Source organism: Phyllopteryx taeniolatus, chromosome 17, assembly GCF_024500385.1.
Source record: "Phyllopteryx taeniolatus isolate TA_2022b chromosome 17, UOR_Ptae_1.2, whole genome shotgun sequence".
Taxonomy (NCBI): Eukaryota; Metazoa; Chordata; class Actinopteri; order Syngnathiformes; family Syngnathidae; genus Phyllopteryx; species Phyllopteryx taeniolatus.
Genome location: NC_084518.1, coordinates 10085934 through 10156754, shown reverse-complemented (window position 1 = coordinate 10156754; position 70821 = coordinate 10085934). Strand labels below are relative to the sequence as shown.

The 70821-nt window shown below is 42.8% G+C and overlaps 3 protein-coding genes across 9 annotated transcripts in view; 1 reads left to right on the top strand and 2 right to left on the bottom strand.

The window, feature by feature from the left end:
* The first annotated feature begins 10623 nt into the window (after positions 1-10623).
* On the top strand, positions 10624-42788 carry LOC133466921 (serine/threonine-protein kinase PAK 3). Of its 5 annotated transcripts, XM_061751112.1 has the most exons (17): positions 21548-21999; positions 22115-22211; positions 23788-23981; positions 24097-24197; positions 26129-26282; positions 26407-26444; positions 28138-28200; positions 29649-29810; positions 29914-30088; positions 30866-30929; positions 31564-31612; positions 32030-32142; positions 32563-32680; positions 35267-35366; positions 35457-35653; positions 35744-35881; positions 39055-42788. In XM_061751112.1, the coding sequence occupies exons 3-17, from the start codon at positions 23810-23812 to the stop codon at positions 39142-39144; spliced, it is 1734 nt and encodes a 577-aa protein (XP_061607096.1). In that variant the 5' UTR covers positions 21548-21999; positions 22115-22211; positions 23788-23809; the 3' UTR covers positions 39145-42788. The 5 variants fall into 5 exon arrangements, with proteins under 5 accessions (XP_061607097.1, XP_061607094.1, XP_061607099.1 ...); XM_061751113.1 differs by lacking the exons at positions 21548-21999; positions 22115-22211 and adding an exon at positions 10624-10839 and having other exon boundaries at positions 29652-29810; XM_061751110.1 differs by lacking the exons at positions 21548-21999; positions 22115-22211 and adding an exon at positions 10624-10839.
* On the bottom strand, positions 42637-60505 carry LOC133466920 (calpain-5-like). Of its 2 annotated transcripts, none has more exons than XM_061751109.1 (13): positions 60327-60505; positions 58136-58324; positions 56230-56361; positions 55784-55992; positions 55371-55563; positions 55099-55289; positions 53942-54019; positions 53663-53858; positions 53431-53553; positions 50674-50876; positions 50390-50511; positions 50149-50285; positions 42637-45026 (listed from the first exon to the last, which is right to left on the bottom strand). In XM_061751109.1, the coding sequence occupies exons 2-13, from the start codon at positions 58298-58300 to the stop codon at positions 44844-44846; spliced, it is 1932 nt and encodes a 643-aa protein (XP_061607093.1). In that variant the 5' UTR covers positions 58301-58324; positions 60327-60505; the 3' UTR covers positions 42637-44843. The 2 variants fall into 2 exon arrangements, with proteins under 2 accessions (XP_061607093.1, XP_061607092.1); XM_061751108.1 differs by lacking the exon at positions 60327-60505 and adding an exon at positions 59108-59397.
* A 6412-nt stretch (positions 60506-66917) lies between these two features.
* LOC133467473 (neuronal migration protein doublecortin-like) overlaps positions 66918-70821 on the bottom strand; it is a 36101-nt gene continuing 32197 nt past the window's right edge. For both annotated transcript variants that reach the window (XM_061752378.1, XM_061752379.1), the window contains 2 exons: positions 69225-69319; positions 66918-69140 (listed from right to left, as the gene is read on the bottom strand). In XM_061752378.1, the coding sequence (XP_061608362.1) occupies positions 69084-69140; positions 69225-69319 (152 nt within the window). In that variant the 3' untranslated portion in view covers positions 66918-69083. The remainder of the gene's footprint in view (positions 69141-69224; positions 69320-70821) is intronic.

Genomic DNA, 70821 nt, shown 5'->3' with positions numbered 1-70821 from the left:
AAATGCAGCCCTATGGGGGCACAAGCCAGTGCAAACTGTAGGCCGGTCCCAAGCCCGGATAAATGCAGAGGGTTGCGTCAGGAAGGGCATCCGGCTTAAAACTTTGCCAAACAAATATGAGCATTCATCCAAAGAATTACATACCAGATTGGTCGTGGCCCAGGTTAACAACGTCCGCTACCGGCGCCGTCAACCTGCAGGGCGCCGTTGGAAATTCAGCTACTGTGGGTCGAAGTCGAAGAAGAAGAGGTGGAAAGCGGGTTCTTTAGCAGGAAGAGAAGAGCAAAGCACAGAGCCAAGAACTGAATGTGGGGACTTTTAATGTTGGGACTATGACAGGAAAATCTCGGGAGTTGGTTGACATGATGTTTAGGAGAAAGGTTGATATATTGTGTGTCCAGGAGACCAGGTGGAAAGGCAGTAAGGCTAGAAGTTTAGGGGCAGGGTTTAAATTATTTTAGCATGGTGTAGATGGGAAGAGAAATGGAGTCGGGGTTATTTTAAAAGAAGAGTTGGCTCAGAATGTCTTGGAGGTGAAAAGAGTATCAGATCGAGTGATGAGGCTGAAACTTGAAATTGAGGGTGTTATGTATAATTTGATTAATGGCTATGCCCCACAGGTAGGATGTGACCCAGAGGTGAAAGATACATTCTGGAAGGAGCTAGACGAAAGAGTTCTGAGCATCCCAGACAAAGAGAGAGTCGTGATTGGTGCAGATTGTAACTGACATGTTGGTGAAGGAAATATGGGTGATGATGAAGTGATGGGTAAGGACGGCATCCAGGAAAGGAACTTTGAGGGACAGATAGTGGTAGACTTTGCAAAAAGGATGCAAATGGCTGTAGTGAACACTTTTTTCCAGAAGGCAGGAACATAGGGTGACCTCCAAGAGCGGAGGTAGAAGCACGCAGGTGGATTACATCTTCTGCAGACGATTTAATCTGAAGGAGGTTACCGACTGTAAGGTAGTGGTAGGGGAAAGTGTGGCTAGACAGCATAGGATGGTGGTGTGTAAGATGACTCTGGTGGTGGGGAGGAAGATTAGGAAGACAAAGGCAGAGCAGAGAACCATGTGGTGGAAGCTGAGACAGGACGAGTGTTGTGCAGCTTTTCAGGAAGAGGTGAGACAGGCTCTCGGTGGACAGGAGGAGCTTGCAGAAGACTGGACCACTGCAGCCAAGGTGATCAGATAGGCAGGCAGGAGAGTACTTGGTGTATCTTCTGGCAGGAAAGGAGAGAAGGAGACTTGGTGGTGGAACCTCACAGTACAGGAAATCATACAAGGAAAAAGGTTTGCTAAGAAGAAGTGGGACACTGAGAGGACCGAGGAGAGGCGAAAGGAATACATTGAGATGCGACACAGGGCAAGGTAGAAGTGGCAAAGGCCAAACAAGAGGCATATGATGACATGTATGGCAGGTTGGACACTAAAGAAGGAAAAAAGGGTCTATACAGGTTGGCTAGACAGAGGGATAGAGATGGGAAGGATGTGCAGCAGGTTATGGTGATTAAGGCTAGAGATGGAAATATGTTGACTGGTGCCAGTAGTGTGCTAGCTAGATGGAAAGAATACGTCAAGGAGTTGATGAATGAGGAAAGTGAGAAGGGAGAGTAGAAGAGGCAAGTGTGGTGGACCAGGAAGTGGCAATGATTAGTAAGGGGGAAGTTAGAAAGGCATTAAAGAGGATGAAAAATGGAAAGGCAGTTGGTCCTGATGACATTCCTGTGGAGGTATGGAAGCATCTAGGAGAGGTGGTTGTGGAGTTTTTGACCAGCTTGTTCAATAGAATTCTAGCGCGTGAGAAGATGCCTGAGGAATGGAGGAAAAGTGTGCTGATGCCCATTTTTAAGAACAAGGGTGATGTGCAGAGCTGTAGTACTATAGAGGAATAAAGTTGATGAGCCACACAATGAAGTTATGGGAAAGAGTCGTGGAGGCTAGACTCAGGACAGAAGTGAGTATTTGCAAGCAACAGTATGGTTGCATGCCTAGAAAGAGTACCACAGATGCATTATTTGCCTTGAGGATGTTGATGGAAAAGTGCAGAGAAGGTCAGAAGGAGCTACATTGTGTCTTTGTAGATCGAGAGAAAGCCTATGACAGATTACCCAGAGAGGAACTGTGTGGTATTGCATGTGGAAGTCTGGAGTGGCAGAGAAGTATGTTACAATAATACAGGACATGTACGAGGGCAGCAGAACAGCGGTGAGGTGTACTGTAGGTGTGACAGACAAATTTAAGGTGGAGGTGGGACTGCATCAGGGATCAGCCCTGAGCCCCTTCCTGTTTGCAGTGGTGATGGATAGGCTGACAGATGTGGTTAGACTGGAATCCCCATGTACCATGATGTTTGCAGATGACATTGTGGTCTGCAGTGAAAGCAGGGAGCAGGTGGAGGAACAGTTAGAAAGATGCAGGCATACACTGGAAAGCAGAGGAATGAAGATTAGCCGAAGTAAGACAGAATATATGTGCATGAATGAGAGGGGTGTTGGGGGAAGAGTGAGGCTACAGGGAGAAGAGATAGCAAGGGTGGAGGACTTTAAATACTTGGGGTCAACCGTCCAGAGCAATGGTGAGTGTGGTCAGGAAGTGAAGAAACGGGTCCAAGCAGGTTGGAACGGGTGGAGGAAGGTGTCAGGTGTGTTATGTGATCGAAGAGTCTCTGCTAGGATGAAGGGCAAAGTTTATAAAACAGTGGTGAGGCCAGCCATGATGTACGGATTAGAGACAGTGGCACTGAAGAGACAACAGGAAGCAGAGCTGGAGGTGGCGGAAATGAAGATGTTGAAGTTCGCTTGCGTGACCAGGTTGGATAAAATTAGAAATGAGCTCATCAGAGGGACAGCCAAGGTTCGATGTTTTGGAGACAAAGTTAGAGAGAGCAGACTTCGATGGTTTGGACACGTCCAGAGGAGAAATAGTGAGTATATTGGTAGAAGGATGATGAGGATGGAGCTGCCAGGCAAGAGAGCTCGAGGAAGACCAAAGAGAAGGTTGATGGATGTCGTGAGGGAAGACATGAGGGAAGTTGGTGTTCGAGAGGAGAATGCTGGAGATAGGCTTACATGGAAAAGGATGACGCGCTGCGGCGACCCCTAAAGGGACAAGCCGAAAGGAAAAGAAGAAGAATGGCGGCACGGTGGACGACTGGTTAGAGCGTCTTCCTCACAGTTCGGAGGACCGGGGTTCAATCCCCGGCATGTTCTCCCCGTCCCTGCGTGGGTTTTCTCCGGGCACTCCGGTTTCCTTCCACATTCCAAAAACATGCATAGTAGGTTCATTGACAACTCTAAATTGCCCGTAGGTGTGAATGTGAGTGCGAATGGTTGTTTGTTTGTATGTGCCCTGCGATTGGCTGACAACCAGTTCAGGGTGTACCCCGCCTCCTGCCCGATGATAGCTGGGATAGGCTCCAGCACGCCCGTGACCCTTGTGAGGAGAAGCGGCTCAGAAAATGGATGGATGGATGGATTCATAACATTGGTATATAATTTTTTTTTGTGCACAAAATGAACAACGCATAGGTTGCATACAAAATTCATCCATTCATATTACCGCTTATCCTGTTCAGGGTCATGAAGACTATCCCAGCTGTCTTCGCGCAAAAGGCAGACTGCACCCTCAAATGGTTGCCAGTCAGTCACAGAGCACATATGGACACAGACAACAATTCGCACACACACACACACACACACGCACGCACACACACACGCAGCGTCACTGAGTGGGAACTGAACCCACGCTGCCTGCACCAAAGTCAGGCGAATGGATCACTGTACCATTAGTGACTGCACAGAAGCTCACTGTCTTCAAAGAATAGAAACAGCAAAACATGAATTTCACGCCTTTTGCTGTTGCCTGACAGAGACAAGTCTGCAGCCAATGATGGTCAAGCGGACCGTGACAACACGAATCATATGAGTGGGGTGAACAGAACAAACACACACGCACACAGTGGGTACTGTATGTGTACCTCCACTGAACCCCTGAGACTGGCTCCAAGAACCCCTGGGATTCGAGCAAACCCCAGGTTAAGAACCATTGGATTAGACTAAGAATTTTTGAACCCAGGAAGCTGGTGTCATTCAACATCAAACAATTCTCTTGAGGCCATGGATGGAGAATATTTTGCCTCTCCAAATATGTTGCATCATCATCATTCATGGTCCCAGGTTCACGTTCCTCCATGTCACTGCTGTCCCTGTTTTTTTCTGTATTATAAGTCACCAAGAACTCATTCAGTCTATGAAGATCTCAACCACGGTTGACTTTACCTCTTTCTATTTGTCTTTTTTTTAGCATCGTCATCATCGGTGGTTGAAATAAGTAATCAGCCCATTTTGGCAAAGTAAAAGAGTTGAAAGTACAGATATCTGTTTGAAATGTACAGGGTACATTTAAGTATTGATACTGCTGGAGAGCCGTTCGCATCAGTGGTTATCCGGCATAATTGCGATGTGCAGTTAGCCAGCTAGCATTGCCGAAACTCCAAAAATGCATCTTCCCTTCAGATAGTTGTTATGGCAAAATGACAAAATACAGTCTATATACTCTTTTATTGCATTATCCAATGATTTATTTACTGCAATAGTCCTTTGTTCTTGTGTGGCCTTTCCAAATGTACTTAATAGCTTAATTGTTTAATGTAACATGGTAACTAGGACAGCATGTGACAGCAATGCAATGACGTAAATAACCTGAGTTGTGTGAGAAAACTATTTTTAATTTTCACTGATGAGTGCACTTCCCTTCTCTCATCCTGTCTTCAACCTCCCTTTTCTCTCAAGGACAAGATAATATAATTGTGTGAATAGGTCTTTTTTCTTTCCTCATCTCCTTCCCATTTTTTTCTTTGGTTTAATAAGGCATTTTTTTCCCATACGTGTCTCAGAGACTGGCAGAGACACGAAGCAACTTGTAATCTCTCTTGACTGTCTCTCTTTTTGCAAATATATTATTAAAACTACAAAAGACAAGATTGTTTCCTGATTTAATTTCCAAAACGTAGTCCACTGGCGTGGTCACTTTAGAGCGCATCGTTGTCAACTGTGACTGCGTGCATGCCACGCAAAGACAGAAGAGCAGACAGGGACGATTAGTTTTTGTAAAGTCTGCCTTGACAGCCAGCATATGGATAGTGGTGTTTGCGCTGGCATGGCTCAATTACAGTGCTTCATTGTCGCAGCGTGGGATATAGTCCAGCCACCAGAGGCTTTAGGCAGATTTTTTTTTTATCATTCAATTTCGGCAGAGTTGGTATCAGCACTTTCCTCTTTGTTGTGTCAAAATGGACGAATGGCTTGATTTCCGCTTTACAGGGACTTTAAAGTGCTTTTAAGGCTTGTACTGTAACGCATATAGGACTTCAATACATGGAGACTGCTGTTCTGCAATAAGCCATCAGAGGGAGACACTATAACAGTTAAACCGTTTAAGGCCACCTGCCGGTCCACACTCATGCAATCTCTTCCTTATTGTAGTTATTTCTTTTACATTAGTTTGTCCAATTATTAGATTTTATATTTGATTTAAAGAAAGATGATTTGAAATGCAGAGAAGCTGTAGATACAAAGAAAATACATCCATCCATCCATCCATTTTCTGAGCCGCTTCTCCTCACTAGGGTCGCGGGCGTGGTGGAGCCTATCCCAGCTGTCATCGGGCAGGAGGCGGGATACACCCAGAACTGGTTGCCAGCCAATCGCAGGGCACATAGAAGCAAACAACCATTCGCACTCACAGTCATGCCTACGGGCAATTTAGAGTCTCCAATTAATGCATGTTTTTGGGATGTGGGAGGAAACCGGAGTGCCCGGAGAAAACCCACGCAGGCACGGGGAGAACATGCAAACTCCACACAGGCGGGGCCGGGGATTGAACCTGGGTCCTCAGAACTGTGAGGCTGACGCTCTAACCACAGGCGGGGCCGGGGATTGAACCCGGATCCTCAGAACTGTGAGGCTGACGCTCTAACCAGTCGTCACAATGCCGCCCAAAGAAAATACAGCAGTTGATATTCTCTGCCCTTGATCTGACAGCTTGTTTTTAATTGGGTTCCAAATCAGTGCTGCTGTTGGGTAAATGCGCCCCCTCTCTCATTTCCAAAGAGGAGGGGAAATAGGAGAGAGGGTACCTGTTCCCCCACTTGTGTCAGTCTCTTTTCTCATGGAAATAGGGGTGCGGCCCTTGATTCTGGGCACCATCTGCCCTTCCTCAGGGTTTGGGCCCCAAGCACTCCAGACATTCTCTATTGTTTGTGTGTGTCCAAGCAGAAAGTGGTGAGTACACACGACCCTTGTGGCCCAAAAAAAACACTTTGCATCAAGAGCACGGGCCTGCTGTTCATTAGCCTACATGTGACAGAAGAGGGGTGGGAGGCTTCAAGCGTGGCCTGTGTGCCATAACATCAGGGAGTGTGTTTGTCTTTGAGGCCTGTTCAGGCTTTATTTGTGATGTCATTCAAAGTAACCATTGATTTAACAGGACAAATGGCCTTTTGTGATCATGCGTGATGCTCAGAGCATTTTGATTTCCAGCTAACATGAACATACAAAGATGCATTTATTTCAGGTGAGCTTTTCCAAAGTTGGATGTCCAAGATGTCACACACAAAAGAGGTAGACCGATTCTTAGTTACCCTTTGCAGCATCATTGTTGTGGGGGACAGTGGTATGACAGATCAAATGCCAACCGCAATCTTGGGGAGAGAAACTGCACACCACAGAGATAACCTTTTAACATAATCATTTGATTTGATTTCAAAATTAATTGGCTGAAAAACAAAAAAGAGAAGGCCCTGATTTTTATCTAAGTGCATAACTGGCTGTTGGACTGGAGCATTGTGTAATTTGGATAGATAACACAAAAACATGTTTACCATATATCCTCAAAGAGTGGCATCCACTGTAGTTTACACCGTACCTCGGGTTAGTCGCTGAGTCTGTCATCCACTGAAGCATATTAACAAATAAGTACAGCATTGAAAAATAAACCAACATATATACAAAATGTATATCAGCAGGGTCTTACAGTCAAGCAGCAAGTGCCATTGTGATGAGACTGAGTAGTACAGCTCACATCTCAATCATAATGAACATAATGGAACCCTTATAGAAGTATCTCAAACTTTTTAGAGTTAATCTTACATTTCAGAATCAGAATCATCTTTATTTGCCAAGTATGTCCAAAAAACACAAGGAATTTGTCTCCGGTAGTTGGAGCCGCTCTAGTACGACAACAGACAGAGAACACTTTTGAGACATAAAGACATTGACAAAAAACAGTCACTGAGCAATAAAGGGTTCATAGTTATCTGGTAATGGCGGTACATTTTTTTATTTTTTTTTGACAATTGTGCAAAAGATGCAGAGTCCTCTAGCCCTTAGAGCAGTTTGAATGACTAATATTGCAATAGTCCGGTGCAATGACCATTGTGCAAAGGACGCCGAGATTTCAAGGAGTGTATGCAGTTTAAAGTGACGAGTAGCGCGATAATCTTCTCATTTCATGTTGTAACTTTGCCAAAGCACCTTTTTCACCTGAATTATGTAGTTATGGTGTGTCTATCATAGAAGTGACATTGAGGAAATAAGTGGGAACAGTTTGTTTTTCCTCTAAACGCACTGCATTATAGGAAGCAAGAATAACAGAACATGTGAAGGTAGTTACATGTTCGGTTCCCGCTGTTAGGGAAAAGTAACTATTCTCCACCAACCAACCAATGGCAAATACCCTTACACAAATTGACCAAAAAAAGGCCTCCTCCCAACTAGACACATCCTTTAAATAAATGACTGGGAATCTCTGCACTTGAATAAATAATTGGTCCAAGTCACCATTTGAGAAAGAAGATTAGGTTTTCTTATTTTGTTGTTGTTGAAAATGTGTTGTGAGGAAACAAGCTCTCAAGAGAAAACTTGCACATCAAAACTTTGCATTTAGTTACTGAAGCAAAGTTGCACACACATTTTTGGAGTGGTCAATGAATCATAATGTGACCTTAGTATACTGGATCCGCCTGCCCTCCTCATTTTCCAAGCTCCACACTGCCGGCTGCATTGAGATTAGTTATTGAACGGGTCAAGCAAAGGGAAACAAGGCCGCTTCAGAGACACAGTGCACAATAAGCCAGCTGTAAGAGGGAGGGGCTTGCCCAGACCGCGGTTGTCATGGTTAGGGTGTTGGGTCGCCTCCACAGAGATGATAGGTGATTAATATTGACACAAGGCTTGATTGGGGACGAGGCAAGTGGCCAGCTATATTTTTAAATATTGAGATTTCAGCAACACAGTTGTGGCTAATCCAAACGTAAATGTCTATCTTTTGCATTAAGGATGACCATTTGTGGCCAATGAGCTCATCTATCCTTTTGCTGATGCTTACAACTGCATAATAATGACCCAAGTGTGTATATGTATTCATGAACATTGAACGCTTCTTCCTAATATAAAGGTGCCATGTTTGCCTCTGTTATAATCTTTTCTATTCAAAAGGTCATCCCAGCGTCATCTGACTCTGAGTTAATGTCCTTTTAAAGTACAAAAGAGAAAATAATTCATAATATTCTGATCTTTGTATACATTCTGGGATTTTTATTATGATAGACAAATGCCATTCATTCAGCCATTTTGATTTTTACATGCATCAGGTATCTCCGTGTTAGCTCCCACTGAGCCTTATTATCCTCTTTGATGAATCTGGTTGAAACGTGCCATAAAACCTAAATTTAAAAACTTGGCACAGCTTTCCAAAGTATTAAGTGCATTTAAAATCAAGCTGTAATCTGTCCTTACTGTGCTCAGCTATCCACAAGTAATTTACTGCACAATCATTCCAATCAGAAAAAAAAAAATCTATATTTACCCGTGATCAACTGGAAAGAGGCCCACTAACCTCAATTAAATTCCTTTTTCAGGGGGTGCTTGGTGGTAATCTCTGTTGCGCCAACACACACACGCACGCACACACACAAAAACACACACACACACAAACACACACACACACACACAAACACTAAAAGTAGTGGTTGTGTTTGTGGATGCAGCTGTAGCATGCATGAGCGTGACCTATTATGTTCTGCATGCCAAGTTTGCCAGTGAAAGGCTTAAAGAGGTTAATCTGATGTAGTAAAATGAAGTGCATTTAATAGACTGTCCACAGCAGACATCAGTGTAGTTCCATTCCACTAATACTTTACATTGCTCTAGATACTTCTTGTTAGGATACTTATGCAATATAGTTGTCGTTTTAGTCAATAATATTTGCTTTAGAGTTAAACATGCTTGATCTTGTGTAGTGTGGTGGAACAGTATTGACGATATCCATATCAGTGTATGAGTGTTTGAATGGCATATATCATTTATAATAATGTGTTATGTTATACAGTGCATATTAACCCTGCTGCTGTCCCAGATTTGGAAACGTTTCATTATGATTTAGTATCTTGTGTCCTACTCTCGTGTCTACTTTACAATGTTGGATTTGTGTTGCCAAACTAAAATTGGATTTGTCTGTATTGTCAATGTCACGGGCGGCACGGTGGAGACTGGTTAGAGCGTCAGCCTCACAGTTCTGAGGACCCGGGTTCAATCCCCAGCCCCGCCTGTGTGAGTTTGCATGTTCTCCCCGTGCCTTCATGGGTTTTCTCCGGGCACTCTGGTTTCCTCCCACATCCCAAAAACATGCATTAATTGGAGACTCTAAATTGCCCGTAGGTGTGACTGTGAGTGCGAATGGTTGTTTGTTTGTTTGTGCCCTGCGATTGGCTGGCAACCAGTTCAGGGTGTACTCCGCCTCCTGCCCGATGACAGCTGGGATAGGCTCCAGCACGCCCGCGACCCTAGTGAGGAGAAGCGGCTCAGAAAATGGATGGATGTCAATGTCACGGCTTAGGTTTAGCATTCTAGAGAGTTCAAGAAAAAGTAGATAGAAGAAAGATGCTTGCCAGATTATACTTCTTCCTTCATATATTTAAGACTTCTTAAGACAAAATGCACAAACCTTGGCTGAGTTTTTCATGATGAATAAAATAACCGTGAAATATTTGCAGTGATAATTAGGAAATGTGTGGTATATTTTTCATTGTGTTGTTTTTCAAATCATATCAGGTTCTCCATTTGAATCATCACTGTCAACTGAACAGCCATGTTGCTCTCCAACAAGGAGTGTCGACAATACAGGCGTTGTCAGGACAACCAGCCAGGCTCCACAGGGCCTTGGTGAGGCTTCCTCCTTGAGCTCGATGCTAGCCGTAAGACTGAGCAGATGCTCTGCTCTTCAGCCAATCACAGGTGAGGTAGACCAAAAGGATGACATCATAGGCAAATTTAGGCAAATATAGGCAGGTTTTTGGTTGTCATGTCTGCCTGCCTCTGAATCCTTAACTGCCTTTCCATGTTGAATGTATAACTTTCTGGTCTTGATTTGCCATTTTGTACAAATCAAAAAAATATAAAGTAAATCATAAATTAACTAAATCATCATGTGCAACTATGTCCAAACAGAGAGAATGTGTGTCTGTCAAACAGAAAACCAATAGTGTCTTATCTCTGCTGGCTCCTCCTCCGGACCTGCTGCTCTCATTAATATTCATCCACTCGACCAATCGGCGAAGCAGGGCGGATGACGTCACGAGCTAGGGAACAGTGAGCAGCCAGTGAAGCATCCAGCCAGCCTTCCGAACAAGCCTGCTTTTAGGGTCAGGAACTGGTCTGACAAGAGAATGGAAATCCTGCCGTAAACTGTCACTGGGACCAGGACAGAAGACGATGATTCCACCACAGGTGATGGCTCATGGGCGAAACACGGACCGAGAGAATGTGAAGACATAGTTCAGGTAATTCCTCCCCTGTGTTTGCAATATGGTGATGTAAAGAGAGGGGGAAGCAGAGGAGGCAGGAGAGGCGAGGAGGAGGACGGGAGGGGGAGACTGTGGTTGTGTATGTCGGGGTGCTTTGTAGCTCATTTTACCCGTCTTCCACTGTGCAATGGGCCCTGCTAAGGAAGCAGCTGTTTGAGCTGCAGTCTGTTCGAGTGAGACTTTGTGACTGCATTCATTAAAATGGGCTTTACGTGTTCTTTCTTTTTATCCCATCCTATATTTGCGACCCCACCTCCACTCCCCTGCATCTCATCAACACTGTATGGAGTGCATGCACCCCCTCGCAAATTAGTGATAGGGAGGTGTTTCTAATCAATAGTGGCGTTTGTGTAGGCCTTCAGCAGCTGCAGTTGCAACACCAGAACCCCAAAATATAAAGAAGCCTTGCTATTTAGGGTTTAGTCCTGAATTGGATGGATGGATGGATGGATGGGAGCTATATGTGCGGATGCTTCGTATCCTTACGGATCTTCTTTTGTTACCTCTGCGGTGTGTTCCTTGAGGCCTCACTACAAAGGATGATGTAGGAGGAAAACTGTCTTTTTTGGGGTCAATAACCATATATACAACGCTTGGACGTGCCTCCGTCTCCTGGCGTTGACATGTACGTGTGCAGCAGTTTCATGGCGGCTCCACTGACAAGCAGATATACAACATCTGGTCACCTGACTTCTTTGGGGATGGGAGCGGGGGCGGGGGCCGTTCCTGCGAGAGCCAAGCCGCTACTCCTCGGATTCATCCACAGCCCATCGCTGGACAGATGAATGTGCTTCTCCACCGTCACCTCCACTCATTTTAGTCACGGCGTGCAAGTGATCAAATGTGAGAGATCCATGTCTGCGGGCATCCATCCCTGAGATTTGTGAGGTGCAAGGCCTGATGGGAAACCTGTTGTCTGGCTGTCATGCGAATGGGAGATTTTAGGGAGTCAACTCAGTGATGGAGGGGAGGGTGTGATGATAGCAAGGGGAATGGGGGGATGGGTTGAAGGTGTTACTCCCTGCGAACACTGGCCTGCTATACACTGATATTCAGTAGATGCCTCTATTTCCACAGCTAACAACATAACTATATGCACACATTATTTCATTGCCCTCATATTTATTAACAAACCCTAATTCCAATGAAGTTGGGACATAGTGTTAAACTTAAATAAAAACAGAATACAATGATTTCCAAATTATTTTCGGTCAACAATATATTAAATTAATTACATTACAAAGCAAGACAAGATATTTAATATTCAAACTGATGAACGTTATTGTATCCATCCATCCATCCATTTTCTGAGCCACTTCTCCTCACAAGGGTCGCGGGCGCGCTGGAGCCTATCCCAGCTATCATCGGGCAGGAGGCGGGGTACACCCTAAACTGGTTGCCAGCCAATTGCAGGGCACATACAAACAAACAACCATTCGCACTCACAGTCACACCTACGGGCAATTTAGAGTTTCCAATTCATGCATGTTTTTGGGATGTGGGAGGAAACCGGAGTGCCCGGAGAAAACCCACGCAGGCACGGGGAGAACATGCAAACTCCACACAGGCGGGCCGGGGATTGAACCCCGGTCCTCAGAACTGTGAGTCTGAAGCTCTAACCAGTCGTCCACCGTGCCGCCCGTTATTGTATTATTTTGCAAATATTCTCTCATTTTGAATTTGATGTCTGCAACACATTCCAAAAAAGATGGGACAGGGGCAACAAAAAAGTGGGAAATTTGAGGAATGCTCCAAAAACACCTGTTTGAAACATTCCACAGGTAAACATATTAATTGGAAACAGTTGAGTGCCATGAGTGGGTGCAAAGGACCATCCCCAAAAGGCTCAATTGTTCAAAAAAAAGGATGGGGCGAGGTTCACCACTTTGTGAACAACTGCATGAGCAAATAGTCCACCAGTTTAAAAAAAAACTTCTCAACATACAATTGCAAGGAATTTAGGGATGTCATAATCTACGGTCCATAATATCATCAAAAGATTCAGGGAATCTGGATAAATCTCTGCACATAAGCGACCAGGCCGAAAAACCAAGATTGAATGCCCGTAACCTTCAATCCCTCTGGCGGCACTGCATTAAAAGCCAGAATCATTGTGTAAAGGATATTGCTGCATGGGCTCAGGACCACTTCAGAAAATCATTGCCAGTTAACAGACTTCGTCGCTACATTTACAAATGCACATTAAAACTCTACCATGCAAAGCGAAAGCCATATATCAACAACACCCAGAAACCCTGCTGGCTTCTCTCAGTCCAAGCTCATCTGAGATGGACGGACACAAAGTGGAAAAGTGTGCTGTGGTTTGATGACTCCACATTTCAAAAATTGTTTTTGGAAATCATGGACCAAAGAGGAAAAGGACCATCCAAATTGTTATCAGTGCAAAGTTCAAGAGCCAGCATCTGTGATGGTATGTGGATGTGTTAATGCCCATGGCATGGGTAACATGCACATCTGTGAAGTCACCATTAATGTTGAAAGGTACAAGTTTTGGAGCAATATATGCTGCCATCCAAGCTATCAAGTCTTTTTCAGGAACATCCCTGCTTATTTCAGCAAGATAATGCCAAACCACATTCTGCACACGTTACAACAGCGTTGCTTCGTGGTAAAAGAGTGCAAGTACTACACTACCATGACAGCTGTCCAGACCTGTCTCCCATTGAAAATGTATGGCACATTATGAAGCGCAAAATATGACAAGAGAGAGCCCGGATGGTTGAGCAACTGAAGTTGTACATCAAGCAAGAATGGGAAAGAATTCCTCCTCCAAAGCCTCAACAGTTAGTGTCCTCAGTTCTCACAAGTTTATTAAGTGTTGTTAAAAGGAAAAGTGACGTAACCGAGTGGTAAACATGCCCCTGTCCCAGCTTTTAAGGAATGTGTTGCAGGCATCAAATTCAAAATGAGTGATATTTGCAAAAAAATAAAAAATAAAATAATTTATCAGTTTGAACATTCAATATCTTTTCTTTGTAGTGTGTTCATTTGAATATAGGTTAAAAAGGATTTGCAAATCATTGTGTTGTGTTTTTATTTATGTTTTACACAACGTCCTAAGTTTATTGGAATTGGGGTTTGTAAAAAGGAAATATTTAGTTGCCATACCACATTGTCCCAATCTAAAGTGAGGCCTAGAGAGCCATTGCATTAATGGGCACAGTTGTAATCTCCACTATATTCTTTACTGTTGAATCCTCTTCCCTCTTCGTTGTGCTCCTCAACCCTCATAAACTCCTCACACCTTCTCCTTCAAGCAGCACAGAAGCATCTTTCTGAGATCTGTCTGCCCATCACCCAGAATTTACTGTGGTTCGGTCTGTCTTTGTGGTCTCTGAATGTTACATGCAACTCATGAAAATTTCATAGCTGAAAACAAGTAGGCAAAAGGTAACATGGCCGATTCCTACAACGCTCATGCTCACGCTATTCAGCATTACTGGAAAGATCTGTAAAACTGCACCGTCCACTGTACTGTTTGTATAGTAAACAAATGTAAACACACGGGCGAGCGGGAACAAACCCAAGTTGTGACGCTTGTCTGTCATTTTAATCATTATCTTCGCGATGCTAAACAATTCACGAAACTTGCAGATTAGGATAAATGTGTGGATTCGTTTACACTTTTGGTTCCATTCCAAATTTTCCTTCTTAATGATTCGTACAAGATGAAGCTTTATGAAAAAATGCAGGAAGTGGGTATCCAAGAAGGTTAACAATTTGGTGGTGATCCAAATTAGGATTGTTTAACCTTGGCAGATGTTTGCTGTCCACTGAGTGCTGCCATTAAACAACATATAATAAAATACTGGATGATTTTACGCTGGCCTATTTTTCCTCACGTTTGCAGTTCTTGGGCCTCCTTATGTTTTCCATTATGGCAAATGTAACCCAACACACACAGCCTCTCTTACCTCGCCTCGACTAACAAAAGCAGCAGAACATCGTCTTGGCCTGCAGCCCACTTAAAGTGGACTCTCTGAAATATGATACACGTACAAGGAGGCCTCCATCTGTTGGAGTCGGGGTGAAAGTTGCTGCTGGATAGCGTGCTGTTCAGTAAAGTCACCGTTAAGGTCTCCCGTGTCTTCTAATAATGCAGAAGTTATGTGCCGTGTGTGTTTGTTTTAGGGTCTAACTGACTCCAGTAGTGTATTGTTGTAGGTGTGCCAGGGCTGCAGTGTGTGTATGTCATGGATTAGCATGTAGGATTGGAAGCCATCTGGCCATTTTGTTCACGTTGGGGAGGGGGAGTAAGTGCGAGAGATGCATGGAGGGAGACACTCACACACTGACACATTGACACAACTTCAGTTGTAATCTCCCTACTTGATGTCTGTTGCTTCTTACAATGCAGTTGCTTGTCTGTGTGCATTAATGTGTTAGTTTGTTTGTCTGAGCGTCCGCGATAGTCCCTTCTTCGTTCCGATGCATCAACCTCCAGCTGTAAATTTGACTTTAAGGGCAGTTCAGAGGGTTTTCGTCATAGGGTTCAATATTCTAGAAAGTCAGAGACGCTAGTACGCTACACCCTTTACTGTAAGATGACTCAGAGGATGAAGATGGACGGCGACTTGCTGAATATAAGGATGAAATGTTGCAGAGTAGGAAGAGGTTTAAGAGATTAGCAAGTTTCACTGGGTCAGGCATTTGTGGAGGGGTTGGCTGAACTTGAATATCTCACGTTAAAGATGCCAGAGAATCTAAGATGTTAAGGGAATTCAGAGGAAGACTGCAAACGCCCTCACATGGATTTACATTTGGGTTTCCTCAATGTTGTAAACTCTCATTTTGGCTCTCTTTTGACAGCACTGGATTTCATTTACAGTGGTTGAGAGCTGCACACGCTGCATCTCCAGCTGCAGTATTTAACTGCTCTTATTTTACAAAAAGCTGTTTCAGCGAGCGCATATTTCAAGCTCTGCGAATGCAGGTGAAAGGGAAGATTGCACACTGTTGCTTTGCCTCCAAAGAGGTCTGTTTATTTTCTCAGCTGTAAGGAGGTGCAACTATTGTGTACGGTTTCTGGTAATGTACTTGCTCAAAAGCGAATATGACGCTCATATTCAAACTGTTTTATATGCAGTATAGTTGGAGAATGTGAACTTGAGAGTAGTAGAAAAATAGATTCAGCAAAAATGTTTAATTTGATTCAATTTAGTAATCATTGTACACACACCAGCTACATTTGGTGCAGTTGCAAAATTTACTGGAATTCAATGCAAGAGTTTTGTAAGAAAGACTGCCTTTTACAAAGACAATGTACGATTCATTTACAAAGTAACAAATTATTAAATTCTGGTTGGTGTAGTACTGCACTACTCATATTGCGATGTCTTTCCACTATAGTATTTTGCCCCTTTATAGAAGAATAAAGTAACTTAAATATTATAATAAATTGAATTTTGTAAAGACACTTCTTGTATTTATTGTCATTTATTTTAGGAAGTGTCCACTGAGTGTAGATACTTTTCAATTATCTATTCATTGAATGTGACTGGAAACCCACAAATAAACCCAAAACACAGCATTAGGGCTATTACTAACACGAGGCAAATTTAGATTACAAATATATTTCCTATTCCAAACTGTAAGATCGGTAGAATAAATTTGTTACATTTATGCTCCTGGCGTTTCTGCACGCACACACGGCCACAAGCAATTATATTTGTCAGCAATTCATGTTGTCGTTTTTATTGCTGCACTCCTTCTGTTTTTGTGTCACATGCCAATGACACGGTGGCCGACTGGTTAGAGCGTCAGCCTCACAGTTCTGAGGACCCGGGTTCAATCCCCGGCCCCGCCTGTGTGGAGTTTGCATGTTCTCCCCGTGCCTGCGTGGGTTTTCTCCGGGCACTCCGGTTTCCTCCCACATCCCAAAAACATGCATTAATTGGAGACTCTAAATTGCCCGTAGGCATGACTGTGAGTGCGAATGGGTCTTTTGTTTCTATGTGCCCTGCGATTGGCTGGCAACCAGTTCAGGGTGTACCCCGCCTCCTGCCCGATGACAGCTGGGATTGGCTCTAGCACGCCCGCGACCCGAGTGAGAAGAAGTGGCTCAGAAAATGGATGGATGGATGGATGGATGCCAATGATGCAAGCAACAACACACCTTGACTGAACATGATTGTCTGACAGTAACAGTGTGTCATTTGATGCAAGGCCATTAGGAGATATGATTGGCTGTTAATATGGCATCCTTGTGCAAGCAAAAGTGTGTATTTGTTGTGTGACATCATTGCTAGCAATAATGCTAGCTAATTGAAATTGCTACCTGCTGGTATAGAGGGTTAACATTTTGGCAGGTCCAGAACCAGAGCCAGATTAATGTGATCAGTGTCTACCTCAAAACGGACACAACGAATTTACCTTATGCAGAAATGCTAAATATTTTTTATATTCTTAATGATTGTGATATTTTTTTTTAAATAGTCATTTAGCCCAGCAGCATACATGTAGCTCTAGGCATCAGTTCATCCATTTATCTGGCCCAGAATGCAGTTCCTCCTTTAATACATGACAATTCTAAATCAAAATAATTCAATTGAAATAAATAATGTGTATGAAAACTATAACAATAATACAAATACATTACCAAATACATCATATTTGAATTTTAAGTGTGCTTAAAAATAGAAGTAGAACAGCTTCTTCTAAGTTGAGATATATAGTAGGTAGCTCTTTTCAAACTGTAAAACGTCAAAATAAAAGACTAATCATGGAGATATGGTTTCAGTAACCTCTCTCTAAGCAGGAATTGCTTTTTCTTCAAAACAGACAAGTTGCCTTGTAAATGCGCTTAAAATGCTTTCAGGATCCTACAGATGTCCACTTGACAGATAATTTCGGTTTGGGCTATACTAGAGGTTACCTGACAAAGTAGACTTTTTCACATTAATACTTTTATTCCATCGCAATCTCCTCCTCATAATCTATACAGCAAAATTGTCAGCTATGACTATTTGATTTGTTTCACACTTTTAATTTTCTATTTGCGCTGACGACATGCCATCAATGAAAGAGAGAACAGAAAATATAGTTGCTGCACAAACCCATTAAAATGATCTTTTTATTAAAATGTCAGGTTTAACGTGCGCTTTTGGGTGTGAGCTAGCTCCTGCATGTGCGACTACGAAAAAGCGACACACAGCTAAATATTAAATGGCAGACAGTATGGGCTCTCACGCCTCCCCAGCAGGGAGCTTTAGGGAAGGTGAGGGTTTGGTGGTGAATAAATTAGTCTGCAGGGTGGACTAACCAGTTCTCTCAGTTTGTTTAATAAGGGAAATGTTATCCCTCAACCGTTTGAGCCGATCAACTGAATCCTTAAACACTTAGCCTGATCAAATGAGATCTTGAAATCAAACACTTACTAACGCCAATGTTGATCAATATGAATGATAAAATTAATTACATGAAAGATACATTTTAAAACAATGTGCAAGTAAAGTTTTAGCTTGTCAATAAAGTTCTTATTTAATGAAACTAGGTCCAAATAAGTACTGTACGTTTTGACCTAATTTAACTGCAGTAAAGTTGTATTTGAATGCAAATTGAGCAGCCACAACTACAACTAAAAGATAAAAATAAAGGCCACCTGTATGTACTGTGTAAGTAATTATTGGTTTATAAATGATTTTGAGGCGATCTAGGAAAAGGCCACAATTAGGTAAAACAAGATCAGGCAGTGACATCTGGCTCGTGGCTAATAATAGCTCCCTGCTAACTGATTAGAGATGTTTGCACACTGTGCGGCATACAAACGAGCGGCTGGGAGATAAACGTGCTACTTGCTACAGGTTTGTCTTTGCAAAGAAGACTCTCCCTTCAATAAATATGTGAAAAGAGAATTCTTCAAAACTGCAGGTTGTCAGGGGTCAGGCTGAATGGACATTTAAAGTAGAAGATGTGCATGCGGTCTTTGAATCCATTTAGCTTTGCTTTTGATATTGTGTAATCATGCTCCAGTTGGCATATTATGAATGAATATAGGCTTTTTATATGAGCACAATTAAGACGTTAGCTTTCTCCAAGGCGTGGACGACATCGGCTAAAAATAGACATTCAAGGAGAAGTTTAAAATTAAATCAAGAAATTATAATTCTATTGGAATTAAATAATCACCATAATAATGACTAATAGACTTTCATATATTTTATCCTATCCTGAGGTTAATACAATTTCAAAAGTTGAACATAATTCATATTGTTTTGGTCAAATTAAGGTTTGTTCGGATAAAAGAAAACACCAATCCATTCCAAGGTCAAACTGTTGCAATATTAAAAACCTTTATTAACTGTACAGGTAATGTTTAAAAAACATTTTCTAATAACGTTAATTCAATATAGAGGAAAACATCATAACAGAAGGACTTATTTAACATTTGCTTGATCAAATTCTGCAACCAAACGGTAACAAACTGAGTGATCTAAAGCAAAATATACTTTTACTTCAATACGCAAATAAATGTCAAATCTTTAATGAGCGACCGTTTAGTAGTGGCTGCTGCAGTGTTGTTTAAAAGAACATAAGATAATTTATCAGTGACATTGCCACCACTTTTCCATAGGCATCCAAACAGATCTTGCCCTCCTCAGAGAGAAGTGCTTTGTATCTTTGAAGAATTAGAAAAAATGTGTTGGAAGTGGCGGCACGGTGGGCGACTGGTTAGCGCGTCAGCCTCACAGTTCTGAGGATCGGGGTTCAATCCCCGGCCCCGCCTGTGTGGAGCTCGCATGTTCTCTCCGTGCCTGCGTGGGTTTTCTCCGGGCACTCTGGTTTCCTCCCACATCCCAAAAACATGCATGAATTGGAGACTAAATTGCCCGTAGGTGTGAATGCGAGTGTGAATGGTTGTTTGTTTGTATGTGCCCTGGGATTGGCTGGCAACCAGTTCAGGGTGTACCCCGCCTCCTGCCCGATGATAGCTGGGATAGGCTCCCGCGACCCTAGTGAGGAGAAGCGGCTCAGAAATGGATGGATGTGTTGGAAGTAAGCTAAACATTGTTTTTTTATTATGATAGGGAGAGTTTCTTTTGGAATCTTCTTCTGCCCAGCCATATTAGAGAGGTCCGAGTATTGCCTTTTTTTCCATTAGGTAAGTTAAAACAGTGTTGTACAGTTTAATATTGATTATTTTCCATAGTTTTGTAGCAGCTTCATAACAGTAAAGTTTGGTAAAGACAATTAGTTTTTTGTGGAGCTGTTGTCTGTAGTAGGAGGGAAAGAAAAATACAATTTTATGTTGTGAACTTGTTTGTGGCTGTGTTTTCATGTTTTACGTGTCACAAAGGAGGACACGAGGCGTTGTATTTGAGGATGAATTATAGAGTGAGAGTCATATGCATGTCAGCAGGGTTCATTACGTGTTGCTGCTACTATTGATAAATTTTCCCTCTGTAATTTGTGACCAGATAGTGATCCCCCGGCAGCACGGTGGACGACTGGTTAGAACGTCTGCCTCACAGTTCTGAGGACCCGGGTTCAATCACCGGCCCCGCCTGTGTGGAGTTTGCATGTTGCGTGGGTTTTCTCTGGGCACTCCGGTTTCCTCCCACATCCCAAAAACATGCATGGTAGGCTAATTGACAACTCTAAATTGGCTCTATATGTGCATGTGAGTGCGAATGGTTGTTTGTTTGTATGTGCCCTGCGATTGGCTGGCAACCAGTTCAGGGTGTACCCCGCCTCCTGCCCGATTATAGCTGGGATAGGCTCCAGCACGCCCGCGACCCTAGTGAGGAGAAGCGGCTCAGAAAATGGTTGGATGGATGGATAGTGATCCCCCATTGATCGCATCTCAGTTGCAGCTGTCATATTAGGCAAACCACGGTGCATGATCAGTACTCACAATGATAGTCATCAGTCGCTTTAAAGACACTTCAGACCTGCATTGATAGGTGAGTCACATTTAATCGTCTGGTTTTTATCCTCCCGTTGTTGTTAGAGACACCATGCTGCTTTAGACTGTAAACACAGTGTTTGTTAAACACAGACCCAACCAGAAAATGTCTTTCTAAAAATACATTAATGAGCGCAACATTTTATCTATAGTCTGCCCTTCTTGCACTTGCGTGCAACAAAGACAATGTAACGTGAATTCTTAAAGCTCCATTTGTAAAAAATGAATGCAAATTTTTAAAATATGTTTTTGGAATGCGGCACGGTGGCCGACTGGTTAGAGCGTCAGCCTCACAGTTCTGAGGACCCGGGTTCAATCCCCGGCCCCGCCTGTGTGGAGTTTGCATGTTCTCCCCGTGCCTGCGTGGGTTTTCTCCGGGTACTCCGGTTTCCTCCCACATCCCAAAAACATGCATGAATTGGAGACTCTAAATTGCCCGTAGGCATGACTGTGAGTGCGAATGGTTGTTTGTTCCTATGTGCCCTGCGATTGGCTGGCAACCAGTTCAGGGTGTACCCCGCCTCTTGCCCGATGACAGCTGGGATAGGCTCCAGCACGCCCGCGACCCTAGTGAGGAGAAGCGGCTCAGAAAATGGATGGATGGATGGAATGCGGCACGGTGGAGACTGATTAGCACATCTACCTAGCACATCTGCCTCACAGTTCTGAGGACCGGGGTTCAAATCCCGGCTCCGCCTGTGTGGAGTTTGCATGTTCTCCCCGTGCCTGCGTAGGTTTTCTCCGGGTACTCCGGTTTCCTCCCACATCCTAAAAACATGCAGGGTAGGTTAATTGAATACTCTAAATTGCGAATGGTTGGTACCCCGCCTCTCGCCCAAAGTTAGCTGGGATAGGCTCCACCACGCCCGTGACCCTAGTGAGGATAAGTGGAACGGAAGATGACTGAATGAATGAATGTTTTTGTAATAAGCAGCCACATGATAAGAAGAAAGTGTATAATGTTGAAGCTCCTTCTTTGTTGCCCTTTGAAGCTTTTGCTCCAAACTTCCTGACAGACTCTCAATCAATTAATCAATCAGGGGGTTGACTAATCCCCATACTTCCACAGAATCTTAATTCTGCATTTTACCAAGCTATTTAGGGCAATTCTATGCTGTCTGTGCTGTGCCTCATTTCATAAATGTTAGGGTGAGTTTTATGTGGAAGACTTCGGGATGAACCAGAACATGGATTGTATGCTCCACCTTCTCGTAAGTCCTTAAACAACAAAGTGACCTTCAGGGTTTCTTCTTGAAACATGTCTTTGAGGCCTATTTGGTGAGTGAATTTGTCTACATTGGAAACGTTTCTTCTTCTCCCTGGCAGCTCTCGTCAGATCAGTGAGTTCCTCCCCTCCATCATCAGGACTTCTTGCCAGGTCCTATCCCTGCAGTTTTCAGTTAAGATGTGGCACCTTTTGGTGGTGAGAAAAGACTTGGTTTTTTTTCAGCCTCTCCCATCTTGGTGGCAACATCAGAATCCCTTCGTCCTATCCATCATCTCTTTCTCTCGAAGCCATGCATACTCTAAAAGTCCCTTTTCATTGAATGTCTTTCTTTTTCACACTCTGTTGATTTTTTTTTTTTTTTTTTTTTACCACTGAAACTGCAGAACCTCAGTCTGTAAGGACTTTTCTGTCAGGATTTTGGAGATAGGAAAGTTCACCTCATTCCAATAACTAGTGTGTCCATATGTTTTGACTGACCTCTGACCTTTGAACGCCATGCATCTCTTGGCTTGTCTTTTGCTTGCATTTTTGCCTTGAAGTAAATGTACATTTAAGGAGTAAGACTCCAGCATTTTCCCAATACTTTTGTCCTTATGGTGTCCCAATACATTTGTCCAGCATAAACCATATGTGTCCTTTTACTTGTTAACAAATTTGAGTGAGACATTTTTTTACATTATGGTTCATATAGCTTTGTTTTTTTATGACAATTAAGAATGTAAAAAATTTGATGGCTGCACATGAACATTACTCTTTTATCAAGTTTTTTGAAATATGTCAAACGTTAAAAACATCTTTCTTTAGGTCTTTCGAGACAATTTGACACAGATTAGAAAGTATTTTGGTGTTCCACAGTACTGGATAACAAAATATAAATTAAAATTTTCTAAATTAGGACAAGTTCCACTTCTGTGAAAAGTGATATTTTGACATGAATACCAACATTTCTTATCAACCGGAAAGAGAGCACAGAGCCCTTGTCATAGTAATGGAGTTAATAAATATCTGGTTGTATCATTTCTTGTGGGAAGATGAAGAATACGGCCTAACCATCCATTTTGTCCTGTGCCACTTAAAATAGTTTTAGGTCACCATGAAGGCACATGTGTGTGATATACAGGATTCGGAGTGTACGCTGTGTCAGAAAGAGCTCAGGGATGGCTTTTGTTTGTTAATGTAGGTCTCCATGAAGGGGGCAGCCTGGCTGGCCCGCTTTCCTGGGAGAGTCGCGCTGCACATCACATGACGGGCTTGGCCTCAGGGCGAGGCAGTAAAGGAGTCTAACATGCTAGTGGGATGGGCGGGTGGAGGACAAATACGCGAGTGTTGAAAATCTTAATTTAGTACAGGTTGTCAGATGTGAGCTATTTCAATTAACTTTGTGGGTGCATCAAGCCAATGGTGCTTTAACCAGGTTCCTGCTGTTTGAATGAGAAAATAGGTCAAAGCTCAGACCACTTTGCACCATCTGTATGCGGTGTGATCTGTCTGATGTGACAGTCACATTACCCCAATTCTGCTGCCTCAGAAAGCAGCTGACCAGAAAAGGAACTGTGTACATACATCACTACCCTGACTGGACCTTTAGCACCATTTTGTGTGTAATATCACAGGAAACGGGAAGTGCTGGTGGTCAGTTTCCACACTTTCTTTCCCCGACTCAAAATTTTACAGAGTATAATTCTACATGCATACAATGTACACAATGTTTTACTGTATGTTGCTGACTTCATTGTCACACTGCTGAAACCTCACTCTTTCGCTTTTCTAGGACATTGTGAGTGCTATTAAAGATGTCTGATAGTGTCGATATTGAAGAGAAACCACCAGCCCCTCCCTTGAGAATGAACAGTAGTTCCAGAGACTCTTCATCAGTGAATCCCGCCTCTAAACCACTTCCAATGGCTCCTGAAGAGAAAATCAAGAAAGTGCGCCTGCGCTCCATCTTCCCTGGAGGAGATAAGAGTGAGTACCCTTCGCCCCATGTCACCTTCACGGTCAGCCCCGTTTTGATTCACTTCTACTACACATTTACTTTGTGTACCATTCGAAATCAGGTTGTGTTCTTGATTTTGTTTAGCAAACAAGAAGAAGGAGAAGGAGCGTCCCGAGATATCGCTTCCTTCCGACTTTGAACACACCATCCATGTGGGCTTTGATGCAGTAACAGGAGAATTTACAGTGAGTGTCGATTTCACCCAATAGAACAGCAAGAGATCACCCATCTGGCAGCATTCATTATGAAACATCAAGTTTTCATAAGGATGTGACTATAGGTCCACTGATGAAAGATTTCCGTTTCTGGCGGTCTGTTGTGACCCTAATTTGAATATTTTATGTGTCATTGTTTTATTTATTTATTTTTTTACTTTTTTGTATGAAAATTATTTTTTCAACCTGGTATTTATGATGAGTATGTAGGTGATTCCCATCAATGTTTTTGTGTAAATCCACCAATTCCTCATAACTACAAATATTTGTAAAATTGCTTTTATTTTATTCATTGTGTATGTGAGAATGAGAACCATATGATGATGATGATGATGATGATGATGATGATAATAATAATATGTACAAATATTACCTGATTCGAACTACATCAGTGTATAAATACATAAGACAAAATATGTGATTTCAAAACAAGTTTCATCTAGTTGTGGTTCAACATTAGCAGAATTTTAAATTTACTTTGAAAATCCCATTTTACATATTCAGTTGCTCATATTTATTAAACGGGGATAAAGTTTCATCCACATCTTGAATTCCCTCTGGATTTAAGGGAACAAATTGCCAAAACTGGAGTTTATTTTGCAGGTAAGAAATTTTAAAAACCTTGGCATTATTCACTGTCATATTATATTCAATGGACTCAAAGAGCAAAATAATTAACAATAAAGTTTTACAGTTTTTGTCTCGGGAACCAGTTTGTTTGGTAGCATGAATTCCAAAAGCATAATTGTGTATTTTAAAAATAACAAATAAGACCTTGTTTGTTTCACAAGCTGTGACACACTGAGGGCGTCACGGTGACTTTCTGTGGTTGATTTGGACTTTGATGGTAAAAGATTAGGTCCAACTTCAGCAGTTGCTCAAAGGGATCTTGGCTACACTAGAACTGGAAAAATAAAATGGAAAAATTTGATTCGTTAGACTTAAAACGAACCATGTCACATCCTTCAGTTCTATTCACTCATAGGTGAAAAGATTTGAAAGAGGAAATTAGTGATGCTTATGATGAATCATTTCACACTATGTATTTTGTAATATTAGAAAAAGACAATTAGGACAAATTAATACTTCACAGGGGGCACGGTGATGAAGCGGTTACCACGTCCGTCTCACAGTTCTGAGGTTGGGGGTTCGAATCAGGGCGGAGTTCTTTGGCTTCCGTCCGCCAATCCTAGTAAAGATAAGCGGTACAGATAATGGATGGAAATTAATAGTTCTCTAACATTGTCAATCAAAGTGGATCTTTTTTTATGTAGACACTGAATTTTTAATACAGCACTTGGATTTGATCTCAGGTGTGCAGGAATGTATGTACACCATAACATGTTGACAAACTGCCAAGTTAATAGACATCATATTTATTCTTTTTTTTAACCCTTTAGTCCATTGGTCAGCAAGTGCCATCTACAGTTACCATGGTAACATAGCTAACATATAATAATGGAAGCCAATAAATATTTTGGACAAAACTATACAGTGCCATGAAAAAGTATTGGCCCCCTTCTCAAATTCTTATATTTTTGCATAGTTTCCTCACTTTAATGTTTAAGATCATCAAACAAATGTAAATATAATATAATGTAATATAATAATATAGTTTTTTTCCTTAATAAATGAAGTCACCATTTAAAAACAACATTTTGAGGTCACTTGGGTTGTATTTGTCTGATATTTACATTTATTTGATGATCTTAAACATTAAAGTGGGGAAACTATGTAAAAATATAAGAATTTGAGAAGGGGGCCGATGCTTTTTCATGGCACTGTAGGTCAGTCCATTTGTGACTTCTGTTGATGTCCGAGGGTTTTCCTGAAAATGCAATGTTATAATTAGTTTAAAAGTCAAGAGGTTTTGAAGTTTGACCCCCTCTGCGTCTTTGTAGGGCATCCCAGAGCAATGGGCGCGCCTCCTACAGACCTCCAACATCACCAAGCTGGAGCAGAAGAAGAACCCACAGGCTGTGTTGGATGTCCTCAAGTTCTACGACTCCAAAGAGACAGTCAACAACCAGAAGTACATGAGCTTCACCTCAGGAGGTAGGGAGCACCAAAATGCTAATAATAATAATTTTTAAAAAAATATTCGAAAAAATAACTACAGAAAGCTTTTCTTAAAAAAAATATATATTTCTTAACAACATCATATTTTTTTATGTTTCAGACAAGTCAGCCCATGGTTACATAGCAGCAAACACTCTGGTGAGTCATTGTATAATTATGGATTATCATTTTTATTTATTTATTTATTTATTTTTCAGTTTTGCATGCTACTTTTACTTTGGTGGCTCCCTTGCTCTGTTTGTTAGGAATGGTAACATACAGTATAGCCTGACCTTCCCTGGAGATCCGTTTCCTCTCTATGGGAAAAGGACGTTTATTATTGTTTACATTATATGGTAGAATACTTACAATCAAAGTAAATGGAAGGAAGAATATTTTATCTTAATTTCAATAACAGTGTAAAAATCTAACAGGTAAGTTTTAACATTTTTTGCATTCAATTCATCTGAGTATTTATTGGAGTTACTATCAGCGCACATGCTTCCCTTTCATGGGCAAAATGTGCACATTCCACTCATGATACTTTCCCAGTAAATTCCCCGAACTTTGCAGCCATTTCAGTCAGTTTTGAACCCAAAATCCGATCCTGCTATGAGAGCGACTGCTGCTCATAGTTTATTTGTCCGATCTACTTAACTAGGTTTCCAAATACAAACAATAGAGGAGCTTCAGTGGAGGCTCAACTGTATCAAGGAGGACTCCCACTAGGCTGACCTCATTCCTAGCTTTGACCAGAGTAATCTATGCTTTTAAGGCCTTTCTCTGCACACACGCTCAGCCGGGTGAAGAAGTGCAATCCGAGTCTGGCAAGGGGGGTTTCGCGCCCCGGGCCAATCACACTGGTATCATGCAGGGCTGCTGCTTGGATAGTGCCAGCGAAGGGCCAAGCTATGGTGGGAGTAAGCCGAAGAGGTTGCGTGTGAGAGCGTATTTGAGGGCGTCTCAGACTGTTGCCTTGGTTCTATGCCCTGCAGACAGGACTCTGCTTTGAACTTGTGCAATAGATGGATCTCAGTGTATCCATCAGGCAGAACTATCAAAGAGTGGAAGTAAAGCAGATGTTTGTTTTTTGACCTAACTTAAACTTGTCTTTAGTTTTGCACTTGCTGCCATTGCATGTGGTAATCAAAATTCATATTTAGCTTCTTTGCACATCCTTTCAGTTTTCAAATCACATTATAGGTTGAGAAGACATAAGCACCGAGCCTCATCTTGACCTCACCTGTATTGTCTGTGTGACTCCGTTTTAGCATTAGAGACTGTACAGTACCAAAGAAACCATACTGTAACGAAAGTATGAAAGCACTGTTGACTGAAAAATGAAAGAACCTGCAGCTCCTCATAAATGTTTTATTATTCAGAAATTTGGTGACAGGAAACTATCCACAAAATTTGCCATAAACACAACAAATTGGTTTTAGTGTCATCTTTGATATGTTTATTGAGGCTTAGTACACAGAGATTTATCCAATTTGAAAGGACTATTGACTTTTGGAACAATAAATGTGCATTTGAGCTGTGAGGGACATAATGGTGACTGATATCACACCACTATCATTTGTTTTGTAATCCCACATCTGTAAAGTCTACATAAAGAATAGTTTTATAAAATTGCAGCTTTAGGAATTTGGACATTTGTGCACAAAGATGTCTCCATTGCGTTAGCATCCCTACTGTCACGTTGGAGCCCAGATTTATGGACCCAATGTCCATCCCTCAGTACCAACCTCCCCGCCCCCCTGCACTCCCCCTCCCCTGAAGTCCACTCACTCTTCAACACTGTGTGGGTTTGTTTTGAGTAAATCCTCCCATTTTCAACCTTCACATTCAGAACCGACTGCTGTCATCTGGGCCTCCTATCAGCCTTAGAACCTGCAGCGCATTATTTGACAAGGTAACTCCTCCATATTACTATTGCACATCTCTGCATTGGCTTTTAAGGTCTAATAATTTGATCTAAATGATGCCCAGTGGCGAGTACAAAATACTTACCAGATGTTTTCTTTTCAAGGCATCATCACTCTCTGTATTGGCATGGCGCCTATGGTCGACAGTACTATTTAATGATGTCAGGGGGGTATATGATATGAGCAAGGGCACCTCTTGGTGGTGGCGGCAAGGCAGGGCGCATGAACACGGAGGGTTGTGATGACTTTAAAACTGCATGTTCTAGCTCGTGTTCTTTTCCAACTTGATTGAACACTCTCCCTTGTAACTTCATCATCATTGATCAAATACCCGCATGGCTTTAACAAAAAATTAATAAATAAACACATTTTACTACTTACAAACATCCAGACTCTCATTTATGCACTGCACTGTTGACCCAATCCTTATTGGAGCAGGGCAGAGGCCTAGTAGGGTTGAACGAAGGACTGGGTCTTTCGTTCTTGTTTAATCACCAGAACTAAGCTGCACTGCTTCATTTATGCATGACAAGACTGGAAATGGATGTTTCCATTCCATCCATCCATCCATCCATCCATTTTCTGAGCCGCTTCTCCTCACTAGGGTCGCGGGCGTTCTGGAGCCTATCCCAGCCATCATCGGGCAGGAGGCGGGGTACACCCTGAACTGGTTGCCAGCCAATCGCAGGGCACATAGGAACAAACAACCATTCGCACTCACAGTCATGCCTATGGGCAATTTAGAGTCTCCAATTCATGCATGTTTTTGGGATGTGGGAGGAAACCGGAGTGCCCGGAGAAAACCCACGCAGGGACGGGGAGAACATGCAAACTCCACACAGGCGGGGCCGAGGATTGAACCCAGGTCCCCAGAACTGTGAGGCTGACGCTCTAACCAGTCGGCCACCGTGCCGCCTGTTTCCATTCCATAAGAGGAAAATGATCCAAGGCTAACTAACTGACTTTTGGATGTGGGAAACAAATACTCAGGGTTAAGCATAATAAATGTCTGAAGCATAGACTTTGCACTTGGTGAAAGGTTTATCGTGCATATCCAGGACATCCACGCAGGTCATCCACGCATTGCACTTCACTGCAATGTTGCAGCATGTTTGCTCCACTTAGGATAGTCAAATATGTAACAGTGTGTATAGAAAGTGCATTCTCATTCCTGGTTCTTGGCACAGAGAACCTAACCCCTTAACGCTGATAAAAATGCACCTTTTTCCTTTAGCTCTCTCTCAACCTGCTAACATTCCTGCCTGAGTAACACAACTGTGCTGCCATTTTCTTACCACGTTTAATAATATGGTACATCTCTGATTCCCAGGATTTTTTAGGTTTATAAAATCGATTCTAATAAACATCTCCTGGTTTGGGTTCCATTGGCTTGGACCTATTTGTGGTATTATACAGTACATGTTTTTCCATCCAGCAGGGTGCCAAAACATCAACGTCAGAACCCCCGATTGCTCCACCTGTGTCAGAAGAGGAGGATGAGGAAGAAGAGGAGGAGGAAGAGGAGGAAGAGGAGGAAGAGGACGACGACGACGAACTGCCCCCTGTCATAGCGCCTCGTCCCGAGCACACCAAATCTGTGTGTTTGTTTTCTTTTTTTTGTCATTTATTGAATGTGTGTGCAGTCAAAGCATGCTGATTCAAACATTGCCATGACTCCATCCTTTCACATCCTCCCGCAGATCTACACGCGCTCAGTCATGGACCCGCCCAAGCCTCCCACTCCCATTAAAGAGGTTGTGACACCACCTGAGTCACAGGTCCAGCCCGACAACACTTCGAGCACAATGTATCGTCACACTGACCGCCAAAGGAAGAAGTCCAAAATGACGGATGAGGAGATTCTGGAGAGACTCAGTATGTGTCTTTATATGCATCTTTAGAAATTGCTGTCTGTCTACATAACTTGTCCCACACACAGTTATTTTTTATTTATTTATTTATTTTATTTTTTTCAAATGCCCTGCCGTGCATCTCAGTATATTGAAATTCTGCCTTCATGAAGACCACAATGCTCAGTTTCGGTTGACACTGCCAGCGAGGTTTAAGGTTCAAGGTGCAATCATTTCAAATTTGGTATATTTAAAAAAAAAGAATAATTCCTTAGCTAAAGTCACATTAAGCTGCATAAATGTACTGTATCTTCAGGGGCATTTATTTACTCAGCTGCAGAGGGTACCAGACATGCATTTTTGAGAGTAGGCCACTATTTGAGGATATACGGGAATAAGTTACAATTGCCTTCAAATTATTAAAAACAATTTTAAAAAAATAGGTAAGGCATCGCAGTGTTCCATTTTTAAAAATTGTATTCATTAATGGGGTTGTAGGTTGCAGTGGTGTACAAGTGTAGTCCTATGCCATGGCAAACTACAACCACATAATGGTAAAATAAAAATACATTTCTGTGCACCTGGACCTAATGTTGTGACCAGTGAGCGTATGAGTGATCACATTCATTCACTGACGGTGACACTAAAGTTCTACTACGAAAATGGCTTACAGTACTTTCTAAAATTAGACTTGAAGGAAAAGTGTCTCTACCATGCACTTTTTTAAGCATTTATGCACACACACACACAGACACGCACAGGAACACACAATCATTATGCATGTGTTTTGTCTCTGACTCAGGGAGTATCGTGAGTGTGGGGGATCCCAAAAAGAAGTACACACGCTTTGAGAAAATAGGACAAGGGTAAGTGTGTGTGAGTGTAGTAAACTTGGAGCCTTTGTGAGTTAAGGTGAAAGCTCTTATATTACATAATTATTAGAGTGTATGATAGCAGCATACAGTAGTATATATTATATTATGTTTATTATATTATTTATAGCCTCTGTTGACACCCTCCTGAAGTTTACACAAAGATGATAAGAAAATCGAATGGGTTATACTTTTTCTTAAATGTGTTCAAAGAACCACAAATCTGTCTTTCTGCATAGTATCTACTTCCCTGGGCTCATATGTATTATTTCTTTGAATTATTATTATTTTTTTAATTACTCATTTAAGAAGGGGACATATAATCTGCCATTGTTAGCTCACATTGTTCAAGATTGTAAAAATGATATATGTCCTTTGTGTCTCCAGTCTTGATGATTAAGTAGGAAATGTGATGTGGTGGATGTGTTGTGGATTATTGTCATGTGGCACATTCAAATTGAATTTCCCCTCAAGTATAGTCATTCAATTAAATTTAGTTAAACAATTTTTTAAAGTTCCTGTTTGTTTTGTGTTAGCGATATTATAAAACTGTTTTAAAATCATTATAATTAATTTAGCTTTGAAGCTTTAAACGTGCATGTTATTGATATAATTTCTTTCCCTCCAGAGCTTCTGGCACTGTGTATACCGCCATCGACATAGCAACCGGCCAAGAGGTAAGTGAAAATTATGGTTTTAATTATCCATCCATCCATTTTCCGAGCCGCTTCTCCTCACTAGCGTCGCGGGCGTGCTGGACACCCTGAACTGGTTGCCAGCCAATCGCAGGGCACATACAAACAAAGAACCATTCGCACTCACATTCACACCTACGGGCAATTTAGAGTTGTCAATTAACCTACCACGCACGTTTTTGGGATGTGGGAGCAAACCAGAGTGCCTGGAGAAAACACACGCAGGCACGGGGAGAACATACAAACTCCACACAGGTGGGGCCGGGGATTGAACCCCGGTCCTCAGAACTGTGAGGCAGACGCTCTAACCAGTATACCACCGTGCCGCCGGGCCTAATTATTCAAATGGAATTAGTTAATTGTTGTGAACCATAGATTATCTTTTTTCATCCCCCTCAGGTTGCCATCAAGCAGATGAACCTGCAGCAGCAACCCAAGAAGGAGCTGATCATCAATGAGATCTTGGTGATGAGGGAAAACAAAAACTCAAATATAGTGAACTACCTGGACAGGTCAATTACTGAGTTTATAATGCCTCGCACTGATATCCATTTAATTTGATTTAGATTGCATCAGAATGTTTGACTGACTGTATTTTAGTGGGGTAGCAACAATCACTGGATTCTTTCGCTTCTGTTTTTGCTCCTTCATTGTTTATATGCTGGTCAGCATTATTTAAAAGCTACATTACTGTCCCCTGCTGTTGGAGAATGAAGATGACGGACAGGAATAACAAACAATACCTAAATTCTCATTTTCTTTTTCAGTGGATTTGTGTTTTAGTATTGTTTTTTAACATTTGTTATTTCATTTTTAAAATATTTATCATTACAAATTCTGACAGTCCTATCTGACTATACTGTATATCATCAAGCACACAAGACGATTTATTGCTGTTTATAGTCTGCTTACATATTGTATTATTTTTTCAGTTACTTAGTAGGGGATGAGCTCTGGGTAGTTATGGAGTATTTGGCCGGTGGCTCATTGACAGATGTCGTGACTGAGACCTGCATGGACGAGGGCCAGATTGCAGCAGTTTGCAGAGAGGTAAAATACACAGCTGAGGCCTCAGCAGCAACACCCACTCCCAAATGAGCCCCGTTGACAAGACCTTCACTTTGAGATGGGAAAACTGGAAACAGATTTGAAATCAGACATCGCAAATGTTCTTCTGGATGAATAGAGAAAAATTCCCACAGATAGCATTGCATAGTCATCATAGCTGGAAAGAAGATTTATTTTCTGCCATATCGGAATTGGCATCGGCCTCAAAAGAATCTGTGTCAGTCGGGCCTTATACTGTGTATCTAATAACATGACAAAAACATACAACCCCAATTCCAATGATGTTGGGAATTTGTGTTAAACATAAATAAAAACAGAATACAATGATTTGCAAATCATGTTCAACCTATATTAAATTGAATACACTATAAAGACAAGATATTTAATGTTCAAACTGATAAACTTTATTGTTTTTAGCAAATAATCATGAACTTATAATTTTATGGCTGCAACACGTTCCAAAAAAGCTGGGACAGGTGGCAAAAAAGACTGAGAAAGTTGAGGAATGCTCATCAAACACGTGTTTGGAACATCCCACAGGTGAACAGGCTAATTGGGAATAGGTGGGTGCCATGATTGGGTATAAAAGGAGCTTCCCTGAATTGCTCAGTCATTCACAAGCAAATATGGGGCGAGGTTCAACTCTTTGTGAACAAGTGCGAGAGAAAATAGTCTAACAGTTTAAGGACAATGTTCCTCAACGTACAATTGCAAGGAATTTAGGGATTTCATCATCTATAGTCCATAATATCATCAAAAGGTTCAGAGAATCTGAAGAAATCACTGCATGTAAGCGGCAAGACCGAAAACCAACATTGAGTGCCCATGACCTTTGATCCCTCAGACGGCACTGCATTAAAAACCGACATCAATGTGTAAAGGATATCACCACATGGGCTCAGGAACACTTCAGAAAACTAATGTCAGTAAATACAGTTCGGCGCTACATCCGTAAGTGCAACTTGAAACTCTACTATGCAAATCAAAAGCCATTTATAAACAACACCCAGGCACGCCGCCGGCTTCTCTGGGCCCAAATGATGCAAAGTGGAAAAGTGTTCTGTGGTCCGACGAGTCCACAGTTCAAATTGTTTTTGGAAATTGTGGACGTCGTGCCCTCAGGGCCAAAGAGGAAAAGAACCATCCGGACTGTTATGGACGCAAAGTTCAAAAGCCAGCATCTGTGATGGTGTGGGGCTGTGTTAGTGCCAATGGCATGGGTAACTTACACATCTGTGAAGGCACCATTAATGCTGAAAGGTACATACAGGTTTTGGAGAAACGTGCTGCCATCCAAGCTGCCTGCAGTCCAGACCTGTCTCCCATTGAAAATGTGTGGCGCATTATGAAGCGTAAAATACGACAACAGAGACCCCGGACTGTTGAACAGCTGAAGCTGTTCATCAAGCAAGAATGGGAAATAATTCCACCTACAAAGCTTCAACAATTAACGTCCTCAGTTCCCAAACATTTATTGAATGTTGTTAAAAGAAAAGGTGATGTACCACAGTGGTAAACATGACCCTGTCCCACCTTTTTTGTAACGTGTTGCAGCCATAAAATTCGAAGTTGAGATTATTTGCTAAAAATAATAAAGTTTATCAGTTTGAACATTAAATATCTTGTCTTTGTATTGTATTCAATTAAATATAGGTTTAACATGATTTTCAAATCATTGTATTCTGTTTTTATTTATGTTTAACACAATGTCCCAACTTCATTGGAATTGGGGTTGTAAAATACATTATACTCACTGGCATACACAATATTAAGTGTGTTTTGCTAGACAAAGTAGGCTGTAAAATATTTTGCTCTGAACCAACCAATCACAGGATGGAAAAATGCTGACTTCCTTGAAGGGCACCACACTGGCCCTGTGAGGACGAATTTTAAATCTGATTTGTTAAAAAAAAAAAACTGATTTTCTAATATACAGTATCCATCCATCCATCCATTTTCTGAGCCGCTTATCCTCACAAGGGTTGCAGGAGTGCTGGAGCCTATCCCAGCTATCATCGGGCAGGAGGCGGGGTACACCCTGAACTGGTTGCCAGCCAATCGCAGGGCACACATAAACAGACAACCATCCGCACTCACAGTCACACCTACGGGCAATTTAGAGACTTCAATTAACCTACTATGGATGTTTTTGGGATATGGGAGGAAACCGGAGTGCCCGGAAAAAACCCACGCAGGCACGGGAAGAACATGCAAACTCCACACAGGCGGGGTCGGGGATTGAACCCCGCTCCTCAGCACTGTGAGGCCACCGTGCCACCTAATATACAGTAGTTTAAGTTATATAGGCCAACACTACTTATTTTGAAGGCCCCAGGCAGATGAGATTGACATGGCAGCACATACTAGAGGCTCAACTCTGATCCACATGTACTAGCAGTGCAGCCATGAAAGACACTACAAAATGAAGAGAATCAACTGTTGGGATTTGGGAATACATTGATAGAATTTCATGGGACAAATATTACAATTTAGTTTGTCCCGAGTGCTTTTCACTGATCCCATGCAGTTATTGAATGAACATTTAAAATGCCTTTGTATTCTCTTCAGTGTCTTCAAGCGTTGGACTTCCTACACTCCAACCAGGTGATCCACAGAGACATAAAAAGTGATAACATTCTTTTGGGGATGGATGGATCTGTCAAACTCAGTAAGTTATTTATTCAAACCTGCCAATTTGCCAAAGAAAATCAAATAATTTTTTTTCAATGATTGATTTTCCCTTTGCCTCCCACTACAGCCGACTTCGGCTTCTGCGCCCAGATAACTCCAGAGCAGAACAAGCGCAGCACAATGGTGGGAACGCCCTACTGGATGGCACCAGAGGTGGTGACACGTAAGGCCTACGGCCCAAAGGTGGACATCTGGTCTCTGGGAATCATGGCCATTGAAATGGTGGAGGGAGAACCACCATATCTAAATGAGAATCCTCTCAGGGTATGGGACGGAGTGCCTGACGATGGCATTGATAAACCATGCTGGCGTTTTCTTATATGTTTCTCTGCATTCTCTCATCCATCCTTGCAGGCGTTGTACCTGATAGCCACCAATGGGACACCTGAACTCCAGAACCCAGAGAGACTGTCGTCCGTCTTCAGAGACTTTCTCAACCGCTGCCTAGAGATGGATGTAGACCGCAGAGGTTCTGCCAAGGAGCTGCTTCAGGTAATAGCGGGCTGGAATACTAAAGTCCAGTAGATGGGAGGGATGTGGAAACCTTGTTTATTTAGTGCAGTCTTAAAGGCTGATAGCCATGAGAGGGAAAACCGCAAAAGGCATTGGTGGTTTGAAGTGCTTTGCATTAGAAGTTAATCTTTCGCTTGTTAGAAAGAGAAAAAAAACGCATTCATCAATACGGCTGCAGCATTGACTTCATCCACTGTACATTGCGGTAAAAAAAAAATAAAAAATGTGTGCACTGAACACTGGCCACAGTTTTTAGATCCCATTCAAATTTGTTGTCTTTTTAATATTGGAGAGCTCAACATGGGCGAACTCACTTTATCTTTGACCGAGTTATGATATTTCATTCAAAAGACAATTAATTTGAGCTGACCTTACCATATATATTGCAGTACTGTTAGGTAAGGTAATAAAAAAGTTTATAATTGCCTATAAGTCCCACAAGGTGGCAGTAAAGCAGTATTTTAATACTTTGGTTGAATAGGTGAGTTTTTCAGTGAATAACAGCGGATAGGTTCCAAAAAATATATATAGGTGAATTTACGAATCCCCAAGAGGAAAAATGCAGGTTCACTCTAGACGAGAGCCAGGGTACACCCTCAAATTGTCGCCAGCTAATCGCAGGGCACATATAAACAATGTGTAAAAAAAATATATACACTACACGTACACTTCTTGGGGCCCCCTAGTGGCTAAGGGGCCCCAAGCACCCCTTTACCTCTCCCTTATGCCTCTGGTCGCTCTACTTCTCAAAACAAGTTGTCTTGAAATGTAAGTTCATCAAACATAGATTTGATGTTAAAGTGCTTGAGTTGGACTTTGAAAAATGTGCATAGAGCCAAATCTACATTTGGTTCTGTAATGACAGCTTTTTTGGGTTCATGCTTGACACACAATTGTCTGCTCTCCTCTTCATATTACAAATATCTATGAGGGGCCGTTAGGGACATTATTCAGGATTAGCTCTCACCCTTACTATTCAAATGCTTCCACACACACACAAACTACTGAAAGGCTCTCATAAGGACTACTCAAACACTCTCATACGTACGGGTCTTGCTCTCATTAACCCTACTCAAATGCTCTCATTGACTACTCATATGCTCTCATTTACATAACTCAAATGCTCTCATTTACACTAGTCAAATGCTCTCATTTGCACTAGTCAAATGCTCTCATTTACACTACTCAAATGCTCTCATTTACACTAGTCAAATGCTCTCATTTACACTACTCACATGCTCTCATCATAGATAGAAAGATAGAATCTATCTATCTATCTATCTATCTATCTATCTAGCTAGCTAGCTAGCTAGCTAGCTAGCTAGCTAGCTTAAAATAAATCTCCCACAGGTATGTATGCGAGCATTTGAGATGGAAAGGATTTGAGTATATTTTATGAATGGATTTGAGGATGGTATGTGAATAGATCTGACATGTTCATGTGAGTGTGTTTGACGTGTACGTGTGCAAACATTTGAGGCGTGTATGTGAGCGTCTATTTATGAGTTGAAAAGTAAGTGGTTTAAAAAGAAATATGGCATTGACCAACACCCATAAAGTACAAAAGTAAGCCTAACTTAAGCAGTAGCGTTACATAGCATTGTACATATATATTTTTAATGTATATATGTCGTATACTTGTTGATTATTGTGTTACAATAACGCTTTTCCTCATTGATTTAAAATGACTGCTTTTAATGTGTCAGTGCTGTAGGATTTGACGTAATGGTCAGCCAATCAAAAGCCGTGTCGTGTATGACGTAGGGCTAGAGGCTGGCTCGTCTATCAAGAGCGAGACGCCATTATTCGGTCGTTGATACTGAAAAATAAATGTGCCTTTCAGGCTAAAGCGCAGTGGATGTGTGTTTACTCCTGGACTCAAGGGAGAGTTTCAACACCGCTGCGTTACAATCTGAAACGTATACGGTTCGTTGCAGGCAGGATGGCCGGATAGTCGCGTTTAAGTTCCCCTGCGCCGGTGTACCTAATGAGGTGTCCAAAGGGAATGAAGGAATTTAATTGTCGTGAAACTCGTGTCATAGATATGCACTCCAGACTACACACAGTCAGAGTCAAATATTTCATGACTTTTTTAAATATAGGTACCTCTCAATAAATTAGAATATAGTTGAAAAGTTTTTCTTCAGTACTCTGAAATACAAATTGCAGCCTATTTTCTACATTAAAAATTACTATTTCTTGAATTAATTCCCTATTTCATTTGACGTTATATTTTAGTTTCTCAATATGGGGATTTTTTTTTATTTGCCATGTGCTGCAATCATCAAAATAATCCATCCATCCATCCATTTTCTGAGCCGCTTCTCCTCTCTAGGGTCGCGGGCGTGCTGGAGCCAAACCCAGCTGTCATCGGGCAGGAGTCGGGGTACACCCTGAACTGGTTTGCCAGCCAATCGCAGGGCACATAGAAACAAACAACCCTTCGCACTCACAGTCATGCCTACGGGCAATTTAGAGTCTCCAATTAATGCATGTTTTTGGGATGTGGGAGGAAACTGGAGTGCCCGGAGAAAACCCACGCAGGCACGGGGAGAACATGCAAACTCCACAAAGGCGGGGCCGGGGATTGAACCTGGGTCCTCAGAACTGTGAGGCTGACGCTCTAACCAGTCGGACACTGTGCCGCCATCAAAATAATGCATATTTTAAATAAGAAATACTTCTTACTTACTCTGAGTTGTGCAGTTCATCTCTATAATTTCACTTTTTGAAGTGAACTACCTCATAAAAGATTTACACTATTCATGTGTGAGCATGATTGACATGAACTTGTGAATGCCAGTGATATGTGCGAGAATGTGATAGACATGCTCGTGTGAACGCATTTGAGTAGTGTTGATGAGAGCAAGACGCGTGCGTATGAGAGCATTTGAGTAGTGTAAATGAGAGCATTTGAGTAGTGTAAATGAGAGCATTTGACTCGTGTAAATGAGAGCATTTGAGTAGTGTAAATGAGAGCATTTGAGTAGTTAATGAGAGGTGTTAGCGTGTTTGTAGTAGTAGTAAATTCAGTAGTTTGTGTGTGTGAAAGCATTTGAATAGTAAGTGTGAGAGCTAATCCTGAATAATGTCCCTAACGGCCCCTTATAAATATCTCACAAGTACATTTATGTCCTTTTTCCTTTGTACAGCATTCGTTCCTCAAGCTGGCCAAGCCTCTGTCCAGCCTGACGCCTCTGATTGTAGCTGCCAAGGAAGCCATAAAGAACAGCAGTCGCTAGGGGGCGCGCTCTGTCCTGACAGCACAAATTGCGCAGGGGGGCTGTGTGGAGCTCTGTGACTCCTCTTCTCAAACGACTCCACCTCTCCAACAACACCCCCCAGGCCACCCAGAGTACGTCAGACGAACGGTGGCCTTGCAGCCTCTCGGCACCGTGCTGCTAAAAAGACCTTTTTGTTTACGTCTTCAGCACTCTGTACATGTAGAGCAGTCTGTCACTAGTGTGTGTGTGTGTGTGTGCGCGCGCGTGTGCATGCACATCTATCTAGTTTCATGTGGGGGGAACAATTGCTTCCAAACCAAAAATGAGGGGAGAAAAGACCCTCAAACAAGAGCTTTTGGTAGAGTGTACTATTCCTCTGGTGTTATCAGTGTGGAGAACCCATCCATGCCTGCAGTGGCCTCTCAAGAGAGTCACTCTAGGACCCAAACTGTGCTCGTATGGCTGTGGAGAGGCTGATGGTGGCTGTGTGTGCGTGTGTGTTACAAGGGGAAAGCCATGGTTGGCCAAAGTTGGATTTGAGCATTCGTCATTGAGCCTGCTTCATTTTCGCATAGCCTTGCCTTTATTTAATCATAGTCAACTCTTTGCCATTTTCAGTGTAATGTATGTGGCCCAAATCTGACTCAATTTCAAATCAAAAGAGCAAATATTTAATATTGAATACTGCATAAGGATATGGTTAGCCTTGATCCTGTGTGCTTTTAATCTCCTATTAACATTCATATTTAGTTGATATGCATGTGCATTGCCAATTTTATACCTCATTTAATATTTCATTGATTATTTTAAAACGCATGTACAAATGCTCAGTAGCATCTTTTGTTGCAATTTATACACTATAAGTCTTTGCTAATCATCATAGCAGCACCACCACCACTGGGTTTTTATGTGCCTCTGTGGTTTACATGTTTATTATTACTTTCGCAACCTGAAGACAAATTTAAACAGCTGGTTATTACCTTGGTGATCAACACTAAACTCTTATAATGTATATGTCTCCTCTATTGGTTGAGGAATCTCACTCTAAAGGCATTTTACTTTGCGAGTCTATAAAAGATTGAACATGCCTGCATACATTTTACAGTTAACTTTAGCAGTTGTATTCTTCATGTTATTGGCTAACAAAAAAAGGGTCACCCTAAATTAATTATTCTAAATGATCAATTGTGTAATTATAATTGCACCTCACTGTGATCAGTGAAAGACTGAAATGCCACATTTGCTTACATTCAACTCTGCACAAATTCTACACAGTATCCAGACTTGTTTACTCTGGTGTAGCCCCACGCGCTCTTGTCTTCCTATCTTTTGTGTGGCATAATCCTGGGTTTCTCAATTATTGTGTGGTCCACACAAGAAAATATTAGGATGAGCCCCTTTCATCCTATTATATGATGTGTTTATGTACCTATGTACGTGTGCGTGTGAGCAGGTCTCCGAGGGCTACCTCAGTCAGCAAGAGTCCATTCCTCCACCGTGAAATCATGGTGTAGGGGATCACCCAAATTTTTGTACCTCCATTGTACAGCAAAGGTCCACAAGATGGAGTGATGTGACACACGAGTCGTGCATGTAAAACAACCAACTAACTATACACTGTATCTCATCATTCAAATAGGTTAAGATTGTTAAGTTATGTACAGTGACTATCAAACGTCTACACATTGTTAGGTTATGTACAGTGGCTATCAAACGTCTACACACCCCTGTTTCTACACATTGTTAGGTTATGTACAGTGACTATCAAATGTCTACACACCCGTTTCAATGCCGGGTTTTTGTGATATAAGAATGAGAACAAGAAAAATTACAAAACTTCCATTAATGTGACCTATAATTCTTATTTGTTTCCCTCACATTTTTCACACCCAAGTTAACAGATTGGAGTCTGCTACCTGGTGGTGACAGATCTATACTACAACATACAGCTTCTCATTAATATAGATGGCTAGATAGTGTAGAAAGATACTGTATAGTGTAGAAAGATACTGTAGATAGATTTTAGATAGTCTTACCCTCTTTGTATAAGTTATACAATCAATTGACAAAATGTATATATATTTTTTCAAGAGGGGAAAATGGGTGGTTGAACGTGTGAACATCCTCTAATAACTGGGGATGCGACTTTGTTCAGTTAACTAATCACATTCAAACGCATGTTTAATGGGAGACAGACACCTGCCACCATTTAAAGTGCCTCTGATTAACCCCAAATAAAGTTAAGATGTTCTAGTAGGCCTTTCCTGACATTTTTTCTTGCTATCAGTAGCCCAAAGGTTTTGTGCTAACCTGACTGGTATTTGGAAGTGTTCATAATTCCCTCCAAGATTAAGCCCCAAGGTCCGCTGAAGAAGAAAAAAAAATTGGTTTCCAAATTTTGCAAAAACACTTGAAATCTCCCAAATGCATGTGAGAAAATGTGTTATGGTCTGTTTAAACCCTGTTTGAACTTTTTTACCATAATTTCAAAGTGGCACAAACACAACAATGCTCTTCACCAAAAGAACACCATACATACAATGAAGCATGGTGGTGGCGACATCGTGTTTTGGGGCAGGGGGTTCTTTCCCAGTTGGAACTGGGATCTTAGTCAAGGTAGAGGGAATCATAAACGGTTAGAAATACTACTCAGTTGGAATGGGTTAATTTTGAACACATCCCTAGTTGTAAGAGTGTGTGCACCACATTATCTCAGTTGTTTATTTTTACTTCCCGGCTTGTAAATATACTTTTTATAAATTCAGGTGTACTTGTTAAAGGTCACATTAATGGTGGAGAAGGTTTTGAACTGATTTATGTTCTCATTTTCTATACCTCGAAAACCTAGCATTTGAACAGGGGTGTGTAGACTTTTTACATGCACTGTACAGTATGTATGTAAATATGACAGAGGAAACCACCCCCTCTAAACCCCCTTTCAAATTTATGTAACTTAAAATAAGACATTTCAGGTTGCTTTATGGTACGTAACAGTCAATGTTTTGCGTTGTGCAAATGGAACAAAAGAAGAACAAGCGCACCCTCTGCACTCCGGGGTTCCCATTTTGGGCCAATCAGACCGGACACACCTTCATGTGGCCAGTGCACTGATGAGTGCGTTAGTCAGTGTGTATGTGTGCGGCGAGTGTGGCTGGCCTGTGTGGACGCTTCACGCGAAAGGCCCAAGTCAAGCCCACGTACAGGCGCGGACTGTGAGCACAAAGGGTGGCGACGCCTGTGACGTGCCGCCTTCCCTTTTCTGTGGTTGACCTGTACATTTCTATCTTCTGAATGTGTCATTCTGTACACGTGGTGTGAAAATTCCTCTATTAATGTGTATCAAGAGAATGGAACAAATACAAAAAATGTTACTTTTTAAATTATTATCATTATTACTACTCTTATTATTATTATTATAATTGTCAAGCTTTGTAAAACTGCTGATTCATCTGGCGTACCTCAGCAGGCTGCTCCCCGCTTTGAGAAAGGACAAAAAGCGAGACGGGGAAATGAGGTTTTGGATAAACTATTTTTAATTGTGGTGGAAGCAATAGACTTTTTGAACTTCGAATTGTGCATGGCTGTGTCTTGAGTGTAAAAAAAATAAAATAACACAGTTTGGGAACTGGACTGAAATAAAAAGAAACTGAGTTGCTGTAATGCATCATGGTTAGGTTGAGTTGCATTCAAGGTGCACTGATTTTCTTGACTGCAGGTACTGTTGCAAAGGTACGGAAGCCTATTGCATTCACTTGGATTAAAAAAAACTCCTGTTTTTCTGAGTAATTTTTTTGAGGGCTTTGTTTTTTTGAATATTTGTTTGTTTTTCTGACAAATTTTTTTCTGACGCGAGAACCTGCGAACTGCAAGTGACTCTTTGCGGACTCACTAATGCCGGTTTACTGCTCGGACCGGATTGTGGTACATACGCCGGCGAAGCCGATTCCGGCGCCTCAGCTGCACACCATGTGGATCCAGTATTTTCATCAGTCTCCTGATCGTCTCTTGAGTCACCACGTAGCCAGCCTGAATGCATTTTAAATGCATTATCTTGTATCCATAGAGCATACCATATCTGTCCAACTGATTCTGGACAAACTGCTGTATCTAGCCTGATCTGAATGGGCTTTCCTCCTGAACAAACGCAAAGTCAGCATGTGCCTGCGTAATATCGACAAACTAATAACAATACCATCTATGTGACTCAAAGACAGGAGTATCTCCCAGTGTCTTAAACCCATATCAAAATAAAACTTGATCAAACTAAATAAGCCGGTCATGTTGCTTACTACGGAGTCCGCAAAGAGTCACTTGCAGTTTGCAGGTTCTCACGTGAGTTCGATGTGTCCCGGTAACTCAGAAAAAATTAATCAGAAAAACAGGTGGAAAAAAATTTGTCCGAAAAGCAGAAAAAAAATAGTCAGAAAAACAGGTGGAAGAAAAATTGTCAGAAAACAGAAAAAAAAAAATCAAAAAACAAACCCATCAAAAAAATTACTCAGAAGAACAGGAGTTATTTTAAATCCAAGTGAATGCAATACGCTTCCGTACAAAGGGGTGGAAATTTTGGGGGAAAGTTTCAAGTCAATTTCCATGGGAAGATAAAGGAGGAGTTTGCAGATTTAAAAACGCTAGCAAGATTTGAATGTAGCTGCAGTTCTTTAACCACGCCTCATTGGTCATTCCTTCTGTCTCTAACAGGTTGTTCTTCCTTGGGTGTGGTGGGTTATTTATAATATTAAAAAGCAAACCACCTTTAACCCCAGGAGTTTAATGGAAAGCTAGCATGTTCACGCAAAATATAAAAATTTTGTTTTGTCATAGCTCTCCTTGCACACATGCACATTTTGGCTTGTAACACAAAGCAAAAACTGACCAAAAGGTTACTCTAAAAACTTAGGGGACTCCACACTACCTGCATGAAATCTGGTTGTTTTATTCAAGAGTATTCTAAAATATATCTTCCCCAACTATATTTCCCTATTGAGAGCCAACTTCAAATTTGGAAATTGCTGGTTTATTCGATCAATTCATCATGGAAAGTGTCCAACTTTGAAAACGTGTGGAATTTTGCAACCCTAACTGCAGAAGATGCATATTTAAATTGGGAAAAGTGAGGAATGGAAGCTGCATTATGGAACTAGGTGATGTATTAATTCTGTTTTTGATATTTTGTTTGCAGGATATACACTCAGCGGACAGTTCATTAGGTACGCCTGCACAACACCAATACAGATCCAATACAAGAGCTTTATGAACAAAGATAATACTCAGTTGTGATAGGCAGTCACATATTAAGCCTGTATTTATGCATCATATTTGGAGCTGTTTCTAATATTTCCCCCTTATAAGGTATTAGAAACACCTCTCAGTATGATGCAGTGCAGTACCATGTTCAAAACTTGTCAAATGAATAATAATAATAAAAAAAAAAAAAAGTTTAAACAAGTAGTTAAGTGTATATGACGATGACTAATAAAATGAACAAATCATTATGAGCCTTACAGATGATCTTATGTGGAAACGGTCATTATAGAATGTATAAGTTACTCATAAAAAGATTTTTTTTTAAAAAAGGTTAAAAAAATTGACAATCACACTGTCCTGCATGGTCTTGCTTTACAAATATGCAAATCATAGAAAGCGAAGACCTTAATGGCAAGTCGTCATCATAGTTTCACAGTTCCGCTTGAACTCCTGCAGTCGGGGTTCGAGCCTCAAATGGCGGTGAGCTGAGTGGACGTGATTATTCTCAAATTAACGCTTCCGGGCATCTCATCGGCCATGTTGCGGCCTTGCTTCCTCAGCTGAAGCCTCTGAGGATCGATGGTGTCTTTCGCAGAACCGGAAAGCACCACTTGGCCCATGAACTGGTCCTGCATCGCATTACTGTTCCAGATCTGATGTCGAGCAGGCAGTTTTGAGAGACAAAAGAAATTGTACTTAGATTATAGTTCCACTTAATTTCATTCAGTAAACCTGACCAAGTCAATTAAAGTTCAATGATGGCTATTTTGTAAAGTGCTTGTCCTCATTAGGGCCTGAGGTGATCTAGAACATATCCCAGCACACTTCGGACTGGTCACCAGCCAATTGCAGGTTAGGCTGTCATTTTAGCCTTTATATCCCAAAACTGAGCTGCTACTTTAAGTTTGATCATATATAAAATATGCAGGTGCACTACGCTGAAAATGCCAATGTGTTGAAAATAATGAACTACTCGAAAGTGAGTATTATTCGACGGTAAGCTAGTAGGCTATGTATACAGTGGTCCCTTGAGATTTTGGAGTTTAATTTGTCCCATGAACAGGCTTGTAACTCAAAACACTCATCTCAAATGATCTTTAATCCATCCATCTTCCGTACCGCTTATCTTCACTAGGGTCGTTGGCGTGCTGATCCTACCCCAGCTACCTGGGCGAGAGGCAGGGTACACCCTGAACTGGTTGCCAGCCAATCGCAGGGAACATACAGACATACAACCATTTGCTGTCACATTCACACCTACGGGGAATTTAAAGTCTTCAATTAACCTACCATGCATCTTTTTGGGATGTGAGAGGAAACCGGAGTACCGGGGAAAACCCATGCAGGCACGGGGAGAACATGCAAACGCCACATAGGCGAGGCCTCAGAACAGCGAGGCAGATGTGCTAACCAGTTGTCCACCGTGCCACCAAATTATCTTTCCACATTGAATTGAATGGAACGCCATTTATCTGTTACAGCCCCCCCCCCCCCCCCCAAAGAAAACAACACAGATAATATTTGTAATGTGTTTTTTTTTAAGGAGAAAAAACTACCACTACAGTGGACCCTGTGGATTCACCAATGCACTTTTTTTTTTTTCAAAAAACAATTTCAATTATTCATCCATCCATCCATTTTCTGAGCCGCTTCTCCTCACTAGGGTCGCGGGCGTGCTGGAGCCTATCCCAGCTATCATCGTGCAGGAGGCGGGGTACACCCTGTACTGGTTGCCAGCCAATCGCAGGGCACATACAAACAAACAACCATTCGCACTCACAGTCATGCCAACGGGCAATTTAGAGTCTTCAATTAACGTGCATGTTTTTGGGATGTGGGAGGAAACCAGAGTGCCAGGAGAAAACCCACGCAGGCACAGGGAGAACATGCAAACTCCACACAGGCGGGGCCGGGGATTGAACCCCACTCCTCAGAACTGTGAGGCTGATGCTCTAACCAGTCGTCCACCGTGCCGCCCAATTTCAATTAAAAAATTTATTTTTCTTTTTAGGTTTTTAAATATTTATATTTTTATTTTCTTTTGGGAGGGGGGGTCACTTATTGGCAGTCACTTATTGGCAGTTTAAAAAAAAAAGAACGTTTTATTTCATCCATCCATCCATTTTCTACTGCTTATCCGAGGTCGAGTCACGGGGGCAGTAGCTTTAGCAGGGACGCCCAGACGTCCCTCTCCCCAGCCACTTCACCCAGCTCTTCCGGGGGGATCCCGAGGTGTTCCCAGGCCAGCCGAAGGATGTAGGCTCTCCAGCGTGTCCTGGGTCGTCCCCGGCGTCTCCTCTCCGGGGAGGTGTCCCGGAGGCATCTGAATCAGATGCCCCAGCCACCTCATCTGGCTCCTCTCGATGTGTAAGAGCAGCGGCTCAACTCTGAGATCCTCCCAGATGACCGAGCTTCTCATTTCGGCCGCTTGTATCCAGGATGCTGTTCTTTCGGTCACGACCCACAGCTCGTGACCATAGGCGAGGGTAGTAACGTAGATCAACCTGTAAATCGAGAGCTTCACCTTTCGGCTTAGCTCCTTCTTTACCACAACGACCTACAAAGTCCGCATCACTGCAGACGCTGCACCGATCCGCCTGTCGATCTCCCGTTCCATTCTTCCCTCACTCGTGAACAAGACCCCAAGATACTTGAACTACTCCACTTGGGGCAGGATCTCATTCCCGACCTGGAGAGGGCACGCCACCCTTTTCCGACTGAGAACCATGGTCTCAGATTTGGAGGTGCTGATTCTCATCCCAGCCGCTTCACACTCAGCTGCGAACTGCTCCTGTGAGAGTTGGAGGTCACGGCTTGATGAAGCCAACAGAACCACATCATCTGCAAAAAGCAGAGATGCAATACTGAGGCCACCAAACTGGACCCCCTCTACGCATCGGCTGCGCCTAGAAAATATGTCCATAAACGTTATAAACAGAATCGTTGCCAAAGGCAGCCTTTGCGGAGTCCAACCCTCACCGGAAACGAGTCCGACTTGCTGCCGGATATGCGGACCAAACTCTGACTCCGGTCGTACAGGGACCGAACAGCCCGTATCAGGGGGTTTGGTACCCCATACTCCCGAAGCACCCCCCCACAGGACCCCACGAGGGACACGGTCGAACTTCTTCTACAAGTCCACAAAACACATGTAGACTGGTTGGGCGAACTCCCATGCACCCTCGAGGACCCTGCCAAGGGTGTAGAGCTGGTCCACTGCTCCACGGCCAGGACGAAAACCACACTGCTCCTCCTGAATCTGAGATTCGACTTCCCGATGGACCCTCCTCTCCAGCACCCTTGAATAGACCTTACCAGGGAGGCTGAGGAGTGTGATCCCCCTGTAGTTGGAACACAACCTCCGGTTCCCCTTCTTAAAAATGGGGACCAACCCAGTCTGCCAATCCAGAGGCACTGTGCCCGATGTCCACGCAATGTTGCAGAGGCATGTTAACCAGGACAGCCCTACAACATCCAGAGCCTTGAGGAACTCCGGGCGAATCTCATCCACCCCCGGGGCCTCGCCACCGAGGAGCTTTTTAACCACCTCGGTGACCTCAACCCCAGAAATAGAAGAGCCCACCTCAGAGAATCCAGACTCTGCTCCCTCATAGGAAGGCGTGTCAGTGGAATTGAGGAGGTATTCTCCCCACCGGCTCACAACATTCCGAGTCAAGGTCAGCATCCATCCCCACTATACACAGTATTGATGGTGCACTGCTTCCCCCTCCTGAGACGCCGGATGGTGGACCAGAATTTCCTCAAAGCCGTCCGGAAGTCTTTCTCCATGGCCTCACCGAACTCCTCCCATGCCCGAGTTTTTGCTTCAGCGACCACCAAAGCTGCATTCCGCTTGGCCAGCCGGTACCCATCAGCTGCCTCAGGAGTCCCACAGGCCAAAAAGGCCCGATAGGACTCCTTCTTCAGCTTGACGGCATCCCTCACTGTCCACCAACAGGTTCGGGGATTTCCGCCACGACAGGCACCGACCACCTTAGGGCCATGGCTCCGGTCGGCCGCCTCAGCAATGGAGACGCAGAACGAGACGCAGAACGTGGACATGGTCCACTCGTACTCGATGTCCCCCGCCTCCCCCGGAACATGAGCAAAGTTCTGTATGAGGTGCGAGTTGAAACTCCTTCTGACAGGGGATTCCGCCAGATGTTCCCAGCAGACCCTCACAATACGTTTGGGCCTACCACGTCGGACCGGCATCTTCCCCCACCATCGGAGCCAACTCCCCACCAGGTGGTGATCAGTTGACAGCTCCGTTCCTCTCGTCACCCGAGTGTCCAAGACATGCGGCCGCAAGTCCGATGACACAACCACAAAGTCGATCATCGAACTGCGACCTCGGGTGTCCTGGTGCCATGTGCACGTGTGGACACCCTTATGCTTGAACATGGTATTCATTATGGACAAGCCGTGATGAGCACAGAAGTCCAATAACAGAACACCGCTCGGGTTCTGATCGGGGAGGGGGCATTCCTCCCAATCACGCCCTTCCAGGTCTCACTGTCATTGCCTACGTGAGCATTGAAGTCCCCCAGCAGAACGATGGAGTCCCCAGCAGGAGCGCTCTCCAGCACCCCCTCCTAGGACTCCAAAAAGGGTGGGTACTCTGAACTGCTGTCTGGTGCATAGGCACAAACAACAGTCAGGACCCGTCCCCCCCACCCAAAGGGGGAGGGAGGCTACCCTCTCGTCCACCGGGGTGAACCCCAATGTACAGGCGCCGAGCTGGGGAGCAATAAGTATACCCACACCTGCTCGGCGCCTCTCACTGTGGGCAACTCCAGAGTGGAAGAGAGTCCAACCCCTCTCGAGAGGACTGGTACCAGAGCCCAAGCTGTGCGTGGAGGTAAGTCCGACTATATCTATTCGGAACTTCTCGACCTCACACACCAGCTCAGGCTCCTTCCCTGCCAGAGAGGTGACATTCCACGTCCCTAGAGCCAGTTTCTGTAGCCGGGGATCGGATCGCCAAGGTCCTCACCTTCGGCCACCGCCCAGCTCGCACTGCATCCGACCCCTATGGCCCCTCTCACAGGTGGTGAGCCCATGGGAAGAGGGACCCACGTTACCCTTTCGGGCTGTGCCCACCCGGGCCCCATGGGTGCAGGCCCCCCACCAGGCGCTCGCCTTCGAGCCCCACCTCCAGGCCTGGCTCCACAGGGGGGCCCCGGTGACCCGCGTCTGGGCAAGGGAAACCTGAGTCCATTTTTTGTCGTCATCACAAGGGGTCTTTGAGCCGTGCTTTGTCTGGTCCCTCACCTAGGACCTGTTTGCCATGGGTGACCCTGCCAGGGGCATAAAGCCCCAGACAACTTAGCTCATAGGATAATTGGGACACACAAATCCCTCCACCACGATAAGGTGACCCCTCCTTGAGCCGTCACCTTATCGTGGTGGAGGGGTGGAGGGGTTTGTTGATCTGTATTTTTTTACCCAAGATAATTAAACTGGCACTCATTTCCAATATCAATCCAGTTTGCAACAATTGGTAAATAACTAACTGCCTTTGGAACGCCCGTTTTCATCCCCCCGCCCCATGTCTTGGAATCCACCCGTCTCCAAAATTAAAACTTTTTAAGAAAAAAAAATACTAGTGGCATTCTGTTTCCATTTTTGTAACCAAAGACATTTCCATGCCTAATAAAGGGCTGCATAATAAACCAGAAGCATACTTACCTATTTTTAATTCAAAATTAGTAGGCTCTACAAACAGTGAACAGCAATAGTTGACAGACTTGAGAATGTGCACAAATGTCTTACCTGTACAGTTAAAGGCTTCCTGGGCTTCTTCCTGTAGAAAATTCCACTAGTTCCAAACTCTGGTGTCAAAGTGTCCTTCTGTATTGTAGATTTTACTGAGTTTCCCTCACAGTTTATGATCACATATGGGTCTGCGCCTGCGTGGAACCATGGGGATGATGAACTACTTCAGCAAAACACCCTGCGGTGCAAAGCTTTCAGGATATTCCATGGAAATATGGGTTAAAACCATGCGACTGACCCCCTGTACTGTCCTGGTTCTGCAGACCCTCAGCAGCATGCACGTAGATGTGGGTCACCACTTGTGGGTATCCCAGAAAGGAACTCCAGCATCTCACCCTCGGCTTATCCTCGCTCAGCTCCCTGGAAGCACAGAAAATTGATACAACCTTCTAGATGACCTGATAGCCCTAATGGAGAAACAAACAAACTGGGATGAAAGTCAGACCTCCACCAAGGTTGGATTGCTAACGACGGCAATGAAAGTCAACATAAACACAACCTGTCGGGTGACATTGACAGTACCTGCAGCCTGAGTCCAGGTCTGTGAAGAGTCGGAGCATGTAGTCGCCCAGAATGTAAGGCTTGAAGGTGGTTGGGAGGATGACGTAGCGGCCCTGCTGCAGCATGCACCTCATGAAGACCGTGCGGGCGTTGATGTAGGTCGACGTCGCCACGCAATTCTGGGTCAGGATGTCATGCATCCTGTATTTTCTGTTCAGTTCCACCTGAGATGGATAGATAAGAGAAAATGTACTTACCTTTGAATTTGAACAGTTTCAATGAGTGAAATGTGCCATTTTCTGCCCCCCTGGTCTCAGCATAAAGAATTTAAACCATACAAAAATCCATCCATCCATCCATTTTATGAGCCGCTTCTCCTCACTTGGGTCGCGGGCGTGGTCATCATCGGGCAGGAGGCGGGGTACATCCTGAACTGGTTGCCAGCCAATCGCAGGGCTCATACAAACGAACAACCATGAGCACTCACATTCACACCTACGGGCAATTTAGAGTCTTTAATCAACCTACCACGCATGTTTTTGGGATGTGGGAGGAAACCGGAGTGCCCGGAGAAAACCCAAACATTGTATGGTATATATCACTGGAGTAACTGCCCATCCATCCAGTGTGGAATTTAACAACCAATTACATTTTTGAAAATGTTTCACTAAAATGTCTGTGAGCGAGCTGTTCCCAATTTAGCCAAATTGTGACATCACCATTCACAAAACTTTGCAGTGAGCACAGGATTCATTTTCAGAATGTTGATGCTAATTACATTCACTTGCGGCTGAATTTATGTGAATTTGAGTTCTTTAATATAAAAGCTGGCATTGGTGTTCCATGCTTTGCAACATCAAATTCATTTGCGAAGAATATATATTTTTTGTCTACTGCATGCTCATTGATTTGTGGGAGTATTTTGTCGTATAGCCCACTCAAGTGAAACTATCTTAATAATAATAATAATAATCCATCCATCCATTCTCTTTACCACTTATCCTCACTAGGATCGCGGGCTGCTCATTTGAGCAAATTTGTTATTGCAGAAGTGTGCATCAAACTAGTGGCCCTTAGCATTAACCAGTACCAAAAAACCATCTCAATTTCTAAAAGGTTTGTGACCTTTGCTGTAGTAGATTGATATATGGTAGTAGATTGACTGTGAAATGTTTTTTCCTCATCAGATCCTTTTGAAATTTGATGCGCTTATGTAGGATTCTACCACATTGTGTTTGTATCTGGATGAAATTGAAGTTGCTTTTAGAGTTATGATTTTTTTAATTATTAGATTATGATCTTAAATAGTAACTGTCATTGTCTCATTGATCTTACATTAAACATTTGAAGCCTTGTATGTAAGTAGACAAGTAGATTAGAGAAAGCATGCCTTCATCCATGATTAGGTCAAACCCAGCTACAGCATATTGTTGACATGCATTAAGATTCTCACTGAAACACTTTTCATCATTTTCCCACTATGTACACTGGGAGAGGAGGATATTATCAAGATGAGATAACAAGGGTTAAATGGATGTCTCCAGTTGGCCATGTGCAGACAGCTTCTCCTTAAAATGAATGTTGATTGTGGTACTGACCTCAAATGCTGTCCAGAACCTTCACAATTGTCAGCAATTGGCACAATAATAGCGTATGATGTGTGTTTGATCATAGCCACATGTCAAGTCAATTGCATTACAGGAAAAGTTTTGGCACAAATGTATGTGTGGAAAGCTTAAGATGAAAAAAAAAAAACTATTTCGAGCCCATACAGACACCTTTTGTGAGAATGCATGTTCCAAATATTAAAGACTGCATAATAAAATGAGTTGGTTGTCTCACTGTCTGGAGTATGCTGTGAGGTTTGTTCAGCTTGAAACAATCACCTCGAATGATTGCATTCTTTGGTATGATGTAGTGTCCTGCTGAAAAGGCCTGATATGATCTGATAAACTTAATAGGTGTCATTAAAACCAGTTGTTCAGTCTTCGGCCAGAGCCAAAATGGGAAAAAAATGACCCTTCTTTCTCCCCGAAACAAATTGTCTTTTGGCCTCTGTCCACACATCTCAGACTGTCTACCCAAGACGCATTTTAATGAGACCTTCCATGAAAAGAATACATTTCTCTACTCTTTTAACTTTTTATATGGAAAAATATTGAATCCTATTCTTAAGTGTCCATTATTTGCTTGCTTGTCTTGCGTTACTCAATGAGTCCTCATCGCAAGCCATCTCTTACTAATCTGCTGGACCAGCTATGTTATTCCAAAGTGAATTTAGTGAGCTGATTATTTAAATTTCAATTCATTATGATTTTATCATTGTAACTCTTCAGTGTACACTCAGCTTTATATATCCTTGTTGGACACAACAGAGACAAAGAGACACAAACATGAAGGCATGAAGGAAAGATGTCAGAGTGATGGGGAATGTGAATAGTGACTGCATTCCTGAGCTGCGTTTGGGCAGACTCCACAGTAGTCTGGATCCAGACTCACATGAGACTTTAACCATGGAACCATACATGAAATTTGCTACATAAGAAAATATCAGTTAAATGCACTTTAATTTTACCAAGCAGATGCTAATGTAAATACACCATTTATACACGACACACATTTATAATTCCAATACCTATAAATCCACTAGTTGACAGTTCTGAAAACAATTTTCTGTTCCATATTCAATATGTGTGAGTAGTTTCACTGTATTTTAGTTTATTATTATTATTATGCTTTGTATGACTTCTGTTGTTATTTCCCATGGTGTCATTTTACCTTGAAGATGCTGAAGCCGATTGTTAGATTTTCCCCTTGACCAAATTTCCTGTGGATTTTCATATCTCTTTGTTGTAAGGAGATGAGGACTTCGTCGGCTTCCTTTGTGACATCAAACATGTACTAGGAAAAAACGTTGAGAAAATAAGTTAGAACACACACACTTGAAATATTAGAAACTTCCATCACTCAGGATGAGGTCCAAATATTGCATAATGTTCCTCCACTGTACCTGTGGGTTCTGCAAGAAGGTGGACTTGTGGTTAGCACAGCCACCACAGCGGTTTAAAAGAGGCTCCGCTTGCTTGGTCCAGCTCCCAAAGTGGACGACCTCATGCCAGGTCTTGTGGATGCTGATCAGCGACGTATTGATGAGACGGCACACGTCGGCATCTGTAAAGTGCTTGCACCAGTCTGTGAAAGACATCCTGTGGAAGGTCAAATGAAATATGGTTCAAGGACGTTGTGACTAATGGAGGATTGTTTACACTGTGTTAAAAAGATTGCACACCAGAACTCTCCGTTGTCCTCCACTGTGATGCCGAGGTTGCCCCTTTCTGTGTCACCAACCTTTGACCATTCCTCAGAGCTGACAAATGATTACACATTGAGTAAAGAAAGTGTCACAGATGGGAAATTTTTCATTTTTTTCTTTTTATGAATGTTAATAAAAACCTTCATCCATCCATTGTCAATGGCCGCTTCTCCTAATCGGCATTGCAGCCTATCCTAGCTGACTTTGGGCAAGAGGTGGAGTGGAGTACACCCTGGACGAGTCGCCAGCTAATTGCAAACTCAACAGAGGAAGGCCGGAGCTGATATTGAAACCCTTAAAACTGTGAGCCAGACATGATAACCACTGGTCTTAATTACAACCTGTACAATACAGTTGAAAAATAAGACAAAATGATGCACAGCGGAAATGAAATAAAACAAGGACAAGGATGAAGCAGTGGATGTCAATCAATGAGCTTTATTGCAAAGCCAACAACAAACCGAACTCAATAATACAAATACATCCTGTTGTATGAGTGCATATAATGTCCTAAAACAGAATTAATTAATTCACACTTTTTTCTACCTACTGACTTGGCAACATTTACCCACTCTTCCTTCCAAATATCCTCAGTAAAGCTATAATACTATACCACTCATGATCATAGTCATGGCCTGTTCATAGCATGTACTGTATATACAGTATCTGTAGAAAGAGACACTCTTGTTGATATAACGTACAGTATATTTATACAATATATCACAGGTGTTAAACTCAAGGCTCAGGGGCCAGATCCGGCCAACCACATCCCTTTATTTGGTCTACTAATGCAAATAAAGTGTCTCCTTCATATTTCTTGCTAAACAGGATTATTATTTTTTTTTTTTCATTTCGGCAGAAACTCTGTGTCATAATTACAATTTACTTCACAATTGCAAGCATTTTTTTTCCCACCAGACTCCATTTTAACATAAATTGTCTGTACTTTGGTGTTAATACTGATTCTGATTCGAGTTTGACTGGTTGTTTGTCTACGTGCGCCCTGCAATTAACTGGCAACCAGGCCACGGTGTAGCCAACCTCTTGCCCAATGATCCTAATGAGGACAAGCGCTATAGAAAATGGATGGATTAATTTGGATGTACGCTTGGGGTGATTGTCACGCTTCTCACCTGTCACTCCAGGCTCCATTCCACTCAGTCTTGCCCCAGGGATTCCTCATGCGGATCATGGGGATGGTTTCGTTCTTGAAGTAGGCCACCAGCCCGTGACCCAGACGCACCCTGTTCACCGCGGTCACCGAGTAGGCGTGACCTTTCACCAGCCCGTTGGCCAGCTTGAGCTCAAGTTCGTGAGGTTGTGCCTAATAAAAAGAAAACATCTCATATATAAAGACCGTTTCTTTTCAAAGTAGACAACTCAAACATGAGGACACGCCACACACCTTAATGGAGCAACTTATGATTCCACCACGGTCGTAAACTTTGAGGAGATCTGCAAAGAGATGGTCTAGATTCTCCTGGTCCTTATAGTAAGCCTCTGCTTCCAGATTGATGGCCTCGGCCACAGCTCCACTGAAGTCCACCACAGCGTCTCCAGTGTTGCCCCCCTCCAGAGACTCATAGCAGCCAGAGAGCCTGCACACATGGTGCAAGTCATGTTCAGGCTTTTATTTGTTTATTCACTGTCAGTGGAATTTTATCAATGAAACAACTGCCACACAGAAAAGCCGCATTTCGACCGCAGGAACTTTTACACTGGCTGTAGAAATTTGTGCACATGTTGCTTGATGCTGAGTTGCTGCAGTCCACAATTGTTTTGAATTATAACATAATGCATGATAAGTGGTTGAATCACTTTGCGTATGCTTTTTCAAGCAGAGCGCTCCAGTATTCATTGTTGTCTTTGGAGTGACAGTAGATGAGCTCTCCGTTGATTGTAGGAAGCCGGTCATCCACCACCACATCCATCCACTCTCCAAACACCCAAAACTGAAAGTGAAAGATTCCGGCATAGTTCTCCGGGTGTTTAGAGTCCCACTCCTGCTCCTTCCAGTCTGGAATTACCTGGATACACATAAAAAACAACTTTATTGCACTAATATCTTGGCATTTAGAAACCTTTATTTTGAAAGTTAGGACTAAGAGACAACTTTAAGTCAAAAAAAGAAGCAGTGCAAAAAAAATGGCCAAAGAAACTTGAGATTCACTTGAATGAGTCAAATGGCCTCGGGTGAATTCCTGCAGTCAGCTAATATGATCCTTCCAGCATATATCTCAGCTCAGACAATCCATTAAGCTCACCTTCTTCCAGAGGTTTGGCTTCAGTGCCAGACACGAGCAGGCGGCCACAAACCAGCAGTTCCCCACTGAGCCCTGGTTCAAGTCATGGGCGCTGACACCCTCCACAAACAGGTGAGGATCATTGCTGATCTCCTGCAGCACAATAGTGATATTATCAATAAATGACACAAAGATGTTTGATAACAAGCAGTCGTTAAATAGTCATTTATATGCCAAGTGAACTTAATTGGTAACTCGACTTGAGTCAAACTCCAGAAACATGTGTCTTAAGTGTGAGTGTGAATATTTTTTTGTCTACGTGCCCTGCAATTGGCTGGCAACCATTTCACGGTGTCACCCAAATTCAGCAAGGATAGACTCCAGCTCACCCACAACTCTAGTGGGTGAACTGGCGGGGCGTGTGGGGTGGTGGGTGGGGTGGGGGGTTGTCTGGGGGGGGGGGGGGTTTCATTGGGTCCCTGCGGCCCCCACCGGATGGCCAGTTGTCGGGGCGCCTCGGTGGGGCCGGCAGACCGCCCTGGGTCCCTCGGTGTGGGACGTGTCCCGTCTGCCGGGGTGCTCCCGGGTGGACCCCTGGGCCTGATGCCGCCCCTCGATTGATTGGGTGGGGTCCTCAGCCGCCGCGGTGCGGCCACAGGAATTACAGGACGCTTCTGTCAGTCTTTGTGCATGTAAAACGGTATCAATTCACTTGCATGTATCCACAGACACAAACCCCTAGGACTCTTTCACTGGATGTGGGGTCACGCACTTACTGTGACAAATAACTCATGAATATGCAAATCGCGTGTGTATTCCCTCACTTATACTCTCGTCCTGTAGACTTTTATAATTTACAAAATTAATGCCACCACACTTCAGTTGCCTAGTCGGGTTCACAACCCTTGTCCTGCATGCTTCTTCTCCTGTCCTTGTCCTGTTCTATCTTGTCCTGTCCTTCCCTCACAGGGTGTAGCAGTACGGCCCCATGCAACACTCATATTTAATGTTTCATTGTTGTAGATAATGTAATGATTTACTTCTCTCATCCTGTTAGTGCTTTGTCTTTTGTCTTTGTTTCTCTCTCCCTTCTAGAAACTTTGTTCTTTTTGACTGATCAAGTCTGATTCTCAATAAACCTCAATTATAATACCACAGCGGAAGCTTAAAAACTCCACGGTGACACATTAAACTGTTCCAGCATGCCTTGGCAGAGTCCAACCCTCACCGGGAACGAGTCCGACTTACTGCCGGATATGCGGACCAAACTCTGACTCCGGTCGTACAGGGACCAAACAGCCCGTATCAAGGGGTTCGGTAGCCCATACTCCTGAAGCACCCCCTATAGGACTCCCCAAGGGACACGGTCGAACGCCTTCTCCAAGTCCACAAAACACATGTAGACTGGTCGGGCGAACTCCCATGCACCCTCGAGGACCCTGTCGAGGGTATAGAGCTGATCCACTGTTCCATGGCCAGGACGAAAACCACACTGCTCCTCCTGAATCTGAGATTCGACTTCCCGATGGACGGACCATCCTCTCCAGCACCCCTGAATAGACCTTACCATTTTATAAAAATATAAAAAAACATTAATATAAAGTAGTAAATAGCAAATAACAAATAATAATATTTATTTAATGCACATCAGCATTAGTGTGAATAGTCTTCTCTCAGTATTCACACAATTACAGCAATCTTTTCGAAAGAGATTAGCTTTGGTGCCTCTGGCTGCTGCACATAAATTTTCTCCCCCTTTCAGTCAAAAATGTTCTTTTCTTCCTCTTAATTCACTTTGTTGTGTGGAGCACATTTTGCCTGTGACTCAGAAGTGATAAGCGATAACAGCAGACCACTTCAGGTCCAAAACTGTACCCAGCACGATTAGATCCATTTGATAAGATTTAGAGAAAGCTGTGCCACTCACCCCTGGACGTTTCCATTGCACCCTACCAGGTGGTGGTTTCCGAAAATAAAGTGACGCATCTATGGACGGGAACTCTGGATCCTCAAAGAGTTTCTTACTCTTGATACAGTCCTTCTTTAGCTCAGCGTAGTGCTGGTTCTTGTAGGGGGTCGCAGAGGAGAACATGGTCCACAAGTGGAAGACTCACAGCTGTACAAGGGCATGACACACAGTTTAAGCTGATACATCTTGAGTTTTTTTTCCCTCTCTTTGGAAAATCGTAACAATAAATATCTGCACTTCTCAATCCCCAGGAGAACATTGCGAATGGGAGTCTAGCTCAGGAACTATTAAATTAGATATTGAAGGCTTTTAAAAACTCAAACCATACCTCAAATGAACATGCGACAACATTCACATCCACATCTTTTTCTGTTTTACCCTTTAGTTATGAAGGTGGACACAATGAAAGAAACCAACAGTAATAACATACTTTTGCCACATTGACCCAAATTGTAGTTAGAGCATCTCAAAATGTCACATGACTAAAGGAACAATGAACTATGTAGCTGTACACCAATATTTTAACTTTTCAACCCGCACACTGACCCCTGCATTCTGATTATATGGGCCAAATAAATTACACTGAAGCCATCAAATACTCCCAAGTCAACATGAAAAATAGACTTAAAATGAAGTTTAAATTATTTTACATGAATAAAACATTGAATAATACAATTCATATCAGGAACTATCACAAATGTTGCCTTTACAAAGATAATAATGCTGTTTATGTCGTATTCATTTAGCAAGATAGTATGTTTAAGGAACATATGAGACGACAATACACAGACGTGTCCGTCTTATCTTCTCTATATTGCATCTGTAGTAGAAAAGTGAATGAAATACAACAACGTAATGTCTACACTGGATTTTGATGACCAATTTCATGTAAACAATTGTAGAGAGGAGAAACAAATAAGTTCACCATACCTCACACACGGGGATGAATGCCTTCCTGCTCCACAATGAGGAAGCTCCTGAGTGTTTTTACCTGCCTGCCTTTGCCCTCCCACACACCGTCGGTACATTACTGCATTGTTGGAGCCGCACCCTGTATGCTTAAGTTTCCACCGCTCTCCTCTTATGCGTAAACATCCGCTAGTATTGTTTTACTCTATTGAATTTATGGGAAATGACTTACACAGCTGATTTAAAGATTTAAGGCTTGACTAAGGAGACAGTCCAGGGACAGAATACATTGTATGCAGCACTGACTCTCTGTGTGCGTGTGTGTCCGGGAGGGGAGGGGTTATCTATTTTAGAGTTCCAGGCTAATGTGATCATGCAGTGTATTTTGGTAAGGTGTTTATAGGGAACCATAAATATTTAGCATATCTTATCATACTTGTATGTGTCTTCTTTACTATTAGATTTCAGTTTTGAAGTATTTCATGTTTAAAGGTGAAACACATTACGGCACATCCCATTCATTATGTACACCTACACAATCCAATCCAATATAACAGAAGATTAGAATAGGCCCTAATAGAATTATTAGGGCCAACCGACATTTTTTTTAGGCCAGTCCTGATTTCGTTATATATGATTCCTGCAGAATAAAATTCCGATAACAGATTAATCGGTTAAATATATAATGAGTAAAATTGCTTTTTTTTTTTTTCACATAATGCTTACAACAATAACGATATGAATTACAGGCAGAACATCTAACTGTTTTACAATACTTTGATACTTTGAAAATCGAATAAAATTGGTAAATTTTTACTGATTTTATGCGGAAGGGATGCCAAAATCGGGCTTAAACCGGCCAATTAAATTGGCCAGCTGATTAATCGCTTGGGCCCTAATAATTATGCCCAATTTTGACTGTGAGTGTCAGAGAGGTATTAATTTAGCAATGTATTTATTAACTTAATATTGTAATTTGTAGCACTACAACGCATCATACTGAGAGGAGTTTCTAATAGTTTGGTGACCTCAGTTAGCTAGATGAGGACAAAATATTACAAACACTTTTTTATCTTAGCCAACTACCATACAATTATCAGGTGTTTAAAGTTGCAAATCAAATCTCACACATGGATTGTCATTAGGCCTGCAGGTATACCTAAAGAAGTGACCAATGACTGTACTATTGCAAGCATTAGAAAAAAAAGAAAGAAATAAGGTAACTAAAGGTAACACTCACCTGCAGAGAGCTGTCTTGTCCTTGCTGTACTGGGGTCAGACACATTAAAAATCCCCTTAAGGATCGAGACTGCGTCCCACGTTTGGGTTTCAAAGTCTGCTTCCATAAAACACATCAGGGGGGCGGGCTTAAATGCAGATTGTGAACTGTGCAAACTCCCTGAAGCGAATGCAGGAATTAGGCCACAAGCAGGAGTAGAAAACTGGTCTGACCAGCAGCTCCGTGCAGCAGGAGCGTTCATGCAAAAGCTGCTGAGAAGAAAGAGGAGGGAAGGGGAGACTGAAACTGAACACTTAAGAGCTCGTCGTAGGTGAAACAAGCCAAAACCTGTTGTGTTGGATTTGCATCGCACCCGTAAACCATCAGAGCACTGTGTGTGGAATCGGCTAAAACTTTTATATAGAGTGTTTTGTTTTGAATCACCCAGAAAGAGGCCAAAGGTCACTTGTATTTAAAAGCCTGACAATTAACAGGACTAGCGGGCCATTCAGTGTGGACACAGTAGGTGAAGTGTAGTAGAAAAGACAAACTGGAAAGCAGCCTGTTGTCTGGATTTAAGTCGGGAGGGAGGACAAGAAGCTCTTTGACTCTTTGAGACATAAGAAAAAAAAAACTCTTTTCAGATTATCTTCTACCCTAAAGGAAAAAGAGCCAAGTAAAGAAGAATGTTCCAAGACAGCCAAGAGAAATACGACAAATCTGTGCCGGAGATGAATGGACTGGCTCAAGAAGAAGCATCTAAATTAAAAGTAAATCTCAGGCATCAGGATTGAGTCGAGAAGGAGATTGATGTGATATTTAAAATGCAATACAAGTTCATGAGAAAACATATTTACCTCCTCCTTCCTTATTTCTTGACCGATTCATTCAGGACATGTTGGGAACTATTCATCACATTATTCAAAATCCCAAATTTTCAGAATCAGAATCAGAATCAGAATCAGAATCATCTTTATTTGCCAAGTATGTCCAAAACACACAAGGAATTTGTCTCCGGTAGTTGGAGCCGCTCTAGTACAACAGACAGTCAATTTACAGGAGATTTTGGAGACATAAAGACATTGACAAAAAACAACAACAAACAACAATTGTGCAAAAAGATGCAGAGTCCTCAGTTCGAATGGCTAATATCGCAATAGTCCGGTGCAATGATCATTGTGCAAAGGGCACTGAGACTTCAAGGAGTGTATGCGGTTTAAAGTGACGAGTACTGCGATAATCTGGGACAATGGTTGTGCAAATGTTACAGATACTCCTCAATCAGTGTGCAAATGGAGCAGATGCTACTCTGGCATGAGTGGCCACTATATGCAAATAGTGCAGCACGGCGAGACAACTACAGTGAGTGCACGAGTAATACATAATACAGAAATGTGACAACGAACTCAAGTCAAAAAATTGCCAGCTTGTTGTAATGGAATTGTAAGTTAGCTGTTCAAGAAGTTGATTACAAGAGGGAAGAAGCTGTTGGAATGTCTACTAGTTCTAGTTTGCATTGATCGGTAGCGCCTACCTGAGGGAAGGAGCTGGAAGAGCTGGTGACCAGGGTGGGGAGGGTCCAAGAGGATTTTGCACGCCCTTGTCTTAGTTCTGGCAGCGTGCAAGTCCTCAAGGGTGGGTAGGGGGGTACCGACAATCCTTTCAGCAGTTTTGATTGTCCGTTGCAGTCGGAGTTTGTCCTTTTTTGTAGCAGCACCAAACCAGACTGTGATGGAAGAACACAGGACTGATTCGATGACCGCTGTGTAGAACTGTCTCAGCAGCTCCGGTGGCAGGCCATGCTTTCTCAGAAGCCGCAGGAAGTACATCCTCTGCTGGGCCTTTTTGAGGACGGAGTTGATGTTGGTCGCCCACTTCAGGTCCTGGGAGATTGTAATTCCCAGGAACTTGAAGGTCTCGACGGTTGACACAAGGCAGCTGGACAGCGTGAGGGGCAGCTGTGGCGAAGGATGCCTCCTGAAGTCCACGATCATCTCTACAGTCTTGAGCGTGTTCAGCTCCAGGTTGTGTCGGCCGCACCACAGCTCCAGCCGCTCCGCTTCCTGTCGATATGCAGACTCGTCACCGTCCTTGATGAGGCCGATGACAGTGGTGTCATCTGCAAACTTCAGGAGTTTGACAGTCGGGTTCGCTGAGGTGCAGTCGTTCGTGTAGAGAGAGAAGAGCAGCGGAGAGAGGACACAACCTTGGGGCGCCCCAGTGCTGATGCTGCGTGTGGATGAGGTGGCCTCCCCCAGCCTGACCTGCTGTGTCCTGCCCGTCAGAAAGCTGTAAATCCACTGGCAGATGGCAGGTGAGACGCTGAGCTGGAGAAGCTTGGATGAAAGGAGTTCAGGGATGATGGTGTTGAACGCTGAGCTGAAGTCCACGAACAGGATCCTCGCGTAGGTCCCTGCACTGTCGAGGTGTTCTAGGATGAAGTGCAGTCCCATGTTGACTGCATCATCCGCAGATCTGTTCGCCTGGTAGGCAAACTGCAGGGGGTCCAGCAGGGGACCTGTGACACTCTTGAGGTGGTCCAGCACAAGACGTTCAAAGGACTTCATGACCACAGATGTCAAAGCGACAGGCCTGTAGTCATTCAGACCCGAGATTGCAGGTTTCTTGGGGACTGGGATGATGGTGGAGCGTTTGAAGCAGGATGGAACTTCGCACATTTCCAGTGATCTGTTGAAGATCTGAGTGAAGACTGGCGCGAGCTGGTCCGCGCAGACTTTGAGGCAGGATGGAGACACGTGGTCCGGGCCTGCCGCTTTGTTAATCTTTTGTTGTTTGAAGATGCGTCTCACATCCTGTTCATGGATGGTTAACGCAGAGGTCAGAGGTGTGATTGTGGTCGCGGGTGCGGCCGGGTTGGTGTGTGGTGTGAAACTGTCCTTTTCAAATCTGCAGTAGAAGGTATTCAAGTCGTTGGCTAGTGTGCTATTGTTCTCAGCTTGGGGGGATCGTCGCTTGTAATTAGTCAGCGACTGGAATGCATGCCAGACTGATTTAGAGTCGTTTGCGCTAAACTGTTTTTCCAACTTTGCTGTATAGATCCTCTTTGCAATGTTAATTTCTTTGGTCAGCTGGTTTCTAGCTCGATTATACAGGGCCCTGTCCCCGCTCTGATATGCGTCCTCCTTAGCTTGGCGAAGCTGCTTAAGTTTAGCAGTGAACCACGGCTTATTGTTGTTGAATGTGCGAAATGATTTTGTTGGAACACAGACCTCTTCACAGAAACTGATATAGGATGTGACAGTGTCCGTATATTCATCCAGGCTGCCAGCTGAATTTTCAAAGACACTCCAGTCTGTGCAGTCTAAGCAGCTTTGAAGTTCCATCTTGGCTTCATTTGTCCACTTTTTGACTGTTTTCACTGTAGGCTTCGCACATTTAAGTTCTTGCCTGTACGTCGGTATTAAGTGAATTAAGCAGTGATCAGACGAGCCCAAGGCTGCGCGAGGTATAGCACGGTATGCGTTTTTTACCGTGGTGTAGCAGTGGTCTAAAGTATTATTTTCCCTGGTAGGACAGTCGATGTGCTGCTTGTATTTAGGGAGTTCGTGGTTGAGTTTAGCTTTGTTAAAGTCCCCGAGAATAATGAGGGGTGAGTCGGGGTGTTTTTTTTCAATTTCGTTGACTTGATCGGCGAGCGTTAGCAATGCGGCGTTCGTGTTAGCTTGAGGCGGAATATAGACGCCAGCGAGAATGAATGATGCGAACTCACGTGGGGAGTAGAATGGTTTACAGTTTACGAATAGCGACTCCAAATGCGGGCTGCAGTGTGTGCTGAGCACCGTGACGTCCGTACACCATTTTTCGTTGATATAGAGGCATATCCCGCCGCCCTTTGTTTTCCCCGATGATTCCATGTCGCGGTCCGCTCGATGAATATGGAAACCGGGAAGCATAACAGCGCCATCGGGTACAGCGTTGCAAAGCCAGGTCTCCGTGAAGCACATGGCCGCGGAACGTCCGAAGTCTTTACTGGTCTTTAACAGAAGATGAAGCTCGTCCATTTTGTTGGGTAGGGAGCGTACATTCGCGAGGTGGATCGACGGGAACGCCAATCTGTGTCCTCTCTTGCGGAGTTTCACCTGAATGCCTGCTCGCTTCCCTCTGTGGCGACGCTTCCGTCTCCATGCGCCGAAAACCGCGGACGCCGCTCCGGTGAGTAACTCGGGGAAAAAACTGAGCGGATATTCGAAAGTTGGTGACAGAAAGTCCGGAGTAGACTCCTTGATGGTTAGCAGGTCTCCCCATGTGTAAGTGAGTCGTGTAAGGTCTCCAAAGACGGACGAAAAACACAAAAAAACACAAAAACAAAGACAATACTAGAGAGCGCGTTACCGAGGCGACCACACTGGTAGGCGCCATCATAGTCATATATATAGTCATAGTCATAGTCACAATATAATTCCCAAATTCCAAGATATTTTATATATTTACCACCTCGTTCCGCATTCCTTGACTGTTTCAAAACATTCTGTCTCACATTTCAACAACTCTGCTAATTCCACAGCGTTTCAGTTCAGCTGCAGGTTTTCAGCATTCACAAGATATTTCTGCAGAAATTGCAATCTCTATTTATTATTTAAAAAATACCTGTGTTGTTGTTAACATCTAATAAGATCTAGGCCCTCTATAAGCAAGGTGAGTGCATGATTAGAAATAACTTTCAGTATGATGTACTGTAGTGAAGTTCACCACAGACCACAATTGATATTTCTAGTGATCTTTGTATTGACAGCTTTCACTTTACTTTTTCGATCTCATTGAGCAGTTGCGCTTAATCGAACTGGGACTTTTGGGCTAAAATAATCTTTAAACAAAATAACATACTCTTTCAAAGGCACTGTATGGTGACCTCGTCAGAACGTTTTCCTCACAGTCTAAACAGTGATTCTCAAAGTGTGGAAGGGGTACCACTAGTGGTACCTGGTCTCAAGTGGTACACGAAAGAATCACTGCCAGAGTACAGTACAGTTGTATTTAACTTTTTGGTACTGTACAATATGCTTGCATTTAATCTTTAAGAACTGTTTGTTTTTAACTTTTATTTTGGTAGGTTTTATTTAACTTATGTGAAATGCATTTACATTAAATCATTAAGTACAGTTTTATTAAATATACCCTGCCTCATTTTTGATGACACTTAGGCCTTCTGTGCAACTATGTTTTTTGGCTCACGGTGGTGGTACTTGGAGAGCTATGTATTTTTTTGTAAGTGGTACTTGGTGTAAAAAGTTTGAGAACCACTGGTCTAGATTGATTCTGGGTTCGAGTCTTACCTTTGGCCTTCCTGTGTGGAGTTTGGTTCTTCCTGGCTTGCGTTGGTTTTCTCTTGGTACTCTTATTTCCTCTTACATTCCAAAAACATGTATGTTAGGTTCATTTAAGTCTCTAAGTTGTCACAAGTGTGAATGGTTGTAATATAACAGAGTGCAATTTTTGCAAAGAAAAGTGTTTCTAATGTTTTTCCCCCCATAGTGTTGTTAAACAATATAAAACAAAAATAAAATGAAATGGGGGGGGGGGGGGAGAATGATAAAAATGCATGTGCGTTTGTGTTCCAGATATCAGTGTGTTCCAGTAAGTGACAACTGGCAGGTTAAAACTTGCTCAATGGCATAATTTTCTCCCACACTGATAAGGTTCATAATTATGCTTCTGGTATTTATCATGTTTCCCCAAAGAACAATAACAACATAAAAATACAATCATCCAACAGCAACTATGCGCCAGTGAATGCCTCTTGTTTAAATGTGACTAAAAGAGGCTGGGTCAAATATGTGCCCCGAAATGTCACAGACAGTTCAGCCAATATTTATGAAACATAAAGCAATTTGTCTCCATTAATTGCAGCAGGAGAGGGTCACCTTTATCTTTACACAGGTCGAGTGTCTTTAAATGCACACATGTATACCACAAGGATACAAACATGACTTTTTAGCTCATGTTACACATTTACAAGTATTGTTTTTATATATTTAAAAAAAAAAAAAGGGACAGTGTGAGATAAGAGCATGTTCCATCTTTTGCTTCCTTTAATTGATTTTGGGCACAGTGACAACTTAAAAATCTGTTTAGATGAACTCAAATATTTATCTTTACATAGTGCTGCCTCCACTGTGATGAGCCCCCCAAACCCCAACTAGACCACCACAGTATAATCAGAAGATGGCAGTAGATGTGTTCCCATGTGTAGTACTCTGGACAATACTTCATGTATACTTGCACTAGTTGAAATCAAGTAAAATAGCTTTTTATTGATACTGGCGGAGGTATTAGTTGAATGAGATTTAACTCTGTGATTGGCCCTCAGTCTATTGGTGCTCAGGCCAAAGCAGTAAAAAGTATTACTTTACCACCATTTCGTTGTATCCTGATGCCAAGGAACTATGTTGACGTTCATTGAAATTAATAGAGACAAAAGTAGTGCTTGCCACCATCTTGTGGCAGGTTGGTGCCAAGGCACTATGTAAGAGTTAAGGAATTTTATTTAGACAGTGATTTTCTAGAAATCTTATTTGGAGACTCACGGAGTTTCACTACTCACGGCATGGCTCAGTCGCCATCACTGCATATGTAACAAAAACACAGCACAAAGAACTTGTACAAGTTTTTAATTGCAAAATGATACCAGTTATTACATTGAATGGCGCACTGAAACAAGCCACTGTTTGACATTGCAAAATACCACAAAGAGAATAAATAGTAACCTCCAAAGAAAGAAAAAGGTCATTTATTTAATGTGGAAAAGGCATAGGTGGAATATAAAAGAGTAACAGTAGAGGGTATTTACACCATGATAAAGTGTCTAACTCTACAAAACAAGCTTTGTTGGGAGGCCTCATTGGAAAGAGTGGGTAAAAAAGAGCAAGCAATATTTCTCATTTCTTGTTTAGATCAAAAACAAGGCACCAATGTAGGTGATGATCAAACCACACTGGCCATCTAACATGTGCTAAATAAATAAAGCAGTAAGCAATATGAAGAAACCTCCAAATGTGTGGCAATGGAGCTTTTGCAAGGAGAAAAAAATTATTTGCAAAAACGTATATGACAGTGCCCTCTCAGTTGGAGAACAATTACAACGACAGTGTCGACACATTTAGTGATGTATGGCAAGGATATAGGATATCCTAGTAGTGCACTGAATTGTCGATGTACTAGTACGCCGTCTTCACGAGTAGGAAAATTCAGCGCACAAGTAGAAATACTGTCTTAATGTTTTTTCCAATTTTCTTGTGAGGGAAAAACAGTGTACTAGTACATGGAAAAATCAGTATGGGATATGAAATAAATAAACCGCTTTCAAAATAGTTGAGCTCTTTGACAGGACACGCAACTTTCATGTCATAAACAAACAGCAAGGACGTGTCATCACTATTCCTAAAATCCAAATGCATAGCTGTTAAATTGAAGAAAGAAAGAAAAAAAAAATTCTACATAAGCAGCACTTTGTTTGCTTACTTTATCATGGTAAATTGTGGTCCTGCATTGTAATGGTGCCGTGCAGACATTCAAAGCGGCTGCAGCTGGTTGTGCTTCAGTGTCATCCAATTGAATCAAGAGTCTCAGCTTTGATTGCCTGCAAAACCTGAGAACACTTAGAAAAAAAATTAAACACACAAACCTTTTAATATATTAAAAAAAGCGCTGCACAAGGAGCCTTAAAAGGTACTCATGCAGGTAGCCCACAAGTTAAATGTAGAGAATAATTCTAGACACGTACACTTCATATAAATTAATAGATTTTATAAAATATTAAAAGCCATGTGTTATGTCAAACCTTGGGAGGGACATGCTTACATCAGGTATTCCTCCAGAATATTTTCTACTAACTAATAAAGTCCCCTTTAAATCCTAAATAAATCCTGCAACTTTGGCTTTGCGACTTATGCATTCATCTGTGAATTGCTAAACTGTTACTAAAACACTGCTGTATACTGATTGGCCTAATTTAACAAGTTGAACTTTGGTCAATCTTATGCACTGTTAAGTCCTTCAAATCATCTTTTATGTACCTAAAGCTTTAAAATAATTCACCAGTAGCATGCACTGCAGTATGTACAACACAGAGGGTATATGATGTAACCAGGTATAGCCTGCTACTTTATGTATGGAACCAGTTTTTTTTTTTTTTTTTTTTTTTTTTTTTTAATGAATCTCCCTAGGAATGTGCTATTTCCAGTTATTGCGATTAATGATCAGGATTAGCTTCCTTTTCAGGAGATCTTTCCGTACATTGCCTCCCCAGGAGTTCTTTTACTTTGACTACAGCCTGAAGTTGAGCAAATGTTAAGACGACATAATGGAAGCACAGCAACGGATGACCGGAAAACCAGGTTATGAGAACTATACACAGTATTTACAGCAGGTTTAAAACGCTGGACCTTCCTCAGCAAAAAACAAAGACTAGCTTTTGCACCCTAAAAAGGGGGAGACGATATGGGGGAACGTCACGGATATAAAGTTGTACAAAAGTCAGATTTGACCCCAAAAGTCACCCATTTTGCTACTTGGAATTTTGTGGTTGGAGAGTAAATTGTCTAAAAGCAAAAGTGAAAATTTTAAACAGAAGTCTGCTTGCAAGTGAACAGTGTAAATACATCTGTGCAACGGTGAGATAACTATTTTGGTGGTGAAAACTGATTTTAAAAAATAATGTTTTTTGTGTGTTCTCAAGCAGCAAAGGGCATCTGAGTAGACACTTCAGTGGATCTCCCAGACCACAAGGTGGCGCACTCAGGTCTTAAAAAAGGCTTCAGTCTACATGGACTCCCCGATAGAATCATCATCATCCAGAGATAAGGGCAGGTAGAGGTCCTGCAAACATGTTCAAATGATGTGTTTGAGGACCAAAAATACATTACAGGTATTTAAAAAATAAAAAAAATAAAGTGCTGTTACCTTCTGCTTGTTGAGTGAAGGACTAGTCGGAGTGGAGGTGGGAGAGTGCTTGGAGACGGGGGTGGAAATCTGGCTGCTGGAGCCTGTCCCGTTGACTGAGAGGACAAGAGGAAGCGGTAAAAAAAAAAAAAGAGAATTGCATTGATGAGAAAGTAAGGACTAACAACAACAAAATAAAAATAAATAAAATTAAATAAAAATAAAGTAATAGTGTTTACCCCTATTTGCGATTCGCCACTTGCGGCTTCACCGACAGTATTTGCATGTTTGGTTTTGAACCAATCCTTAGTTCTTTGCTAGGAAAAACTCACTAAGTTCACCGTTTTTGTGCTCAGGCTAAAGCACTGTCTAATATACTTTAAAAGTACTGCTTTGGTGCCCTTCCCATGGGCTCACCACCTGTGGGAGGGGCCATAGGGGTCGGGTGCAGTGCGAGCTGGGCGGTGGCCGAAGGCAGGGATCTTGGCGATCCCATCCCCGGCTACAGAAACTGGCTCTAGGGACGTGGAATGTCATCTCTCTGGCAGGGAAGGAGCCCGAGCTGGTGTGTGAGGTCGAGAAGTTCCAACTCGATATAGTCTGACTCTCCTCCACACACAGTTTGGGCTCTGGTACCAGTCTTCTTGAGAGGGGTTGGACTCTGGAGTTGCCCACGGTATACCCACGCCGAGCAGGTGTGGGTATACTTATTGCACCCCAGCTTGGCACCTGTACGTTGGGGTTCACCCTGGTGGACGAGAGGGTAGCCTCACTCCGCCTTCGGGTGGGGGGGACGTGTCCTTACTGTTGTTTGTGCCTTAGTACCAAACAGCAGTTCAGAGTACCCACCCTTTTTGGAGTCCATGGAGGGGGTGCTGGAGAGCGCTCCCGCTGGGGAGTCCATCGTTCTGCTGGGGGACTTCAATGCTCACGTGGGCAATGACAGTGAGACCTGGAAGGGCGTGACTGGGAGGAACGCCTCCTCCTCCCCCCCGATCAGAACCTGAGCGGTGTTCTGTTATTGGACTTCTGTGCTCATCATCGATTCTCCATAACGAACACCATGTTCAAGCATAAGGGTGTCCACGCGTGCACTTGGCACCAGGACACCCTAGGTCACAGTTCCATGATCGACTTTGTGGTCGTGTCATCAGACTTGCGGCCGCATGTCTTGGACACTCTGGTGAAGAGAGGGGCAGAGCGGTCAACTGATCACCACCTAGTGGTGAGTTTGCTCCGATGGTGGGGGGGAGATGCCGGTCCGACGTGGCAGGCACAAGCGTATCGTGAGGGTCTGCTGGGAATTCTGGCAGAATCCCCTGTCAAGAGTTTCAACTCCAACCTCAGACAGAACTTTTCTCATGGTCCGGAGGAGGCGGAGGACATCGAGTCCGACTGCACCATGTTCCGCGCCTCCATTGCTGAGGCGGCCGACCGGAGCTCTGGCCGTAAGGTGGTCGGTGCCTGTCGTGGCGGCAATCCCCGAACAAGTTGGTGGACACCAACGGTGAGCTTCATGTACTGCCGTCAAGCTGAAGAACGACTCCTATCGGGCCTTTTTGGCCTGTGGGACTCCTGAGGCAGCTAATTGGTACAGCTGGCAAAGCGGAATGCAGCT

Excerpts from the sequence above, each read along its gene's own strand:
- LOC133466921 (XM_061751110.1), top strand. The coding sequence starts at position 23,810 with ATGTCTGATAGTGTCGATATTGAAGAGAAACCACCAGCCCCTCCCTTG. Across the intron at positions 30,930-31,563 it reads TTTGAGAAAATAGGACAAGG|AGCTTCTGGCACTGTGTATA; the intron begins GTAAGTGTGTGT and ends CTTTCCCTCCAG. Across the intron at positions 32,143-32,562 it reads ATAGTGAACTACCTGGACAG|TTACTTAGTAGGGGATGAGC; the intron begins GTCAATTACTGA and ends TTATTTTTTCAG.
- LOC133466920 (XM_061751109.1), bottom strand. The coding sequence starts at position 58,300 with ATGTTCTCCTCTGCGACCCCCTACAAGAACCAGCACTACGCTGAGCTA. Across the intron at positions 55,564-55,783 it reads CTTGAAAAAGCATACGCAAA|GCTCTCTGGCTGCTATGAGT; the intron begins GTGATTCAACCA and ends CCATGTGTGCAG. Across the intron at positions 55,290-55,370 it reads TCATAAGTTGCTCCATTAAG|GCACAACCTCACGAACTTGA; the intron begins GTGTGTGGCGTG and ends TCTTTTTATTAG.